The sequence below is a fragment of the Arachis ipaensis genome, chromosome B7 (assembly GCF_059453495.1).
Source record: "Arachis ipaensis isolate K30076 ecotype BB chromosome B7, ASM5945349v1, whole genome shotgun sequence".
Lineage (NCBI taxonomy): Eukaryota > Viridiplantae > Streptophyta > Magnoliopsida > Fabales > Fabaceae > Arachis > Arachis ipaensis.
The window spans coordinates 34,230,243-34,291,190 of record NC_142442.1 but is presented as its reverse complement, the minus strand read 5'-3'; the positions used below and the strand labels follow the sequence as shown (position 1 = coordinate 34,291,190).

Genomic DNA, 60,948 nt, shown 5'->3' with positions numbered 1-60,948 from the left:
CCGTAAATGGACCATATTCGGGGTTCACTCCGAGTAACGTCGGGTTGCGAGTAGACAACCGACGCATGAACTCATGGCCTGCTTAGGATAGACATGTATCATATTGATTGCGCATTTACATTTGGTCTTGTTTTGCTTGTTATATTTTCTCTGTGATTGTGTTGCTTGACTTGTTTGTCTTATTACAATTTGTTTGTTTGTTGATCTGTTCCTTGTGCTATTGTTTCTCTGTGATTGGGAACTAAGGTTGTGCGTGATTGTGGTTGGTTTAAGTTCGGAAATTTAAAGAAGGTAATAAGTTAATAAAGTAAAAATAAAAAGTATTTCCAAAGGTTTAACAAAATAGTTTTATTGAGTAAAGTTAGTTATTTGCATTTTATTTCATTACTTTTACGGCATTCCTATTCCCTACTGAGAATTAGTGGCTTGTTCTCACCCCAAAATCTTTCACCCTTTCAGCGACACAGGTTCAGAGACTCAGTTTGATGCAGGCGATTATTAGTTTTATTTAAGTTAAGTTTATGTGTTGAGTTGTTTTCATAGAATTCTCTCGCCTTTGTTATTTAAGATTTTATTTTATACAGAGAGATAGGAATTGTATTCGAGTTTCTTATTAAATTCATTTGTATAGTATTTATTATTATTAATAACTATGTGATTATTATTATTTGAATATCTTTAATATGTGATTTTAAATACTAAAAACAAATTTCTGGAATTTTCTCAAAAACTAAAACGCAATATCGACGTAAAGGCTCAATAGTAAATTTATAATAAACGAGATCAGGTCCGTAACGCCTTACTTTTGGTACGATCATGATGTGCTAAAAGTTAGGGTGTTACAATTAACATACAAATGAACTGAAATTAGTTCAGTTTTGAACTAGTCAAAAATACTCAATCATCAACAAAATACACATCGAATTTATTTTTGAATCCAAATGAACCTCAATTAAACTAAGAAATGAACTGAAATTACTTATGGAATAAATTTGGTCAGTACATATCAGAAGCATCAAGTGAACATCAATTAACACACAAATGAACCGAAATATACTAAAAATAAACCAAAATCATTTAATGATGGCACCAGAAAAAATCAGAACCAATAAAGGTATTAGCAAAATGTTGGTGTTGTTGGTGATGATGATAACGAAAGAGAAGAAGAAGGAGGAGGAGGAGGTGGTGGAGGAGGAGGAGGGGAGAAGAAGAAGAACAAACGTGCGCGAATTTAAAAGAAGAAAAAAAAAGAAGAGGAAGAGGAAGAGGAGGAAGAAACGGAGAAGGAGAAGGAGAAGGAAACGGAGAAGAAGGCGCATGATTTGAAAAGCGGGTATAACAACTTGGTTAAATTTGGTTAAGTATTTTTCTTGAATGTAGAAGTGTATTCTTATATAAATCATCAGATTTCATTAAATAAAAATTAAAGACTAATATAAAAAAAACATTGATAGATCCTAATAAATACAAAATATCTGTACATAAATAAATATCTTTTAATATACAATACTTTAAATAATAACATAATTTTTTATTTTTAAACAAAATAAATATAAAATACATAAATACAAAAAAATAAATATTTTTTATTATTAAGATTAATTATTATATAATAATTTTTTTATAATATTAAAAAATTATATTAAAAGAATATTTTAACCTGTAACATAAAAATATAAAATAATTAAATTTTATTTTATATTACTCGACAAATAATTAGATTATTATATTCAAAACTTATTATCTAACTACTTTTGTTAAAAATATTATTATAAAATCTAACTTTTTATCAAAATATTTGTAAAATTTAAAATATTCAGAATATTTTTAAAAGTTACTCGTTTATTTTTTGCATTTCCATTACAATTTCAATCAATCACCAACTAGTATTGGCTGCTCATACTGACCATTCATTGGTAATCCTAAGTTCTAAATTTTAAATTTTAAATTCTAAATTTGAACTCTAAATATGAAATTCTAACCCTAAATTTTTTATTCTAAATTTTAAATTTTATATCTTAAATTTTATATCTTAAATTGATTTTATTTTATTTTATTTTCAAATTTTTTACTTAAAAATTGGATATTTTATTATTTTTAATTTTGAATTTTTTAGTGTTTAATTATTATTAGTTAATTTATTGACCGAAAAAGTGTTAGATGCGGAAACTTTTTCTAATACAAATATCAGTTTTGACAGACAATTGTTGCATTAGCCGCCACATCATATTATTATTCATGCATAAAGGTTATTTTATTCTGAGGTAACTAATATTTGGGAAAAGTCAACAAATAAGATAAATTTATAAAAATGAACTTGCTTTATGAAAGCTACGTTATGCATATTAAATAAAGTCAAAAAATTAAATTTTACAAATATTTTAAAAAAAAATTATATTATATAATAATATTTTTAACAAAAGTAATTAGTTAACCAGTTTTAAAGATAATAATTTAATTATTTGTCAAATAATATAAAATAAAATTTAATTATTTTATACTTTATATTTCGAGCTTAAAATATTATTTTAATATAATTTTTTAATATTATAAAAAATTTATTGCATAATAATTAACATAATGAATAAAAAATATTTATATTTTTTGTATTAATATATTTTATATTTATTTATTTAAAAATAAAAAATTATATTGTCATTTAAAATATTGTATATTAAAAAATATTTATTTATGTACTAAAATATTCTGTATTTATTAGAGTCCACCAATGCTTTTTTTTATATTAACTTTTGATTTTCATTTAATAAAATTTAATGATTTATATAAATATGACACATCTAATGCACAATTAAGTTATTGTACTCATTTTAGACATATTTCAATTTACTTACAAGTATTATTTTATAGAATATTTTTCTAAGTAATTTAAAGTAGGGTAAATAATCATTTTCAATCAAATGCTTTTGATTTATAAATTTTGACAAAAATAAATTTTATAAATTTTTTGATAAAATAACTCTTTAAAAATATATTCTATTTGACAAAATAAATTAAATGTTTAGTCAACCACTAATTTATATAATTAACTATTAATTTTTGTTTATAAAATTACTAATTTAATCAACTCTTTCTCTCTCTCTCAATTATCACTATAATGATTGCCAAAGCACTGGTAGCCATTAAATCTAGAGAATCGATCGCTTGACTTTCATGGTCTCTCTCTTTTTCTCTCTACTATGGCAACAGGCGAGAACTAGCAGTAACAGTTTTTTTCTCTTTGCCTCACTCTTAGCTGTAGAGTTAAAAAAAAAATTTAGGAAGGGTAAAATTTTTAACATAAAAATTATATAATGATATTTATATAAAACAAAATGTATAAATATAATTATTTCTGAAGGTTGTTACTAATACCATAATAAATAAATCATTATACAAAAAAATTATAAAATGTTTTAGAATAGTACTTTTTGAATTTTAAAATATTATCAAGTATTAATAGATGTTGACATTATATAAGCTATATTTTCTTTTTCTTAAAATTTAGTATTCTTCTTAAAAAGTTATTTATTTTTTTATTTTTATCATTATAATTATAGAAAATTATAATATATAAGATGTAAAATATGTAAAAAAGATTTATAGTTAAATAGATAAATATTAGATTTTATAATATGTATTAAATATTTAAATATCTTTTTCTAAAAAAAATCAACTAAAGAACCAAGAAAATACAAAATAATACGAAATCTCTTTTCTTCAAAGGCAAGGCCCATTCCAACCTAGCCAACAGAAAAATTGCTCATTCCAACTCAATTTCAAAAAAAAAAAAAAAAAATTACTGAATGAAAAAAGCCAATGTGGAACGGATGACAATCAAGTGAGAGTATAGAATTTCAATCAAATGTGCTAATTGCCTTCTTTGGTAAAGTGCTAATTATTTTATAAGAAATTTGGGGAAGCTATGGCCCCATTGCCAAGGCTAAACTTCGCCACTGCTCACCCTTTTTTTTTTTTTTTCATTATCTCTCATTCTCTCTCTTTTAGATTGTAATCACAAATTTTATTAGAATTTTTTCCTTTCATCTCTTTTTTTTTTTTATATATTATTGTAATTAATTTTTATTGTATCTAGTGACGATAATGATAACCTTATGGTTGATTTTGATAGTATTGATTGTTGATAATAAGATTGTTGGTAGTATTCATGTTGGAGATAGGAATGGAGCTAGAAACAGAAATAGAGACAGAAACTTAGATGGTGGAGAGTTAAATTAGTAATTTTATAAAGAAGTTAATAGTTAGTTGATTATATAAATTAACTATTGCCGTATATTTTGTCAAATAAAACACATCTTTAGAAAGTCGTTTTATCAAAGATATTTTTTGAAATCCATTTGATCAAAACCATAATCTTTTGAGGCTCAAAATAACTATTTATTCTTTAGAGTAAATTAGAATTATATAAGATTCAAGAAAAATATATGTATTGTTCAAATATATTGTAAGTCTAAGTTAAGTATCCATCTCTAAAGTCATGGAAATTTGATTCCAAGTTGTTAATGTGCTCAACAAATTAAAACATTTGAAAAAATTATATTTTTTAATTTTACTTATTGCATGTTTTAAGGAATCGACTCCTAACAAAAGAAGGAACTGTTTCTAACATCTCTTTGATAAGTTTAGCACTATAAATACAAGTAAGAAAAATCATAAAAAAACATGAAATTTTAAAATTATTTTTTATTTTTTTTTCTTATTTTTTTTCTAGAAGAGTGATTTAAATTATTTGTAATGTAAGTATAAATTTACTTTTTATATCTCACTGTTATTGTATCAGGTTTTAACTCTTAAAGACATCGGCTCTAAATAATTCTTGAAGTAATCCAAGCTTCAGCTCCAAGAACAAGAAAGAGATACTCCACTCTTTTTTACAATTAGTTTTTGATACGCATATGATCTTTTTTTTTTTTAGACACTAGCTCTGAGTAAATTTTGAAATAATTTCAACTTCAAGAATAAGAAAAAGCTATATAACTCTTTATAATTTGTATAACACACAAAGTTAAGAATTAAAACTGTTCTAAATGAGTAGATGATTACAAATGAAGTTCTAGGAACTAATTATTGTGTATTTTTCAGATTTTAGAAAAATCCTTTTTAAATATGTAAACAATTATTCTCCACATTCAAGTGATTTTAGTATCCAAGTTCATCCAAGTATTTTAGATTTACGCGCTTTTTTTTCCGCTTTCTTATTCCCTCTTCTTCTTCTTTCACTTTCATTACCGTCGTCACCAACTCCTCCTCCTCCTCCTCCTCCTCCTCCTCCTCCTCCTCCTCCTCCTCCTTCCTTTTCATCATCATCATCATCATCATCATCATCATCATCATCATCATCATCATCATCATCATCATCATCATCATCATTGTTATCGTCATTCTCGTCTTCTTCTAATGCGTATCGTCGTTATCGTTATCGTCGTTATTTTTGAATTTAATTTTTGGTTCATTCTGAATATAATTTTGGTTCATTTTAAAGTGAATTTAAGGTTCATTTGGTCTCGTTGTTCTTCACAATTTAAAACTCTTCCTCATCATCTTCTACTGCTTCTTCTTCTTCTTCTTATTTTATTTTGTCATAATTCTTCTTCTTTCACTCTATCAGGAGGAATAAAAATCAAGAAAAAGAGAAGAAAAATAAAAAAAATAAGAATAAAAGACTCCTCAAAACTCCTCATCATGTTGCTCACAAATACTCACATGAAAGGCCCAAGAATTACTTGCTCTATCACAAAAGCTCCTCATCAGATGTAAAACAAGTCTCTTGCTAAATTATGAAAGAAAGAAAGCAAGCCCATATCCAACACAAGCCCGATCGGTGGACCAACACCCAAACCCATACAACTCACATAGTCACTAACTAGGTATTCAAAATTCATTTCATTCGAACTCCATACCATACCACCAAAAAGCAAATTCTCTTTTCTCTCTCTTCTTTTTCTTTAACATCACATCACTCTTAAGCAAGAAGAAAGAAAAGCAAATTTCTGGAGCTAGGAAACGGTGAAGAACAAAAAGATTGTTTCCAAATTCAAGCAAGAAGAGAAAGTAAAAAGGCTACAGCAAGAGAGAAGATCACATCCGAATAGATGATCACAAAAAAATGTTTTTCATATTTGTGCTTCAACAAGGAATGTTGAAGAAATCCCCCGAGTCATAAGCATCGTTCTAGAAAATTAAAGAAAATGAAGTCAATGGTACTCTGCTGTGAATTAACGGTCAAGAAATAAATTGGGGGCCAAAGTAAAGATGCACGACCCAGATTCAATATTTTTGAAGAAAAAGGTTGAAAGAGAAAGGTTTGGTTGCATGTCACTGCTTCTGACCTCTCTCTCCTCTCTGAACGCCGCTGCTAATTTTGATTGTTAGAGAAGAAGACAAACAAGATGCTGAAGCAAGTTCCAAGTCTTGGAAGTTTCACTCCTCTATAATAGGGGTGAACGGCCAAGGATTAGAGCAAGAGAGAAAGAGCACTGGTTTCAGTTCTCATATCTTCGTGAGCCATTCTTGTTCTTCTCCTTCATGGTTTTCATTTTGTAATTCTATTTTTCAGTTAGTCTGTCTGAGTTTCATTGGTAAAAGGTAAACATGGTGAGGTTTGTAAGAAAAAGCCAATTAGTGAAAAAAGGGAGAGAGCTAGACTTGGAGAAAAAGCCTAAGTTATTTCAGAAATTCTTTGAATGTATTTCTGTTTTGTGGTCATGATCTTGAGGAAATTCCCTTGCAAGTTGGGTTAGCACTTTGCAGTTGAAAGTTAGGGTGAGTCCTAGTCAACTTCATGTTAGATTAGAATCTGGACTTGTCCCAGATAGGATTTGGATAGATCCTAGGGAGAATTGGTGATTATAATCTATTGAAAAGATAGTAAAATTCCATCATTATTGTGATGGAGACTGAATGTAAACTATATTACATTGGGTAGTCAAACTAGGATACATTTGTGTATCATTTTCTACTCTCTTCTCTGTTTCTGGTTATGCACTAAAGGAGACAAAAATAAAGTATCTCCAGATTTCTCTATAAAACTTCACTTCTTTACAACTCTCCTTGTAAATAACTCTGTTCTGTCTCCTACCGTATCAGGAGATAAAACTAAAGTCTATCCTGTATTCTCTCATCAGAAAGCAAGGTTTTAAGGGAAGTCAAAAGGGAGGCTTAGATTCAACCTTCCTTTTTCTTAGCCACTAATTACAGAGATCAAGCTTTGCAGCTTGGAAGAAAGATCCTAATGGCGAACAACATTGGTTCCAACATAATGGCTTACACACTGACAGATGGACAATCCAAAAACAGACCTCTATTCTTCAATAGAAAAAACTACAATTATTGGAAAGAAAGAATGAAGATATTTGTTCAGTTAGTAGATTACAACCTGTGGAATATCATCATGAACGGTCCTCAAATCCCCACCAAAACTGTCGCTGATGGAATTGTCACTCCCAAAACTGAAGCAGAGTAAAATGAAGAAGACAAGAAAAAGGTGGAACTCAATGCCAAGGCTGTCAACATGCTGAATTGTGAAATCAGTTTTGAGAAATATCGGAAGATTTCGAGATACAAAATAGCAAAAGAAATTTAGGATAAATTCCAAGTCACACGTGAGGGAACCACACAAGTGAAAGAAACCAGAATTGACATGCTGAGTAAGGAGTATGAGATGTTCCCTATGAAGGGAGGAGAATCAATTGATGACATATTTGAGAGGTTTTCTATCATCATTAATAGCTTAGATGCTATAGAGATTACTCACTCCGAACAAGTGCTGGTGAGGAAAGTCTTGAGAAGTCTGACAAAAGAGTGAGAAACAAAGACTACTGTTATCTCTGAAAGTAGTAACCTGAGTCAAATGACCTGTGATTAGCTGAGAGAAAAGTTACTAGCATATGAAATCACTCACATAAAAAATGATACAAAAAAGAAAGGAGTGACTCTTAAATCATGTACTGAATCATTGGATGATGAATCCAGTGATTATTTATCAAATGACAAGTTTATATTTTTTGCTAGAAAACTCAGAAAGATGATGAAATTAAGAGGAAGAAGTAGAGAAAGCAGCTCAAAGGGACCAAAAAAGGATCTAAGTAAGGTCATTTGCCACAACTACAAAGAAGTCGGACACTATAAATATGACTGTCCCAAGTTGAAAAAAGAAGACAAGTCAAAAGAAAAAACAAGAAGAATGGACTTATGACCTCTTGGAAAGATCTGAAAAATGACTTTGAAGAAGATGAAGATTCAGAGAACCATTCTCAAGCCTGCTTTATGGCCAACCATAGTCAGAATTATAAGTTTTGCCTATCATTTAAGAATAAGAATGACACGTGGTATTTGGATAGTGGATGCTCTAGGCACATGACCAAAAAGTCCATATTCTTCATCAAGTTGGACAAATATGATGAAGGCTTTGTGACTTTTGGTGACAATAGTAAAGGTAAAATTGTGGCCATAGGTTATTTTGGTTATTTTCAAGAAATTGGAATGCTTGGTTGTGTGTGAAAAATTTGGTGAAATTTTGTTTGAAGCTAAAAGACACAATAATGTGTTTGCACTAATCTTAGAGGAACTAAAAGAACAAAATGTAGCTTGTTTTACTTCCATAGAATCTGAAAAAATAGTTATGGCATAAGAAATTGGGACATACAAGCATGTTTCAAATTTCTAAGCTTGTAAAAAGAAATTTGGTTAGAGGTCTTCCTAAAATAAAATTTGACAAAGACATCACTTGTGATGCTTGTGAATTGGGTAAACAAACTAAAATTATTTCAAACTCAAGGATGACATCCCAACTAAAAGACCATTGGAATTACTACATATTGATCTTTTTGGTCTTACAAGAAAGTCTTGGTGGTAAGCACTATGACTTAGTGGTGGTTGATGACTATACTAGGTTTAGATGGGTTCTTTTCTTAGCTCATAAGAATGATGCCTTCATTACTTTTTCAACTCTATGCAAAAAGATCCAAAATGAAAAAGATTTGAAAATAGTTTCAATAAGAAGCGATCATGGAAAGAGTTTGAAAATCAATATTTTGAAGCATTTTGCGATAAATTTGGTATTTCACATAACTTTTTATGTCCTAGAACACCTTAACAAAATGGGGTTATTGAAAGAAGAAATAGAAGCCTTCAAGAAATGGCTAGGGCAATGCTTTGTGAAAATGATATTTCTAAATTTCTTTGGGCTCAAGCTGTGAACACAGCTTGTTACATTTTGAATCGAACCATTATTAGAAAAGTTTTAAAGAAAACACCTTATGAGCTTTAGAAAGGAGTACCACCCAATCTTAAGTATTTTCATATTTTTGGATGCAAATATTTTGTGTTGAACACTAAAGACAATCTTGAAAATTTTGATCCAAAATCTTATGAAGGTATCTTTGTTGGTTATGCAACCACTAATAAAGCCTATAGGGTTTACTTCAAAGAACATAGAATAATAGAGGAGTCCATACATGTCTCTTTTTGTGATTCTAACACCATTTCAAGTGTTATTGAAGAAAATGATGCAGGAACTGAAGCTAAATTGAGTTCTCAAAAGATTCAAGAAGAAGATAAATCAAAACCCTCTTTCAAAAATGCTATCTTTGATTCTGCAGATCAAAATATAGGAGACAATTCTGTTTTGTCTCCTACTGAAGCAGAGAACTCTGGTAATGTGAACAATACAGAATTGAATCAAGTTCAACCTAAGATTATCTCACCAAAGCCAAGAGAATGGAAGTTCTTGAAGAACTATCCGTATGAATTCATCATTGGAGATTCCTCTCATGGAGTTACCACAAAATTCTCAAGTAGAAAAAGAGCCGAACTCAATAACTTTGCTCTTATATCACAAGTGGAACCCCAAAATATGGAAGAAACACTTGAAGATCCCTCTTGGATAAAAGCAATGGAAGAAGAGTTGGTCCAATTTGATAAAAATGAGGTTTGGACTCTAGTGCCTTATCCGAATGGTAAGAAAATGGATCATCAAAAATAAATTAGATGAGGATGGTAGTGTTGTTAGAAATAAAGCTAGATTAGTAGCTCAAGGGTATGATCAAGAGGAGGGAATTGACTTTGACGAGTCATTTGTAACACCCTAACTACCAAAGCTCACGCTTCCGGCTGCGCGACCCTGATAGCTCGGACATTACGATGACACTTATATTATTTAATACTAAAATATGAGCCTGTTTAAAACTTTAAACCGCAATACCGCTCCCAAAAATACTTTTGTTCGATAACATACATCCTAAATACCATACAACTTACAAAAACTCACAAAGGATACATCCATATATATACATAGATATATATATCATATTACAAGCATTAACCAATACAATTCCTATCCCTCTTACAGAATGTATCAAGATAAAGGCAAGGGTACAATGAATAATAATCTAAAGTAATACAGAGCATATCAACAACAAAGTAAACTCTTTGTGACTTCTGCACCCATATCCTGAAAGGGGAAAAATGTAGGGGGGTGAGAACATCATCCTCGAAAGGGTTCTCAGTAGAGGGTTTTTGGGAATTACTGTAATAGGATACGTGAAGATAAACCGTACTACTGATTAATAACCGTCTTATGCTTCCTTTTCAAAAACAACGGTTTACAGTAAAAGTAAAGTCTGAAAATCTTTTCTGAAAGAAGAACCGTTCGATTCTCAAAAACTCAAAAGCCTTTCAAAACGGTTTATCTATGCTGAACCAAAACACCCTTTCATATTTTATTCCAAACCAGAAACACAAAACCGAAATCAACCATCGGTTCATCTCATTTCAACCACGGCCCTAGGCCCAAACAATCCAACCATCAACCAATCACCACAGTCCAACAGAGTCCCAGTAGCAAACACAAATAGGAAGATGCAAGCACAAACAAACAGTTATTGCAAGTAGAACAATTAGCAATTAATCACATAGGCAAACCAAGTATAATATGCACACCCAAACAATGTCACATAGATGCATATGATGCATGCCTGTCCCTAGTGGCTGATGATATCATCTGTCGGTTATAAAGCCAACCCAACAAGTCCTGGTAGCTAACCATTGGACTGTCCCTCTATCGCGCATCCCCAATTCGAGTTATACTCATCATAAACTTGATCATAATCATGATCCATATCCATCACCCTCACTGGTGAATATTTACGGGGGCGAGCTCATCCGGGACTTTCACAATGCCCGGCCACACTTACGACATAGGGTCAAAATAGCTTCGAGTCTCAACCTGGAGCACGTGGTGGCTAGCCACTTCTTTCTCCCAAGGAAACTCTTATCTCCGATAGTGGAAGTGCAACATTCACATTTATCAATGATTCAGCATAAACATGCATTCAATCTCATCCATGGATCAACATCCATCTCAGCCATCCGGCTCACGGTTCAGTCCAGAACCAGCCAATATTCATATCATACACAGCCATTCTGGCTCACGGTTCAATCCAGAACCAACCAATATTCATAATCATACACAGCCATTCTGGCCCATAATAAAACAGCACTTCCACTATTCAAAATCATCAAATTCATAAAATCAGCATTTAATCCATAAATCACTTTTTCTCAAATCATTTCACTTGAAATCAAGTTTTAACTCTTTTCAGCCTTGGCTTTAAAGATCTCATTTCTCAAATTATCTCAGGCTCATAAGCCACTTTTACTCAAGGAAAATTCCCTTTTTAAAACAAGCCACTCTCGGCTTCCTCTTTCCAAAACTTTCAAAACCATGGAAAGTTAAAGATTCCTTTTGAAACATTCAAAATCACCCATCCAACAATGGAATTTTTGTAACAAAAGTTCCTCGGCAGAGTCCCAAGTCCTTAGGGGAGAATAGCATAACTCATTTCGCCAAATTCATTTAAAATCATTAAAACCTTGTCTTTTCGATTTGAGTAATAAAATAAGATCTAAGCCAAACCAAGTCACGTAATCATTTACTTCTTTCAAAGCCGTTTTCTTTACTTAGGCAAAAACCAACTTCAACCCCCATGATAAATTCTAGAACGTTTCAACTGTTCAAAACTGTTTTAGTCTTGCAAGAATTCAGAATTCAAAGAGTACTTAAAACCTTTCTCAAAACATTTCAAAATGAAACTTGTCAATAGACATTCAGGTTCTTTCAAAGTCATTGAAACTCCTCTAATTGAAACCCTCGAGTCAAATTCAAAGGCATTGCCCTTGTCACATTTAAAGCAGCTTTAAAACATAAGTTTCATCTAAATAACTTTCTCCTGAAAGAGATACAATGCCTTCCTTAAAAAGCAAGATTAAATCACAATTTCCTCTTTACTAACTCATTTCGAAAGCATGAATCATCCTTTTCTTGATAATTCAAATAAAATAGTAGAAGTCTTTAACTCATCATTTGCCAGACAACATTTCAATAAAGACTCGGATTTTATAGAAATTTCGGCAGCACCTCCCCTAAAACTTGGACTTTGCCACCCGGTTCGGGTCCCAACTAAACCGTTTCACAATCCTTTTCAACAGCCCAAATTTCAAAATCAGTCCCAGGCAAGCCAAAATCTAACAGTCATCTCAATTCCATATTTCAAGAAAACCGTTTCAAAATCAAATCATTATCAGCCGAATAAACTCATTTCTAAAGTTTCAAGGAAACGGTTCAGTAATAACCATGTATAAAAAAAAAAACAGATCATTTAAAGCAAACCAGGCTGAATTCAAGAGTGTATTCTCTTTTTCACATTCTCAAGAAAATCAACTCAACTCAAATCAATTCCCAACGGATTAAACTCGATCTCAAAGCTTTAAAAGAATCAACTTCAAAAGCATTTCGTTTCATAAAACCACACAACAATTCAGCCAAACAAACATTCATAATCACTCGAGACAATCAAATAATACATAAGGCTGCTACAACCACCAAATACACATTGTCTCACATCAGTATCCATATGTAATAATTCCAATATAAAATATAGTTTTCGAAAAGCGCCCTACCTCAAAACGCGAAACCATAACCCAAACGCGTCATCGGAACTCTCAATCAACCCGAATTTACCAGCAGCTTACATCATAGCTTTGTTCACTTTCGCAGCAGTAAGGACAACCCTTTCGCGCAACATGTGGCTCCGATAACTTAATCCTAGAAAACATTATTATTGCGAAAGCCTTAAAACACATAACGGGATATGAACGGGGAAGCTTCAATACAAAGATACTTACTGTAACTAAAGAATACTGTCTGAACCAAAGAACAAAAGCCTCAGCGGTGGTTCCGACAGCCACAGAACTGCCCTTGGCAGCCAGAACCACCGTGACTCAGCCTGTTCCGTTAGTAATTCCAGCGACAGATGAATCAGTCCCCAAATCGAATACTAGTTGTAATGGAAATCTCCAAACAGAGCCAGCAACTATGTCTAGTAAAGGCAGCGACAATGTCACTTACTATAACCATTTTATTCAATACAACTAGTGTCAGCAACAATGCTTCTAGGTAGAAACGAATTGATGGAACAAGATGGAATCGGAAACAGGGTAAGGCTTACCCAAAAGTAGTGGTTCTCATGGTTCAAAATGGAGCCAGGGCAAGGCCAGAGCAACATCAACTCCAACAGCAGCAGTGGTGCTTTGTAAGATTCTAAAAACCCAGGAACAGAGGCAGAAAGGCATCTCCTTTCCTTGATTCATGCGGCGCTGCTCTTCTCTGTACACATAGTAGCAGCAACTCCCTCTGGTAGCAGCTCAGATGGTGGATTCCACCCACGACGACACTTTCTTCCACAACCGTGACAGCAGCGGCGATGGAAAGGCAGCGTTGCTTCCTCGCGACCCATCCCTTTTCCCTCTTCTCTGTTCGCAGCTCCCCGGCGGCGGCCAAGGACGGGTTTGACGGTGGCGACGCGACGAGGAGAACGGTGGAAACTCCACGCTCGGTGACGGTGGCAGGCGGCGATGGCTTCCCCGTGGTGGCTCCCTCTCGCGCATCCTCTCTCTCCCTGTGCGCGAGTTCAGCGGCGGCGAGGCAGTGAGGAGCAACGCTCTTCCTCCTCCTCGGTCAGACGACAGCGCGATGGCTGCGGTGAGACCAGCACGCTGGCACGAGTCTTCCTCTCTCCCCCCTTCTTCCGCGACTCAGTCTCCCTTTCCCCTCTGTTTTTCTGCTTCTGTTTCTTTCCTTTCATGGAGAAAGAGGAAAAGAAACCGTGTGTGCTGCTGTCCGTGGACGAAAGGGAAGACATGGTAGGGTTTCGGCTGCTGGGATGAAGGTTTTAGGGTTTTATTTTCAAAAGTTAGGGTTAGGGGCATTATGGTAATTTCTGATAAAATTGTGGATAATATAGTAATTGAAACCCAATTTAAATCCAACACTAATTGTATATAGAAAATACTATTTGCTCATCAATCTTACAAATTATTTTCCATTAAATGCCCAAATCAAAATAATTAGAAATAATATAATTAAACCCTTTATTTTCCAAAGTAACAGTATTAATATTTAAAATATTAGTTATTTAGTCCAAATCATATAAAAATCCTTATTATTTCACAACTACCAACTTTATAATATAATTATAGTAAATAATCCAATAATTATCAAATTGGATAATAATCATAACTTATCTCAAATTCAATAAATCAAAACTTGCTTTAATTTTCTTTAATAAAGAAATTTCTGAAATTAAAGCTACAGAAACACTGAATTTGAAATTAGCTAATGATAGTCCTTTTTCAAAGGTTTTGGGTCTTACATCATTTGCTTCGGTAGCTAGAATAGAAGCAATAAGATTATTGCTTGCCTATGCTGTCCATAAAGGATTTAAACTCTTTTAAATGGATGTTAAGTTTGCTTTTTTGAAATGGTTTTATTGATAGATAGGTATACATAGCTCAACCCCCCAGTTTTGAAAATAAAATTTTTTCAAACAATGTATTTAAACTTTCAAAAGCTCTTTATAGTTTTAGATAAGCTCCAAGAGCTTGGTATGAAAGACTTAACTCTTTCTTGTTGAAAAATAATTTTCAAAGGGCACTACAGATACTACTCTTTTTATTAAAGAATCTAATGATCATTTCATACTTGTTCAAGTTTACGTGGATGACATTATGTTTAGATCGGTAAATGAAACCTTACGTGAAGAATTTGAAAAATTAATGACTAGTGAGTTTGATATGAGTATGATGGGAGAACTCACATTCTTTCTAGGACTCCAAATCAAACAAACTCCTAGTGAAATTTTTGTACATCAAGGTAAATATGGCAAGGAGTTAGTAAAGAAATTTAGTTTAGAAAATTCCAAACCAATGAGTACTCTGATGCATCCAAATTCTAAACTTGAAAAGGATGAAAATGGAAAAGATGTTGATGAAACAAGGTATAGAGAAATGATTGAATCTCTCATGTATCTAACATTTTCTAGACCATATATTGTTCAAAGTGTGGGTGTCAAAAGAATCATATCTTGGCTATGAAAATGATCATTAGATACATCAAAGACACAGTTGATTTTGGTCTTTGGTATTCTAAAACTGACAAATTCTGTATAGTTGGGTATTGTGATGCAGATTTTGCTGGAGATTGTGTTGATAGGATAAGTACTTCTGGAATGTGTTGCTTTCTTGGACAATCTTTGAATGTATAGTCAAGCAAGAAACAAGCTACTGTTGCTTTATCAACGGTTAAGGCTGAATATATTTCAGCTTCTTCTTGTCGTTCTCAATTAATATGGCATAAAACACAACTTGATGATTAAAAATTACAAGTCAATAGTATCCCTTTGTTTTGTAATAATTTGAGTGCCATAAATATCTCTAAAAATCCTGTTTTACACTCAAGAACTAAGCACATTGAAGTTAGATTTCATTCAATAAGAGAACATATGCAAAAGGGTACAATTGACATTGAATTTGTAAAAACTAAAGATCAATTGGCTGATATCTTCACTAAACCTTTATGTGAAGATAGATTCTGTAAATTGAAAACTGCTTTAGGGATTGTTAATCCTGAATTCTTGAGCTAAAATTGATTAACAAATTTCTGGTTATTTTTGTCCCTTATTTAGCAGGGAGACAAAATTGGGCAGATGATGACTCTCTCTAGGTTCCACAAAGTTCAGATAATGTATTAAGAAGGTCAATGAATCTGGAACTAAACCAAATCCATGGTGGCCTTGTATGTTTTCTTAACACTACTACTGAGCCCAAGAAATAGATATGTTGTTTTATGAAGTGGGCCTCTTGCTTGTTTTGATTATCAACATAAAAAAAGGGGGAGTATTTAATTTTCTAATATTTTATTTTAAGTCAAATCTGTCAGTTACTTTTCAAAATCTTTTTGATTAGTCACTTCTAAAATGTATGTATTGAATTTAAAAATTTGAAATTCCTTGAATTCTGTTTTATTAATTTGATTTAAGTTTTCAAGAATGTTTTATGCATTTAAGGTAGTTTTCAATTGAGAAAACTTTTCATCTATCCCATTACTCCACTACTTTCTCATTCTCTCTCTACTTCACCCTTTTATTTCCTTCATGATAAAAAAGAAAGTTACAACTCGTAGAGGAACAAGAATAATTCGTCTTCCTCATAATCCTCCTCCTTCTAGGCCTCAATCTCATACCCACATCTACATCCACTCACATTCCTCTTCCTCTCACTCCTCTCAACCACCTACGTCAATGGCAAGAACCTAAACCACACATCACAGGCCTTCATCGGCTCCTCAGGAGGCTGGCTCCTCAACGGCTAAAACGGCAAAAGGCAAAAGGCCCATGACTGACGAGGAACACCTCCCATCTCCTCCTCCTCGCTCAACCTCTCGTCCTCCTAGACGCTCTGCTCTATCAAGTCGACCAACCAAAGGTACTAAAAGACCTTCCCTTTAATATGTGAAAGAACCCTCCAATCTAAAATCTATTGATTACAAGTCTCACTTTGGAAACCGTTCCCATTCACACTATGACCCTTTTTGATTCTCTTCATGCATGGACTTTGAGTTTCATAAATCTGTCAAAACGTCCTCTTTGTTCATCTTATGTTGCTGATCTAGATGCTCGTCTGGCAGATAAGGTTTTGGATTTCAAAGAAAATTTTCAATCTTTAAATTGGAAAAATATTTTCAAAATCAGAAAACCTATTTATCCCAACTTAGTCAGGGAGTTTTATGCTAATATGTTGTATCATGATGGAGATATTCATTCTTATGTTAAGGACAATCAAATTATTTTAAACAAAGAATCCCTTAGTGATGTCCTCGATTATTATGATACTGGGGTAAATGCCTATGTATCTGGAAAATGGGATGATAATCTTGAACCCTGTTTTGAACTTGAGATAAATTTTTTTTATCTATGATGTTTGAAGATGCTGCTTATGAATTGATTTTGTGCTTTAATATCTGCATCTTGATTTGGTATTCTTTAGAAATTAGTGACTAATTTTTTTGTAAATAAACTAGCTCTGATTTTTGCTTGCTTCAAGGCTGGCTGATGAGATTTTTAGCCTTGATATATAATCGAACAGGTTCCCTAGATTTAGCTATTTAAAAATCATTGGATGTTTGGTATTATTCTTGTGAAAATTTTGATGAAATCAGGTTATAAAATGCAAACATTCAGGGAGAGCTTGAAGATAAAAAAAGGGAGAGCTTCATGACAAAGAAAACATCAAAGGGAAGTTTCTAAATCTCATTTCCTTTCTTTCAATTTATTTTAATAATATTTGTTATCAAGGGAGAGATTGTTGAGTTTAGTGAACTAAACTATGATTAAGATGATGACTAAATATTATTGGGATTATTATCAAATTGTGTGTATAATATATTTTGTTTAGTGTGCAGAATTGAATTAATCACAATGGCCCATTAAGCATGAAAACAAACCCACAAACACTCACATGAAAGGCCCAAGAATTACTTGCTCTATCACAAAAGATCCTCATCAGATGTAAAACAAGTCTCTTGCCAAATAATGAAAGAAAAAAAAGTAAGCTCGTATCCAACATAAGCCCAATTAGTGGACCAACACCCAAACCCATACAATTCACATAGTCACTAACTAGGTATTCAAAACTTATTTCATTCAAACTCCATACCATACTATCGAAAAGCAAATTCTCTCTTCTCTCTCTTCTCTTTCTTTAACATCACATCACTCTGAAGCAAGAAGAAATAAAAGGAAATTTCTGGAGCTAGGGCACGATCAAGAATAAAAAGGTTGTTTCCAAATTCAAGCAAGAGAAAGTAAAAGGGCTACAACAGACGGAAGATCTCATCTGAACAGAGGATCACAAAAAGGTTTTTTTCCACATTTGTACTTCAACAAGAAATGTTGAAGAAATCCTCTAAGTTACAAGCACTGATGAGCGGATATTTTATACGCTTTTTGGGGTTAATTTCATATAGTTTTGAGTATGTTTTAGTTAGTTTTTAGTCTATTTCCATTAGTTTTTAGGAAAAATTCATATTTCTGGGCTTTACTATGAGTTGTGTGTTTTTCTATAATTTCAGGTATTTTTCTGGCTGAAATTGAAGGAGCTGAGCAAAAATCTAATTCAGGTTGAAAAAGGACTGTTGATGCTGTTGGATTCTGACCTCCCTGCACTCAAAGTGGATTTTCTGGAGCTACAAAACTCGAAATGGCATGCTTCCAATTGCGTTGGAAAGTAGACATCCAGGGCTTTCCAGCAATATATAATAGTCCATACTTTGCACAAGGATAGATGACGTAAACCGGCGTTCAACACCAGTTCTCTGTCTAATTCTGGCGTCCAGCGCCAAAAAAGGATCAAAAGCTGGAGTTGAACGCCCAAACTGGCACAAAAACTGGCGTTCAACTCCACAAATGGCCTCTGCACGTGACTCACTTAAATCTCAGCCCCAGCACACACCAAGTGGGCCCCAGAAGTGGATCTCTGCATCATCCATCATAGTCCACTCATATTTTGTAACCCTAGGCTACTAGTTTAGTATTTAAACAACTTTTAGAGACTTATTTTGTACCTCATGACATTTTTAGATCTGAATTTTGTATTCTCTGACAGCATGAGTCTCTAAACCCCATTGTTGGAGGTGAGGAGCTCTACTGTGTCTCGATGAATTAATGCAAGTATTTCTGTTTTCCATTCAAACACGCTTGTTCCTATCTAAGATGTTCATTCGCGCTTAACTGTGATGGAGGTGATGATCTGTGACACTCATCACCTTCCTCAAACCATGAACATGTGCCTGACAACCACCTCCGTTCTATATACGATTGAATGAGTATCTCTTAGATTCCTTAATCAGAATCTCCGTGGTATAAGCTAGAACTGATGGCGGCATTCATGAGAATCCGGAAAGTCTAAACCTTGTCTGTGGTATTCCGAGTAGGATTCAAGGATTGAATGACTGTGACGAGCTTCAAACTCCTGAAGGCTGGGCGTTAGTGACAGATGCAAAAGGATAGTAAATCCTATTCCAACCGGATCGAGAACCAACCGGTGATTAGCCGTGCTGTGACAGAGCGCGTGAGCATAGTTTTCACTAGAAGGATGGAAGGTAGCCATTGACAACGGTGATCCACCAACACACAGCTTGCCATAGGAGGACGTGCGTGCGTGAACAAGAAGACAGAGGAAAGCAGAGATTCAGAAGACAAAGCATCTCCAAAACTCCAACATATTCTCCATTACTGCATAACAAGTAACCTTTAATCCATGCTCTATTGTTTATTTGCAATTCAACTGATAAACATAATTGACTTCCTGACTAAGATTTACAAGATAACCATAGATTGCTTCAAACCAACAATCTCCGTGGGATTCGACCCTTACTCACGTGAGGTATTACTTGGACGACCCAGTGCACTTGCTGGTTAGTGGTACGAGTTGTGAAAAGTGTGATTCATAATTCGTGCACCAAGTTTTTGGCGCCGTTGCCGGGGATTGTTCGTGTTTGGACAACTAACGGTTTATTTTGTTGCTTAGATTAGAAAAAATTTTTCTTTTTAGTTTAGAGTCTTTTATTAATTATCCCTTGTTAAAACACTTTAAATTTATAGCTCAATTAGTTAGAACGTGGTGTTTATGTTCATGGTAATTGGCTATCATATTTTTAAAATCTTTTTCAAAAATATTTTTTTTTATTAAATCCTGTGCCAAACTTTAAGTTTGGTGTTTTCTTGTTGATTTTTCAAAAAAAAAAAAATATTTCGAAAATTTCTTTTGGTTTTCTAAAAAATTTTAAGTTTGGTGTTCCTTGGTGTTTTCCCTCCAAAAATTTTCGAAAAATAAGGAGCATTAGATCTAAAAATTTTAAATCCTGTGCTATCTTTTTGTTTTTCCCTTTTCCCTTAAACATCCAAAAATATCTTTTCCCTCTATTTTTAAAGCATCTTTTTCGAAAATCATTTAAAAAAAAATCATATCTTTTTCAAAACTTCCTAACCATTTCCTCTCTCCTCAATTTTTCGAAAATCTTCACCCACTTTTATTTATTTTTATTTTTATTTTATTTTCGAAAAAAAAAATTAAATAAATAAAATAAAATAAATAAAAAGGTAAATCAATCCAAGTTATATCCCTTTATCCATCATGGACATAAGTGGAAATGAACAGTCCAGGAGGACTCTGGGGTCATATTCTAACCCCTCTACTGCTTCATATGGGAGTAGCATCTGCATACCCTCCATTGGAGTTAGTAGCTTTGAGTTGAATCCTCAGCTCATTATCATGGTGCAGCAAAGTTGTCAGTATTCCGGTCTTCCACAGGAAGAACCTACAGAGTTTCTGGCACAATTTTTACAAATTGCTGACACAGTGCATGATAAGGAAATAGATCAGGATGTCTACAGACTATTACTGTTTCTATTTGCTGTAAAAGATCAAGCTAAGAGGTGGTTAAATAACCAACCTAAGGCCAGCATAAGAACATGGAAACAGCTGACAGAAAAATTCCTGAATCAGTATTTCCCTCCAAAAAGGATGACACAGCTAAGGCTGGATATCCAAGGCTTTAAACAAGGAGATAATGAATCTCTTTATGATGCCTGGGAGAGATACAGAGAGATGCTACGAAAATGCCCCTCTGAAATGTTTTCAGAGTGGGTTCAGTTAGACATCTTCTACTATGGGCTTGCAGAAGGAGCTCAGATGTCTCTAGATTACTCAGCTGGTGGATCTATCCATATGTGAAAGACAATTGAAGAGGCTCAAGAACTCATTGATACAGTTGCCAGGAATCAGCATTTGTACCTAAGCAGCAACCCTTCCATGAATGAAGAGGTTAAAACAGTAACTGCTGAATTCAGTACTGTAAAACAAGCTGCTGAATTCAATCAGCAATTGGATTTTCTAACAAAGCAGCTAGCTGAATTCAAGGACAGGCTACAGGAGACAAGGATAGCTAATATACATATGGACGAACAGTTTAAGCAAACAAAGCAGCAGCTATCAAGGCAAATAGCAGAAGAATGCTAAGCAGTTCAATTAAGGAGTGGGAAAACATTAAATACCCCACCTCAAGGCATCAAAAATTCAAGAAATGAGCAACCCACCAAAGATTCACCTGAGGACAGTAAGAGCCCAGGGAAAAATAATTCTGGCGCTAAAACGCCAGAAAATGGGTGGAAGGCGGGCGCTGAACACCCAGACCATGCCCAAAACTGGCGTTCAACGCCAGAAACAAGGCAGAATTGGCGTTCAACGCCAGAAATGGGCAAGAATCTGGCGTTGAACGCCCAAATGGGGCAGAATCCAGCGTTGAACGCCCAAAATAGGCACATTTCTGGCGTTCAGGCGCCAGGAACAGACAGTGAGCTGGCGTCTAACGTCACTCCAGCTTCTGACTTTGGCACTCAATTGCCAGTGAGGGATCAGACACACACAAGTGCTGATAACAACCCCTCTAAAAAGGCTTCTTTAACCACTAAGGTTGAGGAATATATAGCCAAGATACCTTATCCTCAAAAACTCCGGAAAGAAGAGCAGGATAAGCAATTTGCTCGCTTTGCAGATTATCTAAGGACTCTTGAAATAAAGATTCCATTTGCAGAGGCACTTGAGCAAATACCTTCTTATGCCAAGTTCATGAAAGAGATCTTGAGTCATAAAAAGGAGTGGAGAGAAACAGAAAGAGTTCTCCTCACTGAAGAATGCAGTGCAGTCATCCTGAAAAGCTTTCCTGAAAAGCTTAAAGACCCTGGGAGTTTTCTGATACCATGCATATTAGAAGGTGATTGCACCAAGACAGCTTTATGCGATCTTGGGGCAAGCATCAACCTAATACCTGCATCCACTATCAGGAAGCTTGGCTTAACTGAAGAAGTTAAACCAACCTGGATATGTCTCCAACTTGCTGATGGTTCCACTAAATACCCATCAGGCGTGATTGAAGACATGATTGTCAGAGTTGGGCCATTCGCCTTTCCCACTGACTTTGTTGTGCTGGAAATGGAGGAGCACAAGAGTGCTACTCTCATTCTAGGAAGACCCTTCCTAGCAACTGGACAATCCCTCATTGACGTTCAACAGGGGGAAATAACCCTGAGAGTCAATGATGATGAGTTTAAGTTGAACGCTGTCAAAGCCATGCAGCATCCAGACACATCAACAGACTGCATGAAAGTTGATCTCATTGACTCTTTGGTAGAAGAGATCAACATGGCTGAGAGTCTCGAATCAGAGTTGGAAGACATCTTTAAAGATGTTCAGCCTGATTTGGAGGATTCAGAGGACATAAAAGAGCCTCTGAACTTTCTTCTGAAAGAGGAAAAACCTCCTAAACCCGAGCTCAAGCCACTACCACCATCCTTGAAATATGCATTTCTGGGAGAAGGTGACACCTTTCCAGTGATCATAAGCTCTGCTTTAAATTCACAGGAAGAGGAAGCACTTATTCAAGTGCTAAGGACACACAAGACAGCTCTTGGGTGGTCCATAGGAGACCTTAAGGGCATAAGACCAGCTAGATGCATGCACAAAATCCTATTGGAGGATAATGCCAAACCAGTGGTTCAACCACAGAGGCGGTTAAATCCAGCCATGAAGGAAGTGGTGCAGAAAGAGGTCACCAAATTACTGGAGGCTGGGATTATTTATCCTATTTCTGATAGCCCCTGGGTGAGCCCTGTTCAAGTCGTCCCAAAAAAGGGAGGCATGACAGTGATTCATAATGAAAAAAATGAACTGGTTCCTACAAGAACAGTTACAGGGTGGCGCATGTGTATTGACTACAGAAGGCTCAATACAACCACCAGAAAGGATCATTTTCCTTTACCATTCATAGACCAGATGCTAGAAAGACTAGCAGGTCATGATTATTACTACTTTTTGGATGGCTACTCAGGCTATAACCAGATTGCAGTAGATCCCCAGGATCAAGAGAAAACAGCATTCACATGTCCATCCGGAGTGTTTGCCTATAGAAGGATGCCATTTGGGCTATGTAATGCGCATGCAACCTTCCAGAGATGCATGCTCTCTATTTTCTCTGACATGGTGGAAAAATTTCTGGAAGTCTTCATGGATGACTTCTCAGTATATGGAGACTCATTCAGCTCCTGTCTTGATCACCTGAAACTTGTTTTGAAAAGATGCCAAGAAACCAACCTAGTTTTAAACTGGGAAAAGTGTCACTTCATGGCGACTGAAGGAATTGTTCTTGGGCATAAAATCTCAAACAAGGGAATAGAGGTGGATCAAGCAAAAATAGAGGTAATTGAAAAATTACCACCACCTGCCAATGTTAAGGCAATCAGAAGCTTTTTGGGGCATGCAGGATTCTATAGGAGGTTTATAAAGGATTTTTCAAAAATCGCAAAACCTCTAAGCAATCTGCTAGCTGCTGACACGCCATTTGTGTTTAACACAGAGTGCCTGCAGGCGTTTGAAACGCTAAAAGCTAAGCTGGTCACAGCACCAGTCATTTCTACACCAAACTGGACATTACCATTTGAGCTAATGTGTGATGCCAGTGATCATGCCATTGGTGCAGTATTAGGACAGAGGCATGACAAGCTTCTGCATGTCATTTATTATGCCAGTCGCGTTCTAAATGATGCCCAGAAAAATTACACAACCACAGAAAAAGAACTACTTGCAGTGGTTTACGCCATTGACAAGTTCAGATCATACTTAGTAGGATCAAAAGTGATTGTGTATACTGACCATGCTGCTCTTAAATATCTACTCACAAAGCAGGATTCAAAACCCAGGCTCATCAGATGGGTATTGCTTCTGCAAGAGTTTGATATAGAAATAAGAGACAAAAAAGGGACAGAGAACCAAGTGGCTGATCATCTGTCCCGGATAGAGCCAGTGGAAGGGACGTCCCTCCCTTCTCTTGAGATCTCTGAGACGTTTCCTGATGAGCATTTATTCGCCATTCAGGAAGCACCATGGTTTGCCGATATTGCAAACTATAAAGCTGCAAGGTTCATACCCAAGGAGTACAACAGGATACAAAAGAAGAAATTAATTACTGATGCAAAGTACTACTTGTGGGATGAACCTTATCTCTTTAAGAGATGTGCAGACGGAATTATCCGTAGGTGTGTGCCTAGAGAAGAAGCACAGAGGATCCTGTGGCATTGCCACGGATCTCAATATGGAGGCCATTTCGGAGGTGAGCGAACAGCCACCAAGGTCCTCCAATGTGGCTTCTATTGGCCCACACTCTATAAAGATTCCCGAGAGTTTGTACGTAATTGTGACAGTTGCCAAAGAGCTGGTAATCTGCCTCATGGTTACGCCATGCCTCAACAAGGAATCTTGGAAATTGAGTTGTTTGACGTATGGGGAATTGACTTCATGGGACCTTTCCCACCATCATATTCAAACACTTATATTCTGGTGGCAGTTGACTATGTATCAAAATGGGTTGAGGCTATTGCCACACCCACCAATGATACTAAAATAGTGCTGAAGTTCCTCCAGAAACATATCTTTAGCAGGTTTGGTGTCCCTAGAGTGTTAATCAGTGATGGGGGCACTCACTTCTGCAATAAACAGCTTTACTCTGCCATGGTTCGGTATGGAATTCGCCACAAGGTGGCCACTCCATATCATCCACAAACCAATGGGCAAGCTGAAGTCTCTAACAGAGAATTAAAGAGAATCCTGGAACGGACAGTAAATACCCGTAGAAAGGATTGGGCATGGAGCTTGGATGATGCTCTGTGGGCTTACAGAACAGCATTCAAGACCCCTATAGGGACCTCTCCATACCAACTGGTGTATGGTAAGGCATGTCACCTGCCCGTGGAACTGGAACATAAAGCCTACTGGGCAACCAGATTTCTAAACTTTAATGCCAAATTAGCAGGAGAAAAAAGATTGCTCCAGCTAAATGAGCTAGAGGAGTTCAGATTCATAGCTTTCGAAAATGCCAAGCTATATAAAGAAAAATAAAAAAAGTGGCATGACAGAAAGCTGTCATCTAGAATCTTTGAACCAGGACAGAAGGTTCTGTTGTTTAAATCTAGACTCAGGCTATTCCCCGGGAAACTAAAATCCCGATGGAGGGGACCATACGTGATTACAAGTGTATCACCATATGGTTATGTGGAGCTTCAAGATATTGATTCTGATAAGAAGTTCATTGTCAATGGACAGAGAATCAAGCATTATCTTGAAGGCAACATTGAGCAAGAATGCTCAAGGCTGAAGCTAGATTAAAAGCTCAGCAAGGTCCAGCTAAGGACATTAAAGAAGCGCTTGTTGGGAGGCAACCCAATTTTTATTTACTTTCATGGTTTTTCATGTTTTATTAGGTTCATGATCATGTAGAGTCACAAAACAAATATTAAAAAATTGAAAACGGAATCAAAAACAACAGAAGAAAAATCACACCCTGGAGGAAGCACCTGTCTGGCGTTCAACGCCAGAACAGAGCATGGTTCTGGCGCTGAACGCCCAGAACAAGCATGGTTCTGGTGTTCAACGCCAGAAATGGCTAGTAAATGGGCGTTGAACGCCCAAAATGGGCTCCAACCTGGCGCTGAACGCCCAGAGTTGTGTGCAAGGGCATTTTGCATGCCCAAATTGGTGCAGGGATGTAAATGCCTTGACACCTCAAGATCTGTGGACCTCACAGGATCATTTCAAGATCTGTGGACCCCACAGGATCCCCACCTTCCCTCCTCATAATCCTAGTTTTTTTCTTTCCACATCTTCTTCTTCATCTATTCCCTCTTCTTTTGCTCGAGGGCGAGCAACATTCTAAGTTTGGTGTGGTAAAACAATTATGTGAAGGATCTATAGCTCAGTGGTAGAACATGTGACTGCAAATCAAGAGATACCTCAGGGGATGCACTTCCCTCCACATAATTATTGGAAGCAACTGAGGATAAAAATACCAAAAATCACTAGAAATCAAGCCACAAAGGCAAGGAAGAGACATAAAAGAGCTCAAGAACATCATTGGTGTCTCAAGAAGGAAATGCCATCATCACTAAGGTGGACTCGTTCCTTGTTCTTACTTTCTCTGTTTTTCGTTTTCTCTATGCTAAGTGCTTATCTATGTTTGTGTCTTCATTACATGATCATTAGTAGTAATTAGTGTCTAGTTTGATTTTATCCCCAATTAAGTTATAGTCTATTTTTCTCATCATCAACAAACATGAATAAAATAGTAGATCTTTTGAATAAGAGGTAATAAAATTTCGAGTTTTTAATGAGAAAAATTCTAATTAGTAACATGTGGTGGCAATGCTTTCTGTCTTCTGAATGAATGCTTGAACAGTGCATATGTCTTTTGAATTTGTTGTTTAAGACTGTTAAATATGTTGGCTCTTGAAAGAATGATGAACATGAGACATGTTATTGATAATCTGAAAAATCAAAAAAATGATTCTTGAAGCAAGAAAAAACAGCAAAGAACAAAGCTTGTAGAAAAAAAAAATAATAGAAAGAAAAAGAAAAAGCAAGCAGAAAAAGCCAAAAGCTCTTAAAACCAAGAGGCAAGAGCAAACAGCCAATAACCCTTAAAACCAAAAGGCAAGGGCAAATAAAAAGGATCCCAAGGCTTTGAGCATCAGTGGATAGGAGGGCCTAAAGGAATAAAATCCTGGTCTAAGCGGCTAAACCAAGCTGTCCCTAATCATGTGCTTGTGGCGTGAAGGTGTCAAGTGAAAACTTGAGACTGAGCGGTTAAAGTCAAGGTCCAAAGCAAAAAGAAGAGTGTGCTTAAGAACTCTGGACACCTCTAATTGGGGACTTTAGCAAAGCTGAGTCACAATCTAAAAGGTTCACCCAATTATGTGTTTGTGGCATTTATATATCCAGTGGTAATACTGGAAAACAAAGTGCTTAGGGCCACGGTCAAGACTCATAAAATAGCTGTGTTCAAAAATCATCACACTGAAATAGGAGAATCAATAACACTATCTGAATTCTAAGTTCCTATAGATGCCAATCACTCTGAGCTTCAATGGATAAAGTGAGATGCCAAAACTGTTCAGAAGCAAAAAGCTACTAGTCCCGCTCATCTAATTAGAATCTGAGCTTCAATCAAAAACTCTGAGATATTATTGCTTCTCAACCTATTAGTCTTCTATTTTATTTGTCTAGTTGCTCGAGGACAAGCAACAGTTTAAGTTTGGTGTTGTGATGAGCGGATATTTTATACGCTTTTTGGGGTTAATTTCATATAGTTTTGAGTATGTTTTAGTTAGTTTTTAGTCTATTTCCATTAGTTTTTAGGAAAAATTCATATTTCTGGACTTTACTATGAGTTGTGTGTTTTTCTATAATTTCAGGTATTTTTCTGGCTGAAATTGAAGGAACTGAGCAAAAATCTAATTCAGGCTGAAAAAGGACTGCTGATGCTGTTGGATTCTGACCTCCCTGAACTCAAGGTGAATTTTCTGGAGCTACAAAACTCGAAATGGCATGCTTCCAATTGCGTTGGAAAGTAGACATCCAGGGCTTTCCAGCAATATATAATAGTCCATACTTTGCTCAAGGATAGATGATGTAAACTGGCGTTCAACGCCAGTTCTCTGCCCAATTCTGGCGTCCAGCGCCAGAAAAGGATCAAAAGCTGGAGTTGAACGCCCAAACTGGCACAAAAACTGGTGTTCAACTCCACAAATGGCCTCTGCACGTGACTCACTTAAATCTCAGCCCCAGCACACACCAAGTGGGCCCCAGAAGTGGATCTCTGCATCATCCATCATAGTCCACTCATATTTTGTAACCCTAGGCTACTAGTTTAGTATTTAAACAACTTTTAGAGACTTATTTTGTACCTCATGACATTTTTAGATCTGAATTTTGTATTCTCTGACAGCATGAGTCTCTAAACCCCATTGTTGGAGGTGAGGAGCTCTGCTGTGTCTCGATGAATTAATGCAAGTATTTCTGTTTTCCATTCAAACACGCTTGTTCCTATCTAAGATGTTCATTCGCGCTTAACTGTGATGGAGGTGATGATCTGTGACACTCATCACCTTCCTCAAACCATGAACGTGTGCCTGACAACCACCTCCGTTCTATATACGATTGAATGAGTATCTCTTAGATTCCTTAATCAGAATCTCCGTGGTATAAGCTAGAACTGATGGCGGCATTCATGAGAATCCGGAAAGTCTAAACCTTGTCTGTGGTATTCCGAGTAGGATTCAAGGATTGAATGACTGTGACGAGCTTCAAACTCCTGAAGGCTGGGCGTTAGTGACAGATGCAAAAGGATAGTAAATCCTATTCCAACCGGATCGAGAACCAACCGGTGATTAGCCGTGCTGTGACAGAGCGCGTGAGCGTAGTTTTCACTAGAAGGATGGAAGGTAGCCATTGACAACGGTGATCCACCAACACACAGCTTGCCATAGGAGGACGTGCGTGCGTGAACAAGAAGACAGAGGAAAGCAGAGATTCAGAAGACAAAGCATCTCCAAAACTCCAACATATTCTCCATTACTGCATAACAAGTAACCTTTAATCCATGCTCTATTGTTTATTTGCAATTCAACTGATAAACATAATTGACTTCCTGACTAAGATTTACAAGATAACCATAGATTGCTTCAAACCAACAATCTCCGTGGGATTCGACCCTTACTCACGTGAGGTATTACTTGGACGACCCAGTGCACTTGCTGGTTAGTGGTACGAGTTGTGAAAAGTGTGATTCATAATTCGTGCACCAAGCACCGTTCTGAAAAATTGAAGAAAATAAAGTCAATTATGCTCTGCTGTGAATCAACGGTCAAGAAACAAACTTGGGGTCAAAGTAATGATGCACGGCCCAGATTCAATATTTTTGAAGAAAAAGGTTGAAAGAGAAAGGTATGGTTCCATGTCACTGCTTCTGACCTCTCTCTCCTCTCTAAACGCCGCTGTTGATTCTGATTGTTGGAGAAGAAGACAAATAAAATGTTGAAGCAAGTTCCAAGTCTTGGAAGCTTCACTCCTCTATAATAGGGGGTGAATGACCAAGGATTGGAGTAAGAGAGAAATAGCACTAGTTTCGGTTCTCATAGCTCTCTGAGCTATTCTTGTTCTTCTCCTTCATGGTTTTTATTTTGTAATTCTTTTTCTCAGTTTAGTCTGTCTGAGTTTCATTGGTAAAAGGCAAACATGGTGAGGTTTGTAAGAAAAAGTCAATGAGTGGAAAAAGGCTGAGAGTTAGACCTGGAGAAAAAGCCTAAGTTATTTCAGAAATCCTTTGAATGTATTTCTATTTTGTAGTCATGATCCTAAGGGGATTTCTTTACAAGTTGAATTAACACTTTGCAGTTGAAAGTGATGAGCGGATATTTTATACGCTTTTTGGAGTTAATTTCATATAGTTTTTAGTATGTTTTAGTTAGTTTTTAGTTTATTTTCATTAGTTTTTAGGAAAAATTCATATTTCTGGACTTTACTATGAGTTGTGTATTTTTCTGTAATTTCAGGTATTTTTCTGGCTGAAATTGAAGGAGCTGAGCAAAAATCTGATTCAGGCTGAAAAGGACTGCTGATGCTGTTGGATTCTGACCTCCCTACACTCAAAGTGGATTTTATGGAGCTAAAGAACTCGAATGGAAAAACAACAAGCGCAGGAGGATCCCACCAAGAAGAAAACACAGGAATTCCTCCCAGAAATCCCTCAATCTGAATATTGGGAGTATCTTGAGACGTCTATCACCAAGATACGGGAAGCTATGGAGCAAATAATAAAAGAACAGAAGGAACACAGTCAAATTCTTACCTATATGTTTAAAGAACAAGAGGAGCAAGGACGTGACTTAAGGGACTTGAAGCGCCAGAAGTTATCTCTTGCAGGACCGAGCACCCCAAGGATCAGAGGAACCCCTGTTCCCCCAGAATAAAGGTTGTTAAATTCCAATTTCTGCTTTAAATCTGTGATAGTGTCATTAGAAAAGTTCACCTTAGGAGTCATATAGTAGTAATTAATATCTATTTTGATCTTATCTCCAATTAAGCTATAGTTTATTTTTCTCATCATCAGCAAACATGAATAAAATAGTAGATCTTTTGAATAAAAGGTAATAAAATTTCGAGTTTTAATAAGAGAAATTCTAATTAGTTACATGTGGTGGCAATACTTTCTGTCTTCTGAATGAATGCTTGAACAGTGCATATGTCTTTTGAATTTGTTACTTAAGACTGTTAAATATGTTGGCTCTTGAAAGAATGATGAACATGAGACATGTTATTGATAATCTGAAAAATCATAAAAATGATTCTTGAAGCAAGAAAAAGCAGCAAAAAAAAAAAAAGCAGAAAAAGGCAATAGCCCTTAAAACCAAAAGGCAAGGGTAATAAAAAGGATCCCAAGGCTTTGAGCATCAGTGGATAGGAGGGCCTAAGGGAATAAAATCCTGGCCTAAGCGGCTAAACCAAGCTGTCCCTAACCATGTGCTTGCGGCGTGAAGGTGTCAAGTGAAAACTTGAGACTGAGCGGTTAAAGTCAAGGTCCAAAGCAGAAAGAAGAGTGTGCTTAAGAACTCTGGACACCTCTAATTGGGGACTTTAGCAAAGCTGAGTCACAATCCAAAGGATTCACCCAATTATGTGTCTGTGGCATTTATGTATCCAGGGGTAATACTGGAAAACAAAGTGCTTAGGGCCACGGCCAAGACTCATGAAATAGCTGTGTTCAAGAATCATCATACTGAAATAGGAGAATCAATAACACTATCTGAATTCTAAGTTCTTATAGATACCAATCACTCTGAGCTTCAATGGATAAAGTGAGATGCCAAAACTGTTCGGAAGCAAAAAGCTGCTAGTCCCGCTCATCTGATTAGAATCTGAGCTTCACTCAAAAACTCTGAGATATTATTGCTTCTAAACCTATTAGTCTTCTATTTTATTTGTCTAGTTGCTTGAGGACAAGCAACAGTTTAAGTTTGGTGTTGTGATGAGCGGATGTTTTATACGCTTTTTGGAGTTAATTTCATATAGTTTTTAGTATGTTTTAGTTAGTTTTTAGTTTATTTTCATTAGTTTTTAGGAAAAATTCATATTTCTGGACTTTACTATAAGTTGTGTATTTTTCTGTAATTTCAGGTATTTTTCTAGCTGAAATTGAAGGAGCTGAGCAAAAATCTGATTCAGGCTGAAAAAGGACTGCTGATGCTGTTGGATTCTGACCTCCCTGCACTCAAAGTGAATTTTCTGGAGCTACAGAACTCGAAATGGCGTGCTTCCAATTGCGTTGGAAAGTAGACATCCAAGGCTTTCCAGAAATATATAATAATCCATACTTTGCTCAAGGATAGATGACGTAAACTGGCGTTCAACGCCAGTTCTCTGCCCGATTCTGGCATCCAGCGCCAGAAAAGGATTAAAAGTTGGAGTTCAACGCCAGAAATGAATCCAAACCTGGTGTTGAACGCCCAAAATGGCCTTATGCATGTGAATTACTTAAATCTCAGCCCCAGCACACACCAAGTGGGCCCCAGAAGTGGATCTCTATACCATCTGCTATAGTTTACTCATTTTCTGTAAACCTTGGCTACTAGTCTAGTATTTAAACAACTTTTAGAGACTTATTTTGTATCGAATGACATTTTAGATCTAAACTTTGTACTCTTTGACGGCATGAGTCTCTAAACTCCATTGTTGGGGGTGAGGAGCTCTGCTGTGTCTTGATGAATTAATGCAAGTATTTCTGTTTTCCATTCAAACACGCTTGTTCCTATCTAAGATGTTCATTCGCGCTTAACTGTGATGGAGGTGATGATATGTGACACTCATCACCTTCCTCAAACCATGAACATGTGCCTGACAACCACCTCCGTTCTATATACGATTGAATGAGTATCTCTTAGATTCCTTAATTAGAATCTCCGTGGTATAAGCTAGAACTGATGGCGGCATTCATGAGAATCCGGAAAGTCTAAACCTTGTCTGTGGTATTCCGAGTAGGATTCAATGAGCGAATGACTATGACGAGCTTCAAACTCGCAAGTGCTGGGCGTTAGTGACAGACGCAAAAGGACGAAGAATCCTATTCCAGTATGATCGAGAACCGACAGATGATTAGCCGTGCTGTGACAGAGCATGTGAGCATATTCTTCACTGAGAGGATGGGATGTAGCCATTGACGACGGTGAACCCCTACATACAGCTTGCAATAGGAGGACGTGCGTTCGTGAACAAGAAGACAGAGGAAAGCAGAGATTCAGAAGACAAAGCATCTCCAAAACTCCAACATATTCTCCATTACTGCATAACAAGTAACCTTTAATCCATGCTCTCTTGTTTATTCGCAATTCAACTGATAAACATAATTGACTTCCTGACTAAGATTTACAAGATAACCATAGATTGCTTCAAACCAACAATCTCCGTGGGATTCGACCCTTACTCACGTGAGGTATTACTTGGACGACCCAGTGCACTTGCTGGTCAGTGGTACGAGTTGTGAAAAGTGTGATTCACAATTTGTGCACCAGAAAGCTAGGGTGAGTCCTAGTCAAGTTCAGGTTGGGTTAGAATCTGGACTTGTCCCAAATAGGATTGGGGTAGATCCTAGGGAGAATTGGTGATTGTAATCTGTTGAAAAGATAGTAAAATTCCATCATTGTTGTGATGGAGACTGGATATAGACTATATTGCACTGGGTAGTCGAACTAGGATACATCTGAGTGTCATTCTCTACACTCTTCTCTATTTCTGGTTCTGTACTAAAGGAGACAAAAATAAAGTATCTTCAGATTTCTCTATAAAACTTCACTTCTTTACAACTCTCCTTGCAAATAACTCTGTTCTGTCTCCTACTGCATTAGGAGATAAAACTAAAGTCTCTCCTGTATTCTTAAAAAAGCAAGGTTTTAAGAGAAGTAAAAAAGGAGGCCAAGATTCAATCCCCCTTCTTTTAGCCACTGATTACCATCATGGTTCATTCTGAATTGGTTTATTTTAAATATAATTTCAGTTCATTTCTGAGTGAATTAAGGTTCATTTGGTCTCATTGTTCTGTAGAATTCAAAACTCTTTCTCCTCACCTTCTACTGCTTCTTCTTCTTCTTTTACATTTTTTTCTTCTTTATCTTCTTTTTCTTATTTCATTTTGTCATAATGCTTCTTGTTTCACTATCTTGAGAGGAATAAAACCAATAAAAATAGAAGAAAAATCAAATAAAAAAAAAGAAATAAGAATTAAAAACTCCTCAAAACTCCTCATTATGTTCTTCTTCTTGTCTTGTTCATCTAATCAAACAAATAAGAAGAAACACATAATGCTGCAAACTCACTTGATGGATTTGGATGCGTTTTTGTTCATGATTCAATTTTTAGTTCATTCTGAATATAATTTCAGTTCATTTTTTAGTGAATTAAGGTTCATTTAGTCTCATTGTTCTGCTGAATTCAAAACTCTTTCTCCTCACCTTCTACGGCTTCTTCTTCTTCTTTTTCATTTTTTTCTTCTTCATCATCTTCTTCTTATTTCATTTTGTCATAATCCTTCTTATTTCACTCCCTTATAGAGGAATAAAACTAAAAAAAAGAGAAAAAAATCAAACAAAAAAGAAGAAATAAAAAGAAAAAATTCCTCAAAATTTCTCATCGTGTTCTTCTTTTTCTTGTCTTGTTCATCTAATCAAACAAAGAAGAAGGAACACATGTTACAAAATTACTTGATGGATTTGGATGTTTTTGTTCATGATTCAAATTTGGTTGTGTGTTTATTTTTGAATTGAGTTTGTGTGCCACAATCATTAAGTAATTTCGGTTCATTCTAGATTTAAATAAGGTACACTTGGTCTGTGCTTGTTTTGAAATGAGTTTACATTCTGAATTTAATTTTTGGTTTATTCTGAATATAATTTCGGTTCATTTCAGAGTGAATTATGGTTCATTTGGTCTCATTGTTCTACACAATTCAAAATTCTTCCTCTTTACCGGATACTGCTTCTTCTTCTTCTTTTTTATTTTTTTCTTCTTCATTATCTTCTTTTTCTTATTTCATTTTGTCATAATTCTTCTTGTTTCACTCTATTGTGATAAATAAAACCAAGAAAAAGAAAAGAAAAATCAAGAAAAAAAAAGAATGCGACAATAAAGAGAAAAGAAGGAATACGAAGAAGGAAGAGGAGGAGGAGGAGGAGGAGGAGGAGGAGGAGGAGGAGGAGGAGGAGGAGGAGGAGGAGGAGGAAGCCATTCATGCGTATAATCACGCTTTTTTAATGAGAGTAGTTTTAGTTAATGTTAAAGTTATTTAAATGAAGTTGGATAACAATAATACTTAGATGTGTAGCAGGATTCATATATAAAATCTGATATGAATCAATATGATAATTTAGAAATTTGCTTGGTTATAATATATAGCTCAAATGCATTTATTTAGAGGATCTCAAACCAAATCCATTGCAAAGTTAGCAGGATTTAACCATTTTATCAAAACTAGTAATTGTAGGATTTATGTGAAAGAAAGAAATTTTTTTGGGCCAAATAATTGATTCTTTATTAGCCGTTATACAATCAATTTGATTTTTTTTTTACCAAAAAATTGATATTAAGCTTGTGAAAATTATTTTTTGCTTTAAGGGAATTAATCTTCTCTTAGAAATAATCTATTCTTTCACTAAGAAATGTCTTATTTTCAATATAATAATATGAGAATTAACTTTGAAAAGCATAAAATCGATTCTTTGCTATATATTTGGCATCCTATAAAAAGTTATACTTTTAAAAATATTTTAACATATATATGAGAGAGATATACTTTAGTTATGATTCTTAATAAAAATTACTTAACTCTTATATATTAAAATTTTCGTATTTTTAGACTTGGTTATTTGTTTCGTTTGTTGTTTTCCTAAAAATAGGTATAAAAAACAACCGAAAATGATGATATTATTTTTCATCAACTAAAACTTGCTTTTCATGATGTTCATAATGCAGGTTTTTTATTTGATTATGTGATAGATAATAATTTAAAAAGATCCCACCATTGACATAAAGACTAAAGGAAAAAAGATTTTTTTTAAATAATAATAAAAGTAGGGTCACATATAATTATAATAATATTATATTATTAATAATTATAATAAAATAAAAAAATATGTGGAACCCATTCTTAATATTTTAATTTTTCTTTTTTCTTTTGTCTTTTTTCCCTCCTTTTGCTTACCTACAATCTTCTTTCTCCTCATTTCTTCGCACCACCAAAAACACACATATACACATATATTATTCTTTTATTTTAGAGAAACTCTTTCAAAAGAATTTTTGTTAGAGAAAAAGATATTCTCACTTTTATTAAGTTTTAGATAATGCTTAAATTATATTAACTAGAATATATGTGATACAACGAAATGACCGTTAGTTGTTCCTTAGAATCAATCTATAAGTAGACACTATATTTATAGTTATTTTCTGTCAATACTAATATTTTATAAAACTATCATTTTCTGTATACTACTATACCATATTTTACTATTTACGAATATTATATTTTACTATTCACAGATATTATATTTTACTATTTACAAATATTGTATACTATTCACAACTCAGTCAGTCATTATTTCTAAATATTGTATACTATTGTCCACAAATATATATTACGGTATGCTATTATTCATAAATACATTTTCATACTTTGAAATACCATGTAAGTCTTATTTGAAAGTTAATATGTATTTATTATTTATCCGATTGGGTATTTTAATTTGTAAGAATTAAACGATACCCTATATTTTGTATGATTTAGAAGGTTCTAATTAGATAGCTAATGACGGTGACGTCAATCGTGAATACATTCCACTCAGGCCTTAACTAGTAGAGGTAATACTAGTTTGATGTATAGATTATACATTAGATCTGTTAATATGCTCTGACATACTAGAAAAAAGGCTATCCATGGATATGGAACTACCTAGTGTGTAATATTAAATAATTCAAAATTATGATCTTCCTTTGAGTACGGATATTGAACTCATAATTTATTTTGATATAATTTATATTTTTTTCATGTGGATTATGAGTATATTATTTATTTTTTAAGTTGTAAAACTCATTCATCATCTTTTTATGTTTTTCGGATACCGATATAGATCAGAGTCCTAATTTTTCTGTTCCTCAGTAGAGATTGACTTTTTGGTGAGCTTCTATCTTTCAAAGATTATGTAATTTGTACTACACCTTTAAATTTTTTAGTTAATGTTCCATATGTCATAGATAGAATCTTTTATGTTTGACCATATTATATATTTGTATAAATTTATATTTATGCTATATAATAGATGTAACTTTAAATTATGTATTTTAAAAAGAATTAGTATTTAAGAACTATAAGTTTAATAGGCTTGCTAGGGAACCTTTTTTTAGCGCTGGTTACTGACTAAATTATTGGGCTGTGATAAAATTGGTATCAGAACTTAAATTTTTCTGTGTAATATGGAATAAGTGCCCTTTAGTAAGATTACGATTGTGCAAATGGTTATCGGCCCATTTTCACAAACATGATGTTACTAGAGGCATGTAGGAAGTTAAACTCAAATTCGTGTTTTCAATAAAATTTTGATCCTTTCTTTGAATCTTATGTTGTAACACCCTAAATTTTAATACCTCATGATTGTACCAAAAGTTCAGGCGTTACTTACCTCTAAACCTTTTTATTCTATACTATCTTTATTTAATATTGAGCCTTCGCGAATACAAACCGAAATTTTAGCCAAGAAAATGAAGAATGTGTACTTTAAACCCCACACACACACACACACCTTTTTATTCTATACTATCTTTATTTAATATTGAGCCTTCGCGAATACAAACCGAAATTTTAGCCAAGAAAATGAAGAATGTGTACTTTAAACCATTTAATCACACACACACCCACGTAGCATTATATACATAGACTTATTCAAAGATTTTTAAATACTAGTTCTACCCCTCTAAAAACCAAAACAATAAGTGACGAGGAGAAAATAAAATCTAACAACTCAGCTTGTAAACATAATCTTCTATGCTCTTATAGCTCCGCACTAAACCTTCGCACCTGTAGTTGAAAGATGTGGAAATAGGAGGTAAGAAATGAGGAGTTCTTAGTAGGATCCGGGGTAGTTAGTTAAGTCTGTTTTAATACTATACCCAGACAATAGCAACAACCAAAACACGCAATAAACATAATAACTAAAGAACATAAAGAGAAACAAGCACAACAAATACACAATAACAGAAAACAGAATTCATAGAAAATATGGGCAAACAATTATGATGCATGTCTATCCTTAGTGCAGGTAATAAGCTCATCTGTCAGTTTCGACCCACTCTCGACTTAACTCAGCAACCTTTGTCTGAGTTTGGCTTCCAGTGTCATAACCTCTGTAAGCAACCTCTGTCTTACAGGTGCGACTCTCTTGAGCCGATGTATGCAAACATAACCTCTGTAAGCAACTTTGGTCTTACAAGTGAGGCTCTCTCTAGCCAATGTATATATTGATAACCTCTGTAAGCAGTCTCTGTTTTACAGGTGCGACCATTCCTTGAATTGGCCGATGTATCTCTAGAAAGCAAATCTCGATGGACTCGCCATCATATCTCAGCTCGTTTTCAGCAGGTAAATAATCATCTCAACTCGTTCTCAGTGCCAAACAATATCTTTTCTTATCGTCTTTTCTTTTCGTTCTTTCTTTCTTTTCTTTTCTGTGCTCTGCTCTCCTGTGACAGAGATTCGTTAGATTCTTTTAATCTTTGTTCTCTACTCTCCTGTGGTAGAGATTTCTTTAATATTTTTCTTTCCTTTTCTTTTATTTCTTCTTCTTTTCTTTCTTATCATTCTACACTATAAATTATTTTTGCACTATTCTCTCATTTCTCCACTAAGTATCTTATGAAAAATAATTATAAAGTTCTTTAATTAAGTATGCATTCTCTAAAACTTTTAAGATTACTCTGCTTGCTTGCTTTATCATTAATAATACACATTATGATATTCTTACAAGATAATATCTTTGATAAATAAGAATTATAATAATAATAATTTATTTTAATATAAATGAGTAATTTTAAAGAAGTATTTAAAATAATATTTATAATATTCTTTTAAATACTTGGTTTATAAAATCTTATTTTTAAACTTTTGTTAATTACTTTCTAAATCACGAACTTTTTAATATTCTATTTTAACCTCAATATTTTATAAATTCATATTTGAACCCTCACTTATTTTCATACTTATAAAAATAACCCTGAACTTTTATAAAATACTCATTTTACCTTGAACTTTATTTAGCACCCAAAATACCCAAAAACTTATATAATTACAAATTTTACCTTAATTTTTATATACAAATACAATGTTACCCTTCAAAAATAAAACTTAATTACTAATTTTCCCCTTATACCAAAACCGAAATCCTTAACCTTTTTCTTTCAAAATAATATTTGTATTTGAATCCGTTTTCGAGTTTTTTGGTTACCGATTCTTCGTAACTTCTAATTTAATCTCTCGGTCATCAAACCACACCAATTTTTACTTGATTCTCAACGATATTCCAGCCCAAAAATTTTTAAAATAGTTCGGTCCCTACTGGTTTCATCACAGCCAAGCCATAAACTTCACAAATACATCAATATATTGCAAAAAATCAACATAACTCAATCAAACTCAATCAATAATCAATCACAACATCAAATCACTTATTCAACACACAATTAATCATTGAGAATTTATCGAAATCCTACCTTCGTACGAAATAAAAACAACGAAAATTTCAGAAAATTTTTTTGATCAAGCTGTTCAAGAAGAAAACGTCAGAAATTGTATGTACCTCCTAGAACTCCAATTAGCCGAACTTAAGAGAAAGAGGGACTACATCACCATCAATTTCTACCAAACAAAAGTAATGCCAACATATAAAAGTCGAGGATACGAACACTTTTATCAGATTAAATTTTTTATTAGAGTTACAGGTCTCAAGAAATCGAAATCGGAAGCTTAAAGGGAGTCACGGTTTTTCTTTTTTCCTAGATTTTGGTTCGGTGATTCATTAGGAAGAAGGAAAGATAATGATGGTGATTAAGAGAAATTAGAAACATGTGCCACGTTTTATATATATATATATATATATATATACACATTAGCTACGTTTGGCTTTCTTTCTTTTACTTCTTTGGCTTCGGTTCTTTCTTTCCCTTATGGCATTCGACCAAATGGGAAAAAGAACTATTGGTAAGGTTATAATAATGATAATAATAATAATAGTAATAATAATAATAATAATTATTTTTTTTATCTTTTTTGAATTATTTTATTATAATAAAAAATATTTAAAAATTTTAGTAAATTTTAAATTTAAAGTATCATAAAATTTAATTTTAATTATTTTTAAAAAAATAAATTTTTTTAAACAAAATAATAAATAATAAATTAACTCATTATTTAATTTTCAAAAATTCGGATTGTCATATATGTGACCTCATTCTTTATTTACTAAGTGAAAAGATACAATCTAAATTGCATGGTGGAGTTATTTGTGTTTTGAACACTACAACCTCTAATAAAATAGATCCCTCTCCTTTACAAAGGCGAGAGATATGACGAAATTCTAGGAGTCAAAAAATAACCACTAGACGAACAAGAAAAGTATTTCAAGAAGAAGAGATCCCTAAGACTCCTTTTTATACTCATTATAGACAGTATGAGTTCATAGTATGTCGTTTGGAATGACGAATGCTTCTATACACTTTATGGTCCTAATGAATCAAGTATTCAAATTCTTCTTAGATTGCTTAATTACCATGTTTATAGATGACATCTTAGTTTACACCAAAAGTGTGACAGAGCATGAATATCATCTAAAGATAGTATTACAAATCCTGAAAAATACTAACTTTATGTCAAATTCTCTAAATGTGAATTTTGGCTAGATCAAGTGGCATTTTTAGGACATATGAGACGAAAATGTGAATTTTGTGCAAATGGTTTCCGAAGAAAGTTGAAGCTATTTAAAAATTGCCAAGACCAACTTCTATGACTGACATTCGTAGTTTTCTAGGTCTAGTAGCCTATTATCGACGATTTTTAAAAAAATCTAATCACCATTAACCAAGCTAACCCATAATAATATCAAGTGTTAGTGGACAGATGCTTGTGAAGAAAGCTTCCAGATGCTCAAGACTTGTTCACTTTACCACCAGGACTTTTTCTACCTTATGGGAATGAAGGTTTTTTTTGTCTTCTATGATGCATCTCAAGTTGGGTTGGGATGTGTGTTAATGTAATATGGTCGAGTTATTCTTTATGCCTCACGGTAACTCAAGAAACATAAGTAAAACTATCCAACACACGACTTGAAAATTATTTTTGTTATTTCCGCCTTGAAGATTTAGAGACATTATCTTTATGGAGAGATATGCAAAATCTATACGGATCACAAATGTTTGAAGTATTTATTTTAATAAAAAAAATTAAATGTGAGGCAACAAAGATGGATAGAGCTGCTTAAAGATTAGGATTTCACAATTCTTTAAAACACTTAGGAAAAGTTAATATTGTTGTAGATGCTTTAAGTAGAAAATTTATCAGTAGCCAAGCTCATATTCGTCTAGTAAAAAGGCCACTGGTTGGAGAAATTCATGAACTCGTATTTAATACTTTTCAAACTTGAAAATCTACAGTTTTTCTTGCTTTTGTGAATGCCCAATCGTCCCTCACTGAAAGAGTTAACATTCTCACAATCTTTAAAAAAAAAAAAAGATCCAAAATTGCTTAAGCTGATCGGTGATGTTAAGAAAAAGTATTGGATACCAAGAACCTATCTGCCAACTTTTGACAACAGTAATTAATTATTATTTTTTTATATTTTTCTAAAAAATAAAATTTGAATAATTAGGATTTAATCAACATTTAACCTTTCATTTTCATTTTCACTCAGAAACCCTAATCTCTCTCCCAAGCCCCACGCCGCCCTCTCTCCACTCTAGTCTCCTAGCATCTGTTGCCGCTGCCTCATTCGCCGTTCGCGTAGGGAAGACAGCTAGCATCGCGCGTCTGCTTCACCATCATCGCATCCCTTCGGCCACCCTTCCTCGCGTGCAGCCGAGCTCCCACTCGTCGCCTCTTCGCCACATGTCCTCCATCGCAGCTGTGACGCATCCCCGCCTTGCCAGTGCATCGTCCAGAGTCTACGAGCCCCCATCGCCGTTGCAGACCGCCGCTAGGTACATCCATTATCACAGCACACCTCACGCTACATGCGTCTGAGTTTTTGTCACTGTAGGCCTTCTGAGTCAGCACCAGACCCTTCCACGTCAATCTCCTCTTGCTGCCAGCCCATTCTATTTGGTCGCTGCTGCAGGCCTCCCGAGAGAGCAACGCCGGCGCATTATTTTTGAATTTGAATAAGGTACAGTCACTGATGAATGGATTTTTGCTAGTAAAGAATTCACAATAAATTCTTGTTGCAAGTATAGTTTCTAAACCAACAATAATCCTTTCATACAAAAATTTGGTTGTCACTAAAACAAACCCAATAAAATTAAACCGAAGTATTTAAACCTCGGGTCGTCTTTCAAGGAATTACAGGGAGGTGTGTTACTTATAATTGGTTATGAGATTGTATCTTTTTCAGGTTTTTGAAATAAGGAACAAGGAAATAAAATGGCAAGAAAGTAAATTAATAACTAGAAAAGCTCTTGGCAAGGTATGAGAACTAGATGTCCTATCCTAGTTATCCATATCAATTGTGACATCAATTGTCCATTGCTCCCACTTAGTTAACCTCTAACTATGAAGGAAAGTCAAGTGGATGAATCAATTTGATTCCTCAAGTCCTAGTCAACTCCTTAAGGAAAGACTAGCTTTAGAGGGATCCAAATCAACTAGCAACTGATGAGCGGATATTTTATACGCTTTTTGGGGTTAATTTCATATAGTTTTTAGTATGTTTTAGTTAGTTTTTAGTTTATTTTCATTAGTTTTTAGGAAAAATTCATATTTCTGGACTTTACTATGAGTTGTGTGTTTTTCTGTAATTTCAGGTATTTTTCTGGCTGAAATTGAGGGAGCTGAGCAAAAATCTGATTCAGGCTGAAAAAGGACTGCTGATGCTGTTGGATTCTGACCTCCCTGCACTCAAAGTGGATTTTCTGGAGCTACAGAACTCGAAATGGCGTGCTTCTAATTGCGTTGGAAAGTAGACATCCAGGGCTTTCCAGTAATATATAATAGTCCATATATTTTGCTCAAGGATAGATGATGTAAACTGGCGTTCAACGCCAGTTCTCTGCCCAATTCTGGCGTCCAGCGCCAGAAAAGGATCAAAAGTTGGAGTTCAACGCCAGAAATGGATCCAAACCTGGCGTTGAACGCTCAAAATGGCCTTATGCACGTGAATTGCTTAAGTCTCAGCCCCAGCACACACCAAGTGGGCCCCAGAAGTGGATCTCTATACCATCTGTTATGGTTTACTCAATTTCTGTAAACCTAGGCTACTAGTTTAGTATTTAAACAACTTTTAGAGACTTATTTTGTATCTCATGACATTTTAGATCAAAACTTTGTACTCTTTGATGGCACGAGTCTCTAAACTCCATTGTTGGGGGTGAGGAGCTCTGCTGTGTCTCGATGAATTAATGCAAGTATTTCTGTTTTCCATTCAAACATGCGTGTTCCTATCTAAGATATCCATTCGCGCCTAACTATGGAGAAGGTGATGATCAGTGACACTCATCACCTTCCTCAATCCATGAACGTGTGTCTGACAATCACCTTCGTTCTACATCAGATTGAATGAATATCTCTTAGATTCCCTAATCAGAATCTCCGTGGTATAAGCTAGATTGATGGCGGCATTCATGAGAATCCGGAAAGCTTAAACCTTGTCTGTGGTATTTCGAGTAGGATTCAGGGATTGAATGACTGTGACGGGCTTCAAACTCGCGAGTGCTGGGCGTAGTGACAGACACAAAAGGAGGGTGAATCCTATTCCAGCACGATCAGGAACCTCAGATGATTAGCCGTGCTGTGACAGAGCATTTGGATCATTTTCACAAGAGGAGGGGATGTAACCATTGACAACGGTGATGCCCCAACACACAGCTTGCCATAGAAGGACGTGCGTGCGTGAATCAGAGGACAGAGGAAAGCAGAGATTCAGAAGACAGGGCATCTCCAAAACTCCAACATATTCTCCATTACTGCATAACAAGTAACCTTTAACCCATGCTCTCTTGTTTATTCGCAATTCAACTGATTAATACAATTGACTTCCTGACTAAGAATTACAAGATAACCATAGATTGCTTCAAACCAACAATCTCCGTGGGATTCGACCCTTACTCACGTAAGGTATTACTTGGACGACCCAGTGCACTTGCTGGTTAGTGGTACGAGTTGTGAAAAGTGTGATTCACAATTCGTGCACCAAGTTTTTGGTGCCGTTGCCGGGGATTATTCGTGTTTGAACAACTGACGGTTTATTTTGTTGCTTAGATTAGGAAAAATTTCTTTTTTTGTTTAGAGTCTCTTATTATTGTCGTGTTAAAAATTTTAGAATCCTTATTTTCTTTTTAAAATAGTTTACAAAAATAATTTCTCTATTAAATCCTGTGCCAAACTTTAAGTTTGGTGTTTTCTTGTTGATTTTCCTTAAAATTTTCGAAAATTTATTCTGGTTTTCTAAAAATTTTAAGTTTGGTGTTCTTCCTTTGTGTTTTTGTGTCTTGTGAATCTTCAAAGTGTTCTTGAGTTTTCCTTGTGTCTTGATCTTAAAATTTTTAAGTTTGGTGTTCTTTAGTGTTTTTCCCTTAAAAATTTTCGAAAACAAGGAGCATCAGATCTAAAAATTTTAAATCTTGTGCTATCTTATTGTTTGTCTCTCTTCTCTTTAAATTCAAAAATATCTTTTCTCTCTGTTTTAAAAGCAAATTTTCGAAATCTATTTCAAAAATTCAGATTTTTTTTTCAAAATTAAAATCTTTTCCAAATCATATCTTTTTCAAAACTTCCTTACCACTTTCTCTCTCCTCATTTTTCGAAAATCTTCACCTATTTTTATTTATTTTATTTTAATTTATTTTCGAAATAAATAAATAAATAAATAAATAAAAATAAAATTTTTACTTGACATCATCTCCCTTTCTCCATCATGGATCTAAGTAGAAATGAACTGTCCAGGAGGACTCTGGGGTCATATTCTAACCCCTCTACTGCTTCATATGGGAGTAGCATCTGCATACCCTCCATTGGAGTCAGTAGCTTTGAGTTGAATCCTTAGCTCATTATCATGGTGCAGCAAAGTTGCCAGTATTCCGGTCTTTCACAGGAAGAACCTACAGAGTTTCTGGCACAGTTTCTACAGATTGCTGACACAGTACATGATAAAGAAATAGATCAGGATGTCTACAGACTATTACTGTTTCCATTTGCTGTAAAAGATCAAGCTAAGAGGTGGTTGAACAACCAACCTAAGGCCAGCATAAGGACATGGAAACAGCTAACAGAAAAATTCCTGAATCAATACTTTCCCCCAAAACGGATGACACAGCTAAGGCTGGACATCCAAGGCTTCAAACAAGGAGATAATGAATCTCTTTATGATGCCTGGGAGAGATACAGAGAGATGCTACAAAAATGCCCTTCTGAAATGTTTTCAGAGTGGGTTCAGTTAGACATATTCTATTATGGGCTTGCAGAAGGAGCTCAGATGTCTTTGGATTACTCAGCTGGTGGATCTATCCACATGAGAAAGATAATTGAAGAGGCTCAAGAGCTCATTGATACAGTTGCCAGGAATCAGCATCTGTACCTAAGCAGTGACCCTTCCATGAAAGAAGAGGTTAAAACAGCAACTGCTGAACTCAGTCCTGTAAAACAAGCTGCTGAATTCAATCAGCAATTGGACTTTCTAACAAAGCAGTTAGCCGAATTCAAAGATAGACTACAAGAGACAAGGATGGCTAATATACATATGGACGAACAGTTTAAGCAAACAAAGTAGCAGCTGTCAAGGCAAATAACAGAAGAATGTTAAGCAGTTCAACTAAGAAGTGGAAAAATATTGAATACCCCACCTCAAGGCAGCAAAAAGCCAAGAAATGAGCAAACCACCCAAGATTCACCTGAGGACAATAAGAGCCCAGGGAAAAATAATTCTGGCGCTAAATTGCTAGAAAATTGGTGGAAGGCTGGCACTGAACGCCCAGACCATGGCCAAAACTGGCGTTCAACGCCAGAAACAAAGCAGGATTGGCGTTCAACGCCAGAAATGGGCAAGGATCTGGCGTTGAACGCCTAAAATGGGCACAATTCTGGCGTTCAGACGCCAGGAACAGACAAGGAGTTGGCATCTAATGTCACTCCAGTTTCTAACTTTGGCACTCAATTGCCAGTGAGGGATCAGACACACACAAATGCTGATAACAACCCCTCTAAAAAGGCTTCTTCAACCACTTCTGTAGGCAGTAAATCTACAGCAACTAAGGTTGAAGAATATATAGCCAAGATACCTTATCCTCAAAAACTCCGGAAAGAGGAGCAGGATAAGCGATTTGCTCGCTTTGCAGATTATCTCAGGACTCTTGAAATAAAGATTCCATTTGCAGAAGCACTTGAGCAGATACCTTCTTATGCCAAGTTCATGAAAGAGATCTTGAGTCATAAAAAAGATTGGAGAGAAACAGAAAGAGTTCTCCTCACTGAAGAATGCAGTGCAGTCATTCTGAAGAGCTTTCCTGAAAAGCTTAAAGACCCTGGGAGTTTTCTGATACCATGCATATTAGAAGGTAATTGCACCAAGATAGCTTTATGCGATCTTGGGGCAAGCATCAACCTAATACCTGCATCCAGTATCAGAAAGCTTGGCTTAACTGAAGAAGTTAAACCAACCCGGATATGTCTCCAACTTGCTGATGGTTCCACTAAATACCCATCAGGCGTGATTGAAGACATGATTGTCAGAGTTGGGCCATTTGCCTTTCCCACTGACTTTGTTGTGCTGGAAATGGAGGAGCACAAGAGTGCTACTCTCATTCTAGGAAGACCCTTCCTAGCAACTGGACGATCCCTCATTGATGTCCAACAGGGGAAAATAACCCTGAGAGTCAATGATGATGAATTCAAGTTGAACGCTGTCAAAGCCATGCAGTATCCAGACACATCAAAAGACTGCATGAAAGTTGATCTTATTGACTCTTTGGTAGAAGAGATCAACATGGATGAGAGTCTTGAATCAGAGTTGGAAAACATCTTTAAAGATGTTCAGCCTGATTTAGAGGATTCAGAGGACATGAAAGAGCCTCTGAAATTTCTTCTAGAAGAGGAAAAACCTCCTAAACCCGAGCTCAAGCCATTACCACCATCCTTGAAATATGCGTTTTTGGGAGAAGGTGACACTTTTCCAGTGATCATAAGCTCTGCTTTAAATTCACAGGAAGAGGAGGCACTTATTCAAGTGCTAAGGACACACAAGACAGCTCTTGGGTGGTCCATAGGTGACCTTAAGGGCATAAGCCCAGCTAGATGCATGCACAAAATCTTATTGGAGGATAATGCCAAACCAGTGGTTCAACCACAGAGGCGGCTAAATCCAGCCATGAAAGAAGTGGTGCAGAAAGAGGTCACCAAATTACTAGAGGATGGGATTATTTATCCTATTTCTGATAGCCCCTGGGTGAGCCCTGTCCAAGTCGTCCCAAAAAAGGGAGGCATGACAGTGATTCATAATGAAAAAAATGAACTGGTTCCTACAAGAACAGTTACAGGGTGGCGCATGTGTATTGACTACAGAAGGCTCAATACAACCACCAGAAAGGATCATTTTCCTTTACCATTCATAGACCAGATGCTAGAAAGACTAGCAGGTCATGATTATTACTGCTTTTTGGATGGCTACTCAGGCTATAACCAGATTGCAGTAGATCCCCAGGATCAAGAGAAAACAGCATTCACATGTCCATCTGGAGTGTTTGCTTATAGAAGGATGCCATTTGGGCTATGTAATGCGCCTGCAACCTTCCAGAGATGCATGCTCTCTATTTTCTCTGATATGGTGGAAAAATTTCTGGAAGTCTTCATGGATGACTTCTCAGTATATAGAGACTCATTCAGCTCCTGTCTTGATCACCTGAAACTTGTTCTGAAAAGATGCCAAGAGACCAACCTAGTTTTAAACTGGGAAAAATGTCACTTCATGGTGACTGAGGGGATTGTCCTTGGGCATAAAATCTCAAACAAGGGAATAGAGGTAGATCCAGCAAAAATAGAGGTAATTGAAAAATTACCACCACCTGCCAATGTTAAGGCAATCAGAAGCTTTCTGGGGCATGCAGGATTCTATAGGAGGTTTATAAAGGATTTTTCAAAAATTGCAAAACCTCTAAGCAATCTGCTAGCTGCTGACACGCCATTTGTGTTTGACACAAAGTGCCTGCAGACGTTCGAAACGCTGAAAGCTAAGCTGGTCACAGCACCAGTCATTTCTGCACCAGACTGGACGTTACCATTTGAGCTAATGTGTGATGCCAGTGATCACGCCATTGGTGCAGTATTGGGACAGAGGCATGACAAGCTTCTGCATGTCATTTATTATGCTTGTCACGTTTTAAATGATGCCCAGAAAAATTACACAACCACAGAAAAAGAATTACTTGCAGTGGTTTACGCCATTGACAAGTTCAGATCATACTTAGTAGGATCAAAAGTGATTGTGTATACTGATCATGCTGCTCTTAAATATCTACTCACAAAGCAGGATTCAAAACCCAGGCTCATCAGATGGGTGTTGCTTCTGCAAGAGTTTGATATAGAAATAAGAGATAGAAAAGGGACAGAGAACCAAGTGGCTGATCATCTGTCTCGGATAGAGCCAGTAGAAGGGATGCCCCTCCCCTCTCTTGAGATCTCTGAGACTTTTCCGGATGAGCATTTATTTGCCATTCAGGAAACACCATGGTTTGCCGATATTGCAAACTATAAAGCTGCAAGGTTCATACCCAAGGAGTACAACATGATACAAAAGAAGAAATTAATTACTGATGCAAAGTACTACTTGTGGGATGAACCCTATCTCTTTAAGAGATGTGCAGACGGAATAATTCGTAGGTGTGTGCCTAGAGAAGAAGCACAGAGGATCCTATGGCATTGCCATAGATCACAATATGGAGGCCATTTCGGAGGTGAGCGAACAGCCACCAAGGTCCTCCAATGTGGCTTCTATTGGCCCACACTCTATAAAGATTTCCGAGAGTTTGTACGTAACTGTGACAGTTGCCAAAGAGCTGGCAATCTGCCTCATGGTTATGCCATGCCTCAACAAGAAATCTTGGAGATTGAGTTGTTTGACGTATGGGGAATTGACTTCATGGGACCTTTCCCACCATCATACTCAAACACTTATATTCTAGTGGGAGTTGATTATGTATCAAAATGGGTTGAGGCCATTGCCATACCCACCAATGATACTAAAACGGTGCTGAAGTTCCTCCAGAAACATATCTTTAGCAGGTTCGGTGTCCCTAGAGTACTAATCAGTGATGGGGGCACCCACTTCTGCAATAAACAGCTTTACTCTGCCATGGTTCGGTATGGGATTCACCACAAGGTGGCTACTCCATATCATCCACAAACTAATGGGCAAGCTGAAGTCTCTAACAGAGAATTAAAGAGAATCCTGGAACGGACAGTAAATACCCGTAGAAAGGATTGGGCACGGAGCTTGGATGATGCTCTGTGGGCTTACAGAATAGCATTCAAGACCCCTATAGGGACCTCTCCATACCAAATCGTGTATGGTAAGGCATGTCACCTGCCCGTGGAACTGGAACATAAGGCCTACTGGGCAACCAGATTCCTAAACTTTGATGCCAAATTAGCAGGAGAAAAACGATTGCTCCAGCTAAATGAGCTAGAGGAATTCAGATTCACAGCTTTCGAAAATGCCAAGCTTTATAAAGAGAAACAAAAAAAGTGGCATGACAGAAAGCTGTCATCTAGAATCTTTGAACCAGGACAGAAGGTTCTGTTGTTTAACTCTAGACACAGGCTATTCCCCGGGAAACTGAAATCCCGGTGGAGGGGACCATACGTGATTACAAGTGTATCACCATATGGTTATGTGGAGCTTCAAGATATTGATTCTGATAAGAAGTTCATTGTCAATGGACAGAGAATCAAGCATTATCTTGAAGGCAACATTGAGCAAGAGTGCTCAAGGCTGAAGCTAGATTTAAAGCTCAGCAAGGTCCAACTAAAGACAATAAAGAAGCGCTTGCTGGGAGGCAACCTAGCCATGGGGCAACAATCCTCTAAGCATTTTGCCCTATTTTTATTTTTATTTGTTTATATAAAGTTCACTGACACTAAGGTGAGGAATCATTTGTATAAGTCCACAGAGTTACAGAAGGACTCGGCACACAAAACAGAGAAAAAGAGCTCATTGGCAAGAAATCGCCAGTAAAAGTGTATTTTGGGCGTTCAACGCCCAAAATGGGCATCCACTGGGCGTTGAACGCCAGTAATGGTAGCAATCTGGGCGTTCAATGCCAGAAATGGGCACCCACTGGGCGTTGAACGCCAGTAATGGCAGCAGCTGGGCGTTGAACGCCCATGAGAGCAGCATTTGGGCGTTGAACGCCCAAAACAGGCAGTGTTTGGGCGTTCAAACGCCAGGATGGCAGGGAGGAGACAAAACTCATTTTTCTTCAAATTTTTTCATTCTAAATCTTGATTTTCATACTTCAATTCATGATTTCTTGCATAAACATGTTAAGAACCTTGATTTCTAAATTCCATAATTTCTAAAAATCCTACTTTAAAAATATCAAATATATCTTAATCCATAAGCACAAACCCTCTTTGCAAATTCAATCCAACTCTTTTCAAATCTTTTAAAAAAAAACAAATCTATCTTTTCAACTCATCAATATTTAAAAAAAAATCTCCAATTTATCTTTTTCAAAAAAAATCTAGATCTATCTTTTTCAAAAATCTTCTCTTATCATATCTTCTATCTTATCTTTTCCAAATCAATCTTTTTTATCATATCTTTATCTTTTTTTTCGAAAACCCACCCTCCCTCCCTTTAAATTTGGGTTCGGCCTCCCTCCCCTTCCATCAACAAGTGCACCTAGCTCTCCTTCTATCCCTCTCCTTTCTTTTCTTTTGCTTGAGGACAAGCAAACCTCTAAGTTTGGTGTGTTTATCCGCGATCACTAAGATCATGGCTCCCAAAGGAAAACAACCCACTCCAAGAGGCAAGAAAGAGAGCGTTCCAAAACCACTTTGGAATCAAGGGAAGTTCTTATCTAAAGAACATTCAGACCATTATAACAAAATAATGGGTCTGAGATCAGTGATCCCGGAAGTTAGATTCGATCTGAAAGAAGATGAATATCCGGAGATCCAGGAACAAATTCGAATCAGGAACTGGGAAGTCCTAGCTAATCCTAAAACGAAAGTGGGAAGGAATATGGTCCAGGAGTTCTATGCTAATATGTGGCAGACTGACAAGCAGAAACTATCTGGAACTGCTTTCTATGAATATCGGACCATGGTCAGAGGAAAGATTGTTCATACCATCCCTGACAAGATCAGAGAGATCTTAAAGCTACCTCAGCTGAAAGATGATCCAGACTCCTTCAACAGGAGAATGATGAGAACAGACAAGGGCCTGGATAAGATTCTAGAGGACATATGTATCCCTGGAGCCAGGTGGACCACCAACACAAAGGGTGTCCCAAATCAACTCAAGAGAGAGGATCTTAAACCAGTCGCCAGAGGATGGCTGGACTTCATTGGGCATTCTCTGTTGCCTACTAGCAACCGTTCTGAAGTCACAGTTAAAAGAGCAGTGATGATCCATTGTATCATGATGGGAAAAGAAGTGGAAGTTCATCAGTTGATCTCAGCTGAACTCTACAAAATTGCTAACAAAAATTCTAAAAAAGCCAGGTTGGCTTATCCAAGCGTGATTTCTCTGCTCTGTAAGGACGCCGGGGTAAGGATGGGAATAACTGAGTATATCTCAGTTGAGAAACCAATCATCAAAGCATCAATGGAGAAACAACAAGCACATGATGATCCCACCAAGAAGAAAACACAGGAATTTCTCCCAGAAATCCCTCAATCTGAATACTGGGAGTATCTGGAGACGTCTGTCACCAAGATACGGGAAGCTATGGAACAAATAATAAAAGAACAGAAGGAACACAGTCAAATGCTGACCTATATGTTTAAAGAACAAGAAGAGCAAGGGCGTGACTTAAGGGAATTGAAGCGCCAGAAGTTATCTCTTGAAGAATCAAGCACCCCACGGATCAGAGGAACACCTATTTCCCAGAACAAAGGTTGTTAAATTCCAATCTCTGCTTTAACTCTGTGATAGTGTCATTATAAAAGTTTACCTTAGGAGTCATATAGTAGTAATTAGTATCTATTTTGATTTTATCTCCAATTAAGCTATAGTTTATTTTTCTCATCATCATCAAACATGAATAAAATAGTAGATCTTTTGAATAAGAGGCAATAAAATTTCGAGTTTTTAATAAGAGAAATTCTAATTAGTTACATGTGGTGGCAATGCTTTCTGTCTTCTGAATGAATGCTTGAACAGTGCATATGTCTTTTGAATTTGTTGTTTAAGACTGTTAAATATGTTGGCTCTTGAAAGAATGATGAACATGAGACATGTTATTGATAATCTAAAAAATCATAAAAATGATTCTTGAAGCAAGAAAAAGCAGCATAGAACAAAGCTTGCAGAAAAAAAAAAGAAAAAAGAGAAGAAGAGAGAGAAAGCAAGCAGAAAAAGCCAAAGCTCTTAAAACCAAAAGGCAAGAGCAAAAAGCCAATAGCCCTTAAAACCAAAAGGCAAGGGCAATAAAAAGGATCCCAAGACTTTGAGCATCAGTGGATAGGAGGGCCTAAGGGAATAAAATCCTGGCCTAAGCGGCTAAACCAAGCTGTCCCTAGCCATGTGCTTGTGGCGTGAAGGTGTCAAGTGAAAACTTGAGACTGAGCGGTTAAAGTCAAGGTCCAAAGCAAAAATAAGAGTGTGCTTAAGAACTCTGGACACCTCTAATTGGGGACTTTAGCAAAGCTGAGTCACAATCTAAAAGGTTCACCCAATTATGTGTCTGTGGCATTTATGTATCCGGTGGTAATATTGGAAAACAAAGTGCTTAGGGCCACGGCCAAGACTCATGAAATAGCTGTGTTCAAGAATCATCATACTAAAATAGGAGAATCAATAACACTATCTGAATTCTAAGTTCCTATAGATGCCAATCACTCTGAGCTTCAATGAATAAAGTGAGATGCCAAAACTGTTCGGAAGCAAAAAGCTACTAGTCCCGCTCATCTAATTAGAATCTGAGCTTCACTCAAAAACTCTGAGATATTATTGCTTCTCAAACTATTAGTCTTCTATTTTATTTGTCTAGTTGCTTGAGGACAAGCAACAGTTTAAGTTTGGTGTTGTGATGAGCGGATATTTTATACGCTTTTTGGGGTTAATTTCATATAGTTTTTAGTATGTTTTAGTTAGTTTTTAGTTTATTTTCATTAGTTTTTAGGAAAAATTCATATTTCTGGACTTTACTATGAGTTGTGTATTTTTCTGTAATTTCAGGTATTTTTCTGGCTGAAATTGAGGGAGCTGAGCAAAAATCTGATTTAGGCTGAAAAAGGACTGCTGATGCTGTTGGATTCTGACCTCCCTGCACTCAAAGTATATTTTCTGGAGCTACAGAACTCGAAATGGCGTGCTTCCAATTGCGTTGGAAAGTAGACATCCAGGGCTTTCTAGAAATATATAATAGTCCATACTTTTCTCAAGGATAGATGACGTAAACTGGCGTTCAACGCCAGTTCTCTGCCCAATTCTGGCGTCCAACGCCAGAAAAGCATTAAAAGTTGGAGTTCAACGCCAGAAATGGATCCAAACCTGGCGTTGAACGCCCAAAATGGCCTTATGCACGTGAATTGCTTAAGTCTCAGCCCCAGCACACACCAAGTGGGCCCCAGAAGTGGATCTCTATACCATCTGTTATGGTTTACTCAATTTCTGTAAACCTAGGCTACTAGTTTAGTATTTAAACAACTTTTAGAGACTTATTTTGTATCTCATGACATTTTAGATCAAAACTTTGTACTCTTTGACGGCATGAGTCTCTAAACTCCATTGTTGGGGGTGAGGAGCTCTGCTGTGTCTCGATGAATTAATGCAAGTATTTCTGTTTTCCATTCAAACATGCGTGTTCCTATCTAAGATATCCATTTGCGCCTAACTATGGAGAAGGTGATGATCAGTGACACTCATCACCTTCCTCAATCCATGAACGTGTGTCTAACAATCACCTCCATTCTACATCAGATTGAATGAATATCTCTTAGATTCCCTAATCAGAATCTCCGTGGTATAAGCTAGATTGATGGCGGCATTCATGAGAATCCGGAAAGTCTAAACCTTGTCTGTGGTATTCCGAGTAGGATTCAAGGATTGAATGACTGTGACGGGTTTCAAACTCGCTAGTGCTGGGCGTAGTGACAGACGCAAAAGGAGGGTGAATCCTATTCCAGCACGATCGGGAACCTCAAATGATTAGCCGTGCTGTGACAGAGCATTTGGATCATTTTCACAAGAGGAGGGGATGTAACCATTGACAACGGTGATGCCCCAACACACAGCTTGCCATAGAAGGACGTGCGTGCGTGAATCAGAGGACAGAGGAAAGCAGAGATTCAGAAGACAGGGCATCTCTAAAACTCCAACATATTCTCCATTACTGCATAACAAGTAACCTTTAACCCATGCTCTCTTGTTTATTCACAATTCAACTGATTAATACAATTGACTTCCTGACTAAGAATTACAAGATAACCATAGATTGCTTCAAACCAACAATCTCCGTGGGATTCGACCCTTACTCACGTAAGGTATTACTTGGATGACCCAGTGCACTTGCTGGTTAGTGGTACGAGTTGTGAAAAGTGTGATTCACAATTCGTGCACCAGCAACCTTCAATTATCAATCAACAAAGGAGTTTGATAACTCAAGAGTCTCCAATTACTCAACCAAAGCCAAGAGGAGAGAAATCTACACTAAAATCTAATCAAGCATTCTATCAAACACTTGGAAGGCATAACATAAAAGCATAGAAAATTAACAAGGAATATTAGATCCAAACTACCAATTGCAAACATCAATGACTAACAAATAATAGAAGAAGCAATAAATATGAAATACCTCAAATTGTATTAAATGGAAAATCAAATCTATCATGAGAATTCATAAACTAAATTGGCAACATAAAGTAATCAACAAGGGAATTAAATAGACTAGAATGCTAAGACAAATAAAAGTAGAAGAGAAACTAAATTGAAATAGAGTAGAAATCTAAAATTGAAAATAGCTAAACCTAAGAATCCTAAACCCTAGAGAGAGGAGAGAGCTTCTCTCTCTCTCTCTCTCTAGAAAACTACATCTAAAACCTCCAATTATGTGTATGAAAGTTGTATGAATGAATGTGTGAATGATTCCCCACTCTGCAGCCTCTATTCTGTGTTCTCGGACTTGGAACTGGGCCCAAATGGAGCCCAGAAATCGCCCCTAGCGCTTTCTGCAATTTCTGCACGTGGCGCATGTCACGCGTACGCTTCGCTCGCCTTCCGCGCCAGTCACACGTACGAGTCGTCCAAGCATATGCGTCGCTTCCAGCTTCTCAAAACTTCATTTTCTCGCGTTCCTTCCACTTTTTCATGTTTCCTTTCCATCCTCTAAGCCATTCCTGCCCTATAAAGCCTGAAAACACTTGACACACAGATCACGGCATCGAATGGTAATAAAGGGTAATCAAAATTGACAGTTTAAAGGCCTAGAAAATATTTTTTCAACTATGGCACAGAATTAGGAAGGAAAATGTAAAACACGCAATTTATATGCATAAGTGTGAGAATAATGGATAAAACTCGCTCAATTCAATATAAAATAAACCGTAAAATAGCGGTTTATCAATCTCCCCACACTTAAACATTAGCATATCCTCATGCTAAACTCAAGAGAACCAAAAGAGTGAAGGAAGAATGGTAGAACTTATGCAATGTAACCTATTTAGATGTGAGCCACCTACATGTATCATGCTATTCTAATTACTATATATATATATAAGCATACATGTGGTCAAATTGAGTCAAATTTCCAAGAAATCATATATGCACAATCAGGGGCTAAATCAATCATATCAAAACACAGTCACAATTGAGTTGAGTTAATCAAAAGAGTTCACAAACTTGCAAGACAAGCAATGATCAAATATGAACATATGGAAATGAGCTATTGAACCCTCACTAGATTTGTATATGCACTCTAATCACTCAAGTGTTTGGGGTTAAATAACTCAAATCTCCTCTAGTCATGCTTTTTAGAACTTTGTTCTTCATCTAACCAATCAACAATTATCCAGTGTAAAAATGCAAATATCATGAGGGCTTTTCAAGAATGTAATGGGGCTAAGGTAAGGGTGAGGGTATATATTTAGCCAAGTGAGCTATCATATGAATCTTTGACTAACCTAAGTTCTCTCATAACACATATACATACTCTATACAATTCTAAAATTAAGCCTAACTATCCAAAATCTCACTTTTTCATCACATACTCATGTATCTAAGTTTTCTTTAATTTTTATCACATATGCAATTATCTTTTTATTGAACTAACCTTGGGGTGAATTTTACCCCTTATTCAATTTTTTTTTTAAACATGAAAGTAAACATAACATATCAATGAATATGGTTTTTCTGGTTTCACATGAGTAAGCACCCAAATTTCCAATATTTTTGTCAATAAAACACAACACTTTCTCATCAACCCAAGTTCCCATAATTCCCCACACTTAGTTGACACACAATCTCTATCTTAAGCTAATCAAAGATTCAATTGGGGTAATTAATTATTTTTCTGCTTAAGGCTAGTGATGTGTAAAATACAGAACCAAAAAGGGGGTTCAGAAAGCTCAAAGTAGCAAATAAAGGCAAATGAAATGGTAGGCTATTTGGGATAAGTGAGCTAATATCAAATGATGGCCTCAATCACATATAAGCATGAACATACACTAAATAATGGACTTATAGAATGGAACAAACTCAAGCTTGCAATCATAGAGAAGAAAACACACAAGAATAAAAATCATGGTTAAATAATGTAACCATGCAGTTAAGCTCAAAAACTCACGGGTTGTGTGTTCTTAGCTCAAAAACCATATTCCAATATATATATATATATATACTAAATGAGATGTTGTGATTATAAAAAGCTAAAAGTTTTTAGTTTATCTCTATTTTCAATTAAACCAATTTCTCATATGCAAAAGGATAAACTAAGCTCAATAATCCATGTTTTTTCACATCACAACTAATAGACTAAAAGTGCAATTCAAGCTAAATATCTAAGATATATACAAGCCTGACGTGGCAAAAATTGGTGAGTCAAGAATTGTTATAAGATATGCATTGCAAGTATAGTTCTCAACCAACCAGAATTCCGCTTATCAATTTAGAAGGTTGTCACAAGAATTAAAATTAAAATACTGGGAGTATGAATCCCAGGTCGTCTCCCAACGAGTTGCAGAAAGGTGTGCTATTTTATTAATCAGATGTTTTCAAAATGGTTTGAGTTGAATAAACAGGAAATTAAATTAGAGAAATTAAATAATTTAAATAAAAGCCTTGACTGGGAGTAGATTAGTTGGAAGCCCTATTCTTGTTGAAGTACTCTCAAGATTAATTGATAATTGAAGGTTGTTCTATTTAGTTATCCCTTACTAGGTAAGGGAAAGTCAAACAAGTTAGAATGCTGTTTCTATTCACAAGTTCCAATCCGCTCAATTGAAAAGGATTGGTGTCAATGACTAGAAAGCATCCCAACAATAAACCTAATTACAATTTTTCTTTTAAGCATCCCAACTCAAGGGTTCCTTTCAATCAACTCCCCATCAAGTTAGGGAACTACTCGCTCATTGTGAATATAGAACTCATAACATAGGAAAGGGAATTAAAGAAAGACATGATAGATAAAACTCAAGGGAATCAATTAAAAATAAAAGTAATTCTTGTATTAATAAATTTTAAAATAATCCAATAGTAAAATTGAGTAAATTAAAGGACATGGAAGAGTAAAGCCAAGTAAAGAAAAGGGTTAAGTACTGAAATCGTCCCTAAGGTAAGTGGCGAAAATCAAATTCGTCCCCAACGTTTTTTTGCTATTAAAATCATCCCGAACGTTCAGAAACACTTTAAAATCATCCTTTTCCAAATTTTTGGACCAAAATACCCTCATCATCATCATTCTCCTCTTCACCTTCACCTTCACCTTCACCTTCACCACCACCACCACCACCACCACCACCACCACCACCACTACAGACACAAACACAAACACCAACACCTTAACCCCACTCCGGTAACCCCCCACCCCTCACCCACTCCCTCACCGTAAACCCCCACCCCTCACCCCCTCCACCCCCTCATCCCCCACCCTTCACCCCCTCACTGTAACCCTCCACCCCCTCACCCCCTACCCCTCACCGCCTCCCCCTCACCCACTCTCTCACCCCCTCACTGTAATCCTCCACCCCCTCATCCACTCCCTCACCCTCTCACTGTAACCCTCCACCCCCTCACCCCCTACCTCTCACCGCCTCCCCTTCACCCACTCCCTCACCCCCTCACTGTAATCCTCCACCCCCTCACCCACTCCCTCACCCCTTCACTGTAACCCCCCATCCCTCACCCCCTACCCCTCACCACCTCCCCCTCACCCACTCCCTCACCCCCTCACTGTAATACCTCCTCCCCCACCCCCTTTCTCATGCCCCTCTCTTCATGTTCATCATCATCATCATCATCAACAAAAAATTCAAACATGCACAACAAATTTTACAAAAAATCCAGTCCACAGATTCAACAAATTCAGTTCACAGAAGAAAAAGAAAAAGAAGAAGAAGAAGCGGTGGTGCGGTGGTGCGGTGCGGTGCGGGGGGTTGGACCCACGGTGCGGCGGCGGGTTGGATGCAGGGGCGGCGGCGGGTTGGACGCAGGGGCGGCGGCGGTGAGGGGGTGAGGCGGCGGCGGTGATGGGGGTGAGGGAGTGGAAACTGATGGTGATGATGATGTTGATGATGGGATGGGATGGGATGGGATTTGGGGGTGGGTGTAGGAGGAAGGGAAATTGGGGGGTTGGGGGGGGGGAGAGAGAAGCGAAGAGATGCTGATGGGTGAGGGTGGGGGTAGGGTTTTTTTTTTTTAATTAATAGTCAAGGGTATTTTTGTCCAAAAATTCGGGAAAGGATGATTTTAAAGTGTTTCTGAACGTTCGGGATGATTTTAATAGCAAAAAAACGTCGGGGACGAATTTGATTTTCGCCACTTACCTTAGGGACGATTTCAGTACTTAACCCTAAAGAAAACGAACTAGAATGACAGTCTTGATAAGGTGATAACTCTTCTCAATATCCCAATGCAAAAAGCAATAGAAATAAAATCCTAAGAACTATGAATGTGTAGAGAGAGAAAACCTAGAGGAGGAGTAAAACTAGATCTAAAAACTAAAATTGTGTAGAATGAATGTTGTTCTTGGTTTCTGCATGTTCCCTGGCTCTAGTCTGCTTTTCTAGGCCGAAAACTGGGTCAAAACAGGGCTCAAAATCGCCCCCAGCAAATTCTGCAGATTATGCAGATCGCGCACGTCACGCGATCGCGTCATTCATGCGGACGCGTCATTCGGCATTTTGCTTTGCCATGCGGGCGCGTCGTCCACGCCTCTTCGTCACTTGTGCTATTCTAATCCGCACGGTTGCGTGAGCCATGCAGCCGCGTCACTTCTCGCTGGTCATCTCCTCAATTTCTTGTGTTCCTTCTATTTTTGCAGGCTTCCTTTCCAATCTCCAACTCATTTATGCCCTATAAAGCCTGAAGCACTTAACACACAGATCACGGCATTGAATGGAATAAAGGAGAATTAAAATACATAATTAAAAATCTCTAGGAAGCAAGTTTTCAATCATGTAATAATTTTAGGAAGGAAATATAAATACATGCTAATCATATGAATAAGTGGGTAAAGATCATGATAAAACCACACAATTAAGCACATTATAAACCATGAAATAGTGGTTTATCAGAGCCCAAAGTGCAAAATGCAACAAAGTAAAAATAAACAAGAGTATAATAAAATAGAAATGTGCAAGTACTAAAAGAAAAATAAAATAAAATAAAATAAAGCAAAAATACAAAATAAAGCAAAATAGAACAAAAGTCTGAAATGGTTCACCAAAATATAATCCGCCAGAGACGGCGACATCCCCACACTTAAAGCACAGCATCGTTCTCGATGCTCTCAGTCAAGCTGGGTGTGAAGGATCATCGCCTGCATCTCTATCGTCTCCTATCGAAGGATGTGCCACTGGCTCTGTCGGCTATGGCTGTGCAGGTGCCTGTGGCTCTGTAGGGTACTCAGGCTGAGTCGCCTTCTGCTCATCCTCCTCCTCCTCCTCGGAGTGCTCCGAGGGTGTGTCAGGCTCAGAGGGGATGTCAGTACGCCCCGACGTCACAATCAGCTTCAGATGTGAATAGCGTCGCTTATTACGACGCTCAGACTGCTCATAACGCCACTGATTGCGGCGCTCTATTTGATCAAGGCGCTCAAAAAGATGGTGCACAAGATGGTAGACTGGCTGAGAAGCGGATGATGGTACTGCGAAAGCAGGTGGTACTGCAGGTGCTGCTGAGGATGTAGCTGCATCAGTAGAGGTAGTAGTAGTAGGTGGTCTATGGCCTAGAGGTCCGAACCGCTTGCCGTGCGGAATAACCTTCTTGCACTCGGTAATCTGTAGTCTCTCATCCTCTAGCTCCCAAGGTACCTCAGCTCGACGAGCCATCTGGGTGATCAAATAAGGAAATGGCAGGGTGCCTCTGACATGAACTCTAGACATGTACTTCCTGATGAGCCGTGGAAGGTATAGGTTCTTTCCTTCCATGACGCACCAAATAAAGATGATCCTGGTAGCTGACACTTCTGACTCGTGAGTACTAGGCATAACATAATTACTCAGTATCTGTTGCCACAGCCTAGCCTCATCATTGAGATAAATAATTTTTATACCCCGTGGAGTTACCTTTGACTTTCTCATAGCCCACAGAACATCAGGATCAATGGCTATGGTACACCGGACAGCATCCCAATCAAAACTCATGAATCTAATAGACTCCTCGGCCTTCTGGAAACCATCTATATCATCTGTTATAGGCTAGAAGTGGAGGATATACTCTATCGCCTCCTCTGTGACTAAGATCTGCTTTTCCCTAAGCTGCACTGCATCAAGGGTCGTCCTATAATAGTTACAATAGAACTCACGGACCCATGATGCGTTTACTTCTGCCAGATCTCTATCCAGAAATACCCAACCTCTCTTTTTGATCTGATGTTCAGTGTACTTTCTTAATTCGGTTGGTATTTTGAGCGTCCTTTCCAAGTAGAGGTGCCATTTTTCCGCGAAGACCGAAAACTTGAGTTCACAGTAAAGATTGGCAAATTTGACTG

General features: G+C 36.5%; 1 protein-coding gene and 1 pseudogene across 1 annotated transcript; one reads left to right on the top strand and one right to left on the bottom strand.

The window, feature by feature from the left end:
• Window positions 1-7,249: 7,249 nt before the first annotated feature.
• Window positions 7,250-13,867, top strand: LOC148550803 (uncharacterized; annotated as a pseudogene).
• Window positions 13,868-59,824: 45,957 nt separating this feature from the next.
• LOC148550802 (uncharacterized) lies at window positions 59,825-60,385 on the bottom strand. The gene has a single exon (XM_088494626.1). It carries the CDS (start codon window positions 60,383-60,385, stop codon window positions 59,825-59,827), a length of 561 nt encoding a protein of 186 aa, XP_088350752.1.
• Window positions 60,386-60,948: the final 563 nt, after the last annotated feature.

Excerpts from the sequence above, each read along its gene's own strand:
- LOC148550802 (XM_088494626.1), bottom strand. The coding sequence starts at position 60,385 with ATGGAAGGAAAGAACCTATACCTTCCACGGCTCATCAGGAAGTACATG.